The sequence below is a fragment of the Dermochelys coriacea genome, chromosome 11, assembly GCF_009764565.3.
Source record: "Dermochelys coriacea isolate rDerCor1 chromosome 11, rDerCor1.pri.v4, whole genome shotgun sequence".
Classification (NCBI taxonomy): domain Eukaryota; kingdom Metazoa; phylum Chordata; order Testudines; family Dermochelyidae; genus Dermochelys; species Dermochelys coriacea.
In genome coordinates this window covers 55,793,494-55,865,582 of record NC_050078.2, presented here as the reverse complement: position 1 = coordinate 55,865,582, position 72,089 = coordinate 55,793,494, and positions in this window count along the sequence as shown.

Sequence of the window (72,089 nt, the reverse complement as noted above, 5' to 3'; positions counted from 1 at the left end):
GTCAGCCTTTTTTCATGGTTATGCAGATATGAGTGCTCTATATGCTCTCCTGCTCCACTTTATGGCTTACACACCTACAGATTGCAGAAAATTGCCCTGTTGTGTGCCAAACATTCTATCTTGATAGATACCAATGTTGTGCAATTAATATGGAGGACACAACCTTTATGATTTTTCCATATAAATTAAATCAAAATTGTCTCTAGATGGGGCATAAATCATTCATGAATGAAGTTGTAGGTGGATAACTATATGGTACCAGAAATAATATTTTACTTTAGGCAGCAACAGAGATGTATTATATTTCTTCTGGAAAAATAAGATAGATCTATATGTCCACAGGAGAAATGTTTGATCCAAGTCTTTGATGTCATTTTTATTTGGGAATATCATAATGGTCAAAGTAAACTCAGAGCAACAGAGCATTAAATAGTGTAACTCTAGACATCATATGGATTTTAGACAGTGTGTCATCGAATAAAAGTGTTTCCTAAAAGATGGCAGAAACCTCCAGTGGGAAGTCAGTGGGAGCTGACAGCACTTAGTATTGTTCAAGAAGCAGTCAACACCTTGCAGATCAGGCCCATACTCAGTAGTGGCTGAAGAAACAAAGCCACTTGAACAGCAAATCAACAAAAGATTTCAGAAATCTTTACAGACTATCTCCTTGAGAATAAAATTCAAATATAAAAATGGGAATTAGATGGTAAATATTTTGATATATACACACTTTAAAACTTGTATAGTTCTTTTAAATTCAGTGCAACAGACTTTTCACTATAAGTTCATATAGCCATAGAGACAGATTTAGGCACCTAAAGATGCAAATAGGCACCTAGTGGGATTGAAAAACGTGCCTGAGGAGTTACGTGCCTAACTCAATCAGGCTCTTTTTTCAATCCCACTAGGCTCAAATTTGCATCAATAGGTGCCTAAACAGCTGTGTAATATCGCCCATAATTCACAGAACTCTACTGTGACAATCAAATTGTATTGCTCCTCTAAAATAAGTAGGTTGGTGACAAATACTTTAAAAATATTATCAATATAAACCAACATTTTCGAAGTTAGATGCCTAAAGTTAGGCCCCTAAGCAAAAAGGAACCTGATCTTAAAGGTACTGAGAAAACACAGCTCCCATGAGGTCAATGATGCAACATATTTATTTGAAGTTGGGAGATTTCCATGGAACTAAAGGCCATGGCTGGCCACCTCTATTTACCTGTCTAAATATGGATTTAGGTGCTAAATTCGGGTTACTCAAATTTGGCTGGAATGTATAACTAAATAATTGTGATAAAATATAAAATAGTTTTTTAAAACTCCACTGTTCTGAAATTAATTTAATACTAGACAAAGTCATGTCTTTTTTCCTTTCACATTATTCATGATGAAAAAGATACAGCATTCTTGAAACAATAGTGCTGATTTTCCTCACATTTACCTTTTTATTTATGCTGGTGGTCTTCATGGACTTCAACAGCGTTCCTCCAGACTTAGGGCCCAAACAATTTCCCATTAAAAATCAATGGAAAGCTTTCTGTAGATGCTGGATTTGGGTCTCAAACCTGGCAGAATCAGATTGAATAATATATTGAGGTGTAATCTGACATTACCAGCCACCATAGTTCTGCCAAGGAGTAAAATTTTTGTATAAGGAAAATGAATCTGTTGTTGTCTTTATCTTGTCCTGCAATGATCATATCAGTCCATAACATTTGAGAATAATGTCCTTTGTTAGGGCTTGATCCAAGCTGTTACTTTGCAGATATGGATCCAAACATCACGGGATGGGATTCAGGCAAATCACAGTCAGACTTTCAACACTATTCCCATTTTTAAATATACCAATGAATGAATACTTATTTTTAAACTTGCGACACTCCATTATAAAAAGCATCGCAGGCCTTTATTCTTTATTTCATTTACTTATTCAATAAAGAAGTTTAGAACTCTGCTCTGTGCCATTCACCAAGTTGCTGTAGGACTGTACACTGTGCATGACTTAAGTGCTACACTTTTTGTTTCTAAAACCATCGACACTTTAGGAATAAATGTCCTTATTAGCATGAAGATTAGAGCATCCAAGGTGCTGTGAAATGTCAGCTGCTTGTCAGAAGTCATTTTGAGCGGGCTCTCTTGACCCATCCCAATGTAAAAGTCTGTTTCACTGGAACAAGACAGATAATGAGTGCACACAAAAGTAGCTCATTAAATGAGCTATACAAAAAAATGGTCTTACTAATTGAAAGAGCATAAGCTAAAATTATGGTACCTTAGTTAAATATCCAAAGTGTTTAAAAATGTCATGAAAAATAAATAACTTCATTTTAGGACTGACTTTTTTAGAAGTCTGGAATTGTGTATTAGAATAAATGAGAATATATAATGAAGCAGAGTCAAAAAGCCTATTAGGCTCACAGGAACTTGGTCAGAGAGTGAGAGAAGGAGAGATCACAACTAGGAGAGTCAGGCAGGAATTCAGATGTAGATGCAAATACAGTTCCTCATCAGAAGAAAGAATGTGATGGGGAAAGATCTTTCATGTCTACTTCTTTTAGAGGAGTTTTGAATAATAACAACATAGCAGTAGATCTTTATATTAAATGGAGTAACATCTCAGCCTGGAAGAAAACATACACTACTAATAAAAACAGCTTTAGTCCAACTAAACCGTTATCCTGAAAGAGTCAAATCAGTGGTGATAATACTGAATGTCACTACTGAGCTAAGTCACAGTGAATATGTAGGTCCTGATTTGGATCTCATTTATATTAGTGTAAATCAGGAGTAACTCCAGTGAAGTCAATGAATTATACCAGTGTAAAACTGGTGTACATGAGATCAGAATCAGGCCTTCAGTTTAGAGATGTCAGGGTTGATAGTCCCTTATGGTTTTGGGAGACATTGACTAGTTTCATTTAAAGATAGATAAGCATTTGTTAGGAAAACTATGGCTCATTTACTGTTCTTGAACGATTACTGTTACATACCATCTCCATCTGTTTCATCTATTTCTGATTTTATCCCAGGCATACATGTCATTATGTGTGTGGGTATTTATATTCATTCACTGATTTATAAAGGTTATATCTCAAATTGTACTGCCAACACACTTAGGAAGATAGTGATAGGTATGTACTAAACACAAATCTATATTAATAAAAATAAATACTCCCATACAAACTAGGCCCAAGTAGAGACAATTTATTACTTAATTTGCTAACCGAAACATATATTATTATTTTTTGCCAAAAGTGCCTGTTTCAGGGACATCAATTCAGAAAAATAAAAATTGGGATGTGGTGGGACAAAGTGGTGTCAGCATACAGAACATCAGATGTGATCATAACATTGGGGCAGATGTAAAAAGTGACCTATGAAACGTCTGGGGGGAGGTGGACTACTACATGCCTTGCCCCATAGCAAACGATATCCCAGATTTTAATCCTAAACTAACTAATGCACTGGGGGAAGGGAGAGGCTATTTTAATTTGGGCTAAGAGCTGGCTATCTGATTATGAACACAAAGAAGTTGCATTTGTAACTGATTTGCTTATGAATCAACATGGTTTTTGTAAAGGGAAATCGTGCCTCACCACTCTACTAGTATTCTTTGAAGGGATCAGCAAACATGTGGACAAGGGTGATCCTGTGGATATAGTGCACTTAGACTTTCAGAAAGCCCTTGACAAGGTCCCTCACCACAGGCTCTTATGCAAAGTAAGTTGTCATGGGATAAGAGGGAAGGTCTTCTCATGGATCAGTAACTGGTTAAAAGATAGGAAACAAAGGGTAGTAATAAATGGTCAGTTTTCAGAATGGAGAGAGGTAAACAGTGGTGTCCCCCAGGGGTCTGTACTGGTACCAGTACTTTTCAACTATCTTCATAAATGATCTGGAAAAAGGGGTAAACAGTGAGGTGGCAAAATTTTCAGATTATCTACTCAAGACACCACTCAAGATACTTAAGTCCAAAGCAGACTGCGAAGAGTTAAAAAGGGATCTCACAAAACTAGGTGACTGGTCAACAAAATGGCAGATGAAATTTAGTGTTGATAAATGCAAAGTAATGCACATTGGAAAACATAATCTAACTATACAAATAAAATGATGGCGTCTAAATTAGCATTTACCACTCAAGAAAGAGCTCTAGTAGTCATTGTGGATAGTTCTCTTGAAAACAGCCACTCAATGTGCAGCAGCAGTCAAAAAAAGCTAACAGAATGTTGGGAATCATTAAGAAAGGGACAGATAATAAGACAGAAGATATCATATTGCCTCTATATAAATCTATGGTATGCCCACATCTTAAGTACTGCATGCAGATTTGGTCACTCCAACTCAAAAAAGGTATATTGGAACTGGAAAAGGTACAAAAAAAAAGGCAACATAAATAATTAGGAGAAAGGAACAGCATTCATATGAAGAGAGATTAATATGACTGGGATTTTTCCATTTGAAAAAGAGACGACTAAAGAGAAGATATGACTGAGGCCTATAAAATCATGACTGGCGTGGAGAAAGTAAATAAGGAAGTGTTATTTACTCCTTCTCATAAGAAAAGAACTAAGAGGTCACCAACTGAAATTTATAGGCAGCAGGTTAAAAACAGACAAAAAAAAGGAAGTATTTCTTCATACAGTGCACAGTCAACCTGTGGAACTCTTTGCCAGAGGATGTTGTGAAGGCCAAGACTATAACAGGGTTCAAAAAATAACTAGATAAATTCACAAAGGATAGATCCATCAATGGCTATTAGCCAGGATGGGCAGGGATGGTGTTCCTATCCTCTGTTTGCCAGAAGCTGGAATGAGCGATAGGGGATAGATCACTTGGTGATTGCCTGTTCTGTTCATTCCCTCTGTGGCACCTGGCATTGGCCACTGTCAGAAGACAGGATACTGGGCTAGATGGACCTTTGGTCTGATTCAGTATGGCCATTCTTATGTTAATTACTCATATTTTTAAGCTATATTGAAATTGCAGGTATAAAAATGTGAGCACAGAAGACTATTGCTCTATCATTCATTCAAGAGCAAAATGGGTTGGATAAATCTGTCTATGTAGACTTATGAATTTCCATCTGATTTTATGAACTCTATTTCTGACTATGACCTTCAGTGTGGGTTAAAACTTATTTTATATTGCAGAAGACAAACCATGTCTGTGAATCTGAAACAGGGTCATAAAGGAGTCATCTGCCTTGAATAGTTCTATCCTAGTGGGGCAATGGGGGTTAACTGCCGAACCATTAGCTTTAGTGATCCTCTGATAGAATTCCTTTTCAGGGGCTGGAGAATGGAAAATCACAGTATATGAACAGAAGCAGGAAAAGGTTTTAGAAACCTGTTTAGGGAGAGAAGAGGTTCTGAAATCCTCCCCTTTAACTCTCTCTTCCAGAGCAGGACAGAAAGAGCTGCAATTTTTTCTCCAACTGACCACCTTGTAAGGTGTTCAAGCTACTTTTAAAAAGAGACATGAGCCTTGAGGAGGGGAACCATATCATCACCATGCTGAAGACATGCTGAAGAGTGGAGCAGGAAGGGCATTCCTTCCCCTGTGAAAGACACTGACCAAAAACCAAAAGACTTTCAGGAACTGTGCAGATACTCGGGAGGGATTCACATTCAGGTGTTGGTTATTTTTCCATAAATCTGTATCTCTCTTGAGCTCTCTGAGAGTAAAGTGTGTGTGTGTTTAAGAAATTCCTTTGTAAAGCCTCTGTTCCTTGCTTTATCTGCCATGTATCCCTGAAGAGTTCAGCTACACCTCAGAGTGCTTGTGAGGATGATGCTCTGGAGGAGGAGCATATATAAAGCTGGTGGGGGACTCAGGAAGGCTGAGACACTGGTTTCAGGGTCTAGATCATGGGTGGCCAACCTATGACTCCGGAGCCAGGTGTGGCTCTTCAGAGGTTAATATGTGACTCCTTGTATAGGCACCGACTCCGGGACTGGAGCTATAGGTGCCAACTTTCCAATGAGCTAGGTGGGGGGATGCTCATTGCTCAACCCCTGCTCCTGCTACTGCTCCTGCCCCCTCTACACCCCTTCCTGCCCTCTCCCCCGAGCCTGCCATGCCCTCACTCCCCCCCCAAGCCTTCTGCATGCCACAAAACAGCTAATTGGGAGGTGAGGGGAGGGAGGGGGAGGCACTGATCGGTAGGGCTGTCGGTGGGCAGGAGGTGCTGGGAGCAGGGAGGGACCAGCTGATGGGGGGCTGCTGACGTATTACTGTGGCTCTTTGGCAATGTACATTGGTAAATTCTGGCTCATTCTCAGGCTCAGGTTGGTCACCTCTGGTCTAGATGGCTGGACCACAGAGATCTACTGCCAAAAAGGGTTTCAGACCTAGAGTCTGCACCAGTGGAGCACGTTTTGAGTGACCCAGAGGTAGGAACAGTGTTCAGTCGCTATCTAGACCCAGAGAGCTAGCAACACATGGGATCCAGAAGCTTGGGTCCAATACAATACATTGGTGCCCATCCACAAGAGGAAGTGGGTGGCAAACTCAGCCCAGGGCTGTAATAGTTGTGCTCATGTCAAGGCAAATGCATCTGTTATTATGGAATTCAGAAACTACTCTGTACATATTAATACATCCAATACAATCCTCTCAGCTTCCCTGCTGCTGATTCTACAAGTGCCTCTCATAAGATGTTAAGCATTCCCAACTCCCATTCATATATTTATTTAGGTTTATTTAAAACACGCTTTCAATTGTTTAAATGTTCAGCAACTTGAAAGATCAGTTCCATTTAATAACTACAGTCCTCCGCAAATCCTATTGTCTTCCAATGGTTTTGATGCATCTTGTTAAGTGTTGGTCCCCTTGTTTCACATGTAACATGGCACAATTACAGCTTAATAACAAGAAAACTAATTATGAATTTAATTTACTTATACAATTCCAATATAACTGAGTCCATCAAAGGACAGGTATAAATTATTCTTACCCACCAGCACGGACAGAAAAAGGAGTAATGGATTAAGTTAGAGCAGAGAAAAATTACATTAAATATCAGGAAAGCTTTATAACTAAGAATGGTCAAGCAATAGAACAAGCCACCAAGGGAGGTTTGGTAGGTCAATTACTAGGGATATTAAAGCCACACTAGAGTCCAATTCATTAGAAATCAAGTATCCGGAGTGAAGTCAATGAGAATTTCACCATTCATATGAATACAGTCAGGATGTCACTCCTAGTTTGCAAAGCTGACTCAGACTGGGGCAGGTATGTGTGCATGTGTGCATGTAAAATGGTGGTGTAGACATTCACTCTCTGGCTAGAGCCTGGGCTCTGGGACCCCATTATGAAGGAATGATTCAAATGATTTAATTGGAAACAAGATCTGGCCCACAATTGATAAACCTTAACATCCTTTGTGTATATATACAATTTCTGTCGCCTGTGCACATGTACAAGTGCTTGAAAAGTGCACTTGCAGTTATCTGCAGGTGAAACGGATAGGAAATGAAACCACTTTCTGAAATTCAGCTTCCAGATCTATGAAGAAAGCTGGCTCATTAGAGATCTCTTATTTCTAACCAAGGGTTTAGCAACATGAAAATACTCAGGAAAGTTAAGCAAGTCAATGAAAGCTGTGAAGTTAATGCACTTTAACTTATGCACATTGAAGCCCTGTGTGGGTGCTCTCATTCAGAAATAAAGGATTAAGTTACAGTGAGCTACTTCTGAATGAGGGTGTTAACTTGTGCACATTAACTTCACACCTTTAGTTAAATGAGTTTAACTTTCCTGAGTGAGTCCATGTAGACAGGCCCCTAATGATTCCATCACTTAAATCATTTCAGAACCACTACTTTCACCAGTCCCCTGCACCAGAACTCTGCCCAGTTTATCACACAAGCCTCAGAAACGATCGACTTTGGAATGTTGCAGAGTAGTGTCTTTTGTAATGTGAAGATGTTGGGGAACCAAATTGCCATATTACAGCAGAATTTGTAACTGTAAATCTTCTAATGAGGGCAGAGTGTACTCATATTCATTAAAAATGGTGGGGTTGCATACAGCCAAGGGCAGCTGTAACTTCCAGTGCATACATTACTGTGTATATGACTTTGTGCAAGTAATTACCCTGCCAGTCAATAAAAATGAATAATTACCTTATAATTAAATGTCATTAAGTATATTTCTGAACAGCACAAATGAATAAATTGGTTTATTCCAGTAATATTTTTAGTTTGCATTCTAATTTTTAAGATGATAGTTATAAGATGCTAAAATGGCTGATACTGTAAGGTTCATCCCCATATGTGCCATGTAAAGAACTATTCCCAAAGATTCAGCTAGCAGAGGGTCTGTTTTTAGGACTGGCTCTTAAAGCCAGTTCCATTGCAGTCTTAAAAGTTAGATGGTAATTCTGTACAGAAGTTCCACTGAGGTAATTTCCTTTAAAGAAATAATTTATTTCTCAATTTTTAGAATAAAGCTGTATTGGGGAGATGGTGTTCTCTATGGCAAAGACTAGAAGGGAACCTATTCACCAGCAGGTTTCAGAGTAGCAGCCGTGTTAGTCTGTATCTGCAAAAAAAAAAAAAAAAAAAAAAAAAGTACTTGTGACACCTTAGAGACTAAAATTTATTTGAGCATAAGCTTTTGTGAGCTACAGCTCACTTCATCGGATGCATGCAGTGGAAAATACAGTGGGGAGATTTATATACACACACAGAGAACATGAGACAATGGGTGTTACCATACACACTGTAACAAGAGTGATCAGGTAAGGTGAGCTATTACCAGCTATTACTGGTTTTTGAATGTTATAATTCTTGACATCCGATAATGTCATGGCTAACCTGGTGGATGAACTTTGTGACTTTGTCCTCACCCATAACTATTTTGCATTTGGGGACAACGTATACCTTCAAATCAGCGGCACTGCTATGGGTACCTGCATGGCCCCACAGTATGCCAACATTTTTAAGGCTGACTTAGAACAACGCTTCCTCAGCTCTCGTCCCCTAATGCCCCTACTCTACTTGTGCTACATTGATGACATCTTCATCATCTGGACCTATGGAAAAGAAGCCCTTGAGGAATTCCACCTGATTTCAACAATTTCCATCCCACCATCAACCTCAGCCTGGACCAGTCCACACAAGAGATCCACTTCCTGGACACTACAGTGCTAATAAGCGATGGTCACAAACACTACCCTATATCAGAAACCTACTGACCACTATGCTTACCTACATGCCCCCAGCTTTCATCCAGACCACACCACATGATCCATTGTCTACAGCCAAGCTCTACGATACAGACCCCTCAGACAGAGACAAACACTTACAAGGTCTCTATCAAGCATTCTTAAAACTACAATACCCACTTGATGAAGTGAAGAAACAGATTGACAGAGCCAGAAGAGTACCCAGAAGTTACCTACTACAGGACAGGCCCAACAAAGAAAATAACAGACCACCACTAGCCATAACCTTCAACCCCCAACTAAAACCTCTCCAATGCATCATCAAGGATCTACAACCTATCCTGAAGGACGACCCATCACTCTCACAGATCTTGGGAGACAGGCCAGTCCTCGCTTACAGACAGCCCCCCAATCTGAAGCAAATACTCACCAGCAACCACACACCACATGACAAAATCACTAACCCAGGAACTTATCCTTGCCACAAAGCCCGTTGCCAACTCTGTCCATATATCTATTCAGGGGACAACATCATAGGGCCTAATCACATCATCCACACTATCAGAGGCTCGTTCACCTGCACATCTATCAATGTGATATATGCTATCATGTGCCAGCAATGCCCCTCTGGCATATACATTGGCCAAACTGGACAGTCTCTATGTAAAAGAAGACATTGACACAAATCAGACATCAAGAATTATAACATTCAAAAACCAGTCGGAGAACACTTCAATCTCTTTGGTCACTCGATTACAGACCTAAAAGTGTCAATTCTTCAACAAAAAAACTTCAGAAACAGACTGCAAGGAGAAACTGCTGAATTGGAATTAATTTGCAAACTGGATACAATTAACTTAGGCTTGAATAAAGACTGGGAGTGGATGTGTCATTGCACAAAGTAAAACTATTTCCCCATGTTTATTTACCCCCCACCTCCCCCCCGTTCCTCACACGTTCTTGTCAACTGCTGGAAATGGCCCACCTTGATTATCACTACAAAAGGTTTTTGCCGCCCCGCTTTTCTGCTGGTAATAGCTCACCTTATCTGATCACTCTTGTTACAGTGTGTATGGTAACACCCATTGTTTCATGTTCTCTGTATATATAAATCTCCCCGCTGTATTTTCCACTGCATGCATCCTATGAAGTGAGCTATAGCTCACAAAAGCTTATGCTCAAATAAATTTGTTAGTCTCTAAGATTCCACAAGTCCTCCTTTTCTTTCATTCACCAGAAGTAACTTTATTCTTGTCTCTCCTTACTCCCTTGGGACCCAAATATTCTTTGATCTAATTCTCTTGCAATTCACTCTAAGAGTTCTGGATTCCCTGCTGTGTGAACAGTGCTCTTCACTGAATCGCAGAGTTCTCAAAAATTGCTTGGAAAGTTCTTGGGTTGATCCAGCAGCAAAGTTAAGTCTCACTGTAATGGAGCACCTCTCTTTTCTCCACCTGCTATAGGATTGCATCCCCATTATTTTCAACATCCCTTTAAGTATTACAAACCAGCACTTCCCCACACATTTTACCTTTGTGATTCAAAGGCAGAAAGGCTATTGTTTCTTCCACATCTATATCAGGCCTTCTCTCTCGTTGAGTCTAGTCATCAGACACTAATATAAGTTTCCCATTCCTAGTATCCAAATGCTCACTCAATTGAATATCTCAAAAGCTACCAATACCATTAACATAATATAACTCAAATTCATAAGGGACAACCATAATAAACTAGTCTGATCCGCTACATAACACAAAAGTCATAGGCCTTCCCTGTACAGGTTGAACCTCTCTAGTCCGGCACCCTCAGGACTTGACCGGTGCTGAACCAGAGAATTTGCCAAACCACGGCAGGTCAATATTGTAGCGTACAGGTCTCTTTATTTTTTTCTTGACGAGGCAAATAAACAGAATAATGCTTGCAACACCCTGTAGCCAAGGCTTACCAGCTCTCTTCATAACAAGGAAAATAAAACATAAAAAAACATAAAATAAAATCATGGTGGAGCACGGATGTTGCCAGACCAGAGAGTGCTGGACTAGAGAAGTTCAGCCTGTATTAATTGCTGTTTGAACTAGAACAGATCTTTTAGAAAAACATACAATCTCAATTTTAAAAGGACTAGTGATAAAGAATCCACCACAACCCTTGGTAAATTGTTCCAGTGTTTAAGTACCTTCACTTGTTAAAAAATTTGGTCTTATTTCCAGTCTGAATTCATCTAGTTTAAACTTCTAGCTATTGGTTCTTGTTATACTTTTGTCTGCTGGATTGAAGAGTCCATTATCAAATTTTTGTTCCCCACGTAGATACTTTTGGACTGATCAAGTTACCTCTTAACCTTCTGTTTATAAGATAAACTGATAGCACTCTTCTTGAGTTTATCACCCTCTATCATTTATCAACATCCTTCTTGAATTGTGGACACCAGGACAAGACACAGTATTCCATTAGCAGTTGCACCCCTACCAAATACTCCTATTCAAAAATCTGCAGTTTGTACATCCATTAATATATCCAAGGATTGCATAAGCCCTTTTGGCTACAGTATGTTAATGGGAGCACACCTTCAGATGATTATCCACTGGGATCTACAAATCTTTTTTTAGTCACTACGTCCCACGATAGAATTGTCCATCCTGTAAGTATGGCCTATACTCTTTGGCCAAACAAAATTTTACATCTAGGACCATATATAATGCATTTATAAATATAGAAACACAAATGCAATTTATGATAAATACATGACCTTTGTACAGAATTTTCTACATAGAAAAAAATTCACCATGCTGAACAGTTGAGAGACAGCCTGAGAACAGACAATAGGTCAAAATTTGTATAGCAAGGCAGGACTCTTACAGAGTTTCAAAAGCACCTTTCTATGCAGATAGATGAAAGCAGGTCTGCTTTCAAGCTCTGCCTCTTTCATTGATGCCTCGACTTTTTTATGGGAAGGAGGCAGGGATCTTTTTGAGCCTAATTTTCATTCATACACATCTTCAGTTATTCTAATGAAGGAGTCAGGACTCCATCAGATTCCTTGACTTAGCACAAAACATAAATGTCAGAGAAAAAGGTAAAGCTCTGAGAAAGTGCACAGTATAAATCATTGTAGAAGACTGAAAATGTGCCTTTACTATAGGTTTTTTTATCTACAATTCACTTAATCATTAATGACTAGAACATATTCTGATCCAAAGTGTACATACGGATAGGAAGGGTGGTAGAGGGGGTAAGATTCCAACTCTCTTTGCGACTGTTAGCACTGCAGCTCTGGGTGCGTGTGCATGTGGAGAGAGTAGGACCGTGTAACTCAGTGTTTCTATCAATCCCACCAAAGGAACAAGCAGGCAGGACAACCAGGGGGGAGAATTTTGCACCATTTTCCACCATAAGGTCCATAGCAACTCACTTTTTATGGTCCATAGCAACTTTGCTCCAGTGCTACAGGAGCTAGTGCCTCAAAGATCAGACTTTGAAGCATGAACTCTTGCAGTGATACTCTGGGGAACTGGGGTGCTATATACGATCCCTTGCACAGCATGGTATCTAAGGGAACAAGCTAATCTTAATTTACCAATTTGAATGACAATTGAAAAGATGCCATTGATAACTACACCAAACAAACATGCACTAACGACAACATCATTTAATTTTCTCAGCCAGCCAATGCGAAATGCTGATTGCTATTTCCCATTACATTGCAGGCTAAGTTAGGGAACAATAAGTTTATGTAGTTTTGAAGCAATATGGAAACGTACAATGGTGGCTCTAGTATTAAGTTAAACACTGGTGTAGAGTATAAATCATCGCAGAAGACTGACTGATGAGATGAGGGCCTACAAAAGATGTTCTTTTCTTCTTCCTGACATTAGCTGTGCTTTTACATATTCGCTTACATGTGGAATCTCTTTTTTCCCCCTCTTTATTAATTCTATTAGGAGGGACAAGTAGTTTTGACAAGACCCTCTTTAAATCTGACAGCCTCCTCTACTCTAACCATGTGTATTGTCAAGTCACTCTAACAATAGTGTAGGTGTAATTTAAAAGGGAAACTTAAATATAAGTTTCAGAGTAGCAGCCATGTTAGTCTGTATTCGCAAAAAGAAAAGGAGTACTTGTGGCACCTTAGAGACTAACAAATCTATTTGAGCATAAGCTTTTGTGAGCTACAGCTCACTTCATCGGATGCATTTGGTGGAAAATACAGGGGGGAGATTTATATACACACACACAGAGAACACGAAACAATGGGTTTTATCATACACACTGTAAGGAGAGTGATCACTTAAGATGAGCCATCACCAGCAGCAGGGCGGGAGGGAGGAAAACCTTTCATGGTGACAAGCAAGGTAGGCTATTTCCAGCAGTTAACAAGAACATCTGAGGAACAGTGGGGGGTGGGAGGGGGGAGAAATAACAGGGGGAAATAGTTTTACTTTGTGTAGTGACTCATCCATTCCCAGTCTCTATTCAAGCCTAAGATAATTGTATCCAGTTTGCAACTTAATTCCAATTCTGCAGTCTCTCATTGGAGTCTGTTTTTGAAGTTTTTTTGTTTTTTGTTTTGTTTTTGACCAAAGAGACTGTAGTGTTCTCCAACTGGTTTTTGAATGTTATAATTCTTGACGTCTGATTTGTGTCCATTTATTCTTTTACGTAGAGACTGTCCAGTTTGACCAATGTAATGGCAGAGGGGCATTGCTGGCACATGATGGCATATATCACATTGATAGATGTGCAGGTGAACGAGCCTCTGATAGTGTGGCTGATGTGATTAGGCCCTATGATGGTGTCCCCTGAATAGATATGTGGGCAGAGTTGGCAACGGGCTTTGTTGCAAGGATAGGTTCCTGGGTTAGTGGTTCTGTTGTGTGGTGTGTGGTTGCTGGTGAGTATTTGCTTCAGATTGGGGGGCTGTCTGTAAGCAAGGACTAGCCTGTCTCCCAAGATCTGTGAGAGTGATGGGTCGTCCTTCAGGATGGGTTGTAGATCCTTGATGATGCGTTGGAGAGGTTTTAGTTGGGGGCTGAAGGTGATGGCTAGTGGAATTCTGTTATTTTTTTGTTGGGCCTGTCCTGTAGTAGGTGACTTCTGGGTACTCTTCTGGCTCTGTCAATCTGTTTCTTCACTTCGTCAGGTGGGTATTGTAGTTGTAGGAATGCATGATAGAGATCTTGTAGGTGTTTGTCTCTGTCTGAGGGGTTGAAGCAAATGTGGTTATATCGTAGACCTTGGCTGTAGACAATGGATCGTGTGGTATGATCTGGATGAAAGCTAGAGGCATGTAGGTAGGAATAGCGGTCAGTAGGTTTCCGATATAGGGTGGTGTTTATGTGACCATCGCTTATTAGCACCGTAGTGTCGAGAAAGTGGATCTCTTGTGTGGACTGGTCCAGGCTGAGGTTGATGGTGGGATGGAAATGGTTGAGATCATGGTGGAATTCCTCAAGGGCTTCTTTTCCATGGGTCCAGGTGATGAAGATGTCATCAATGTAGCGCAAGTAGAGTAGGGGCATTAGGGGACGAGAGCTGAGGAAGCGTTGTTCTAAGTCAGCCATAAAAATGTTGGCATACTGTGGGGCCATGCGGGTACCCATCGCAGTACCTCACCCATAACTATTTCACATTTGGGGACAATGTATACCTTCAAATCAGCGGAACTGCGATATAGCAGTTCTATAGCACTATAAACCTTCAAACACCTACAAACAATAAACTAACCAATCCTCCTAACACCCCTGTGAGGTAGGTGTTATCCAAGTTATAGAGATGGAGTTACTTTGACTAAGGCTATGTCTACACTGCACTTTCATTTTTAAAACTTTTGTTGTTCAGGGGTGTGAAAAACACACCCCTGTGAATGATAAAAAAGTTTTAACAACTAAAAGCACTGGTGTGGACAGCGCTTCATTGGCAGGAGATGCTCTCCTGGTGACAAAGCCATCATCCCTTATTGGGGGTGGTATTATTTTGTCATCAGGAGAGCTCTCTCCTGGCAACAAAGAGGGGCTATGATGCTTATCTTACAATGGCGTGGCTGTGCTGGTGTGCAGTTTCAACATAGCACAAAACAGTTTAATTTACCACATACTACTGCAGGAGTTGTTGTCACAGTTAGGATTAGGACTACGGTTGAATTTCCCATCCTTTGAAGTGTTTTGAGATTTCACAATATTCCCCTTTCTGCTTTGGGATAAATCCAACACCTTATGGAATATTTAGAGATGGGGGCAGGAGTGAGATAAATAGCTTAGTGGTAAGCGCACTCATAGGTGCTAGAACTAGGGATGCTGTTGATGTGGCAGCACCCGCTGGCTTGAAGTCGTTTCCAACAGATGCAGGGATTACGGTTTTGTTCAACTGCTTTCAGCACCCCCACTATACAATTTGTTCCAGCACCTATGAGTGCACTCACTTGGAATACCCAGTTTCAAGCCCCTGCTCTGAACCAGGGGAAACAAATATTTGGTTGAAAGTTTCCTGACCAGTTTTATTAGAACTCAGGCATTCCTGTATCCCAGCTCTGTGTTCAGACCACTAGATCAGATTTCTCACTCCTACTTTTTTATTAGTTAAGGCCATTGCTAGTGCTGTGCATTTCTGAATCTCTTCTTCAGCGATTATTTTACATTACCTGAAACAAAATATTTCACTGTAACCAATAAAACAATTTCTCATAGACTGATCTGTTATAAACACAATTTAGAAACCACAGCCAGCATAGTCAGGTGTATTAGGAGAGAAGGCCCAACGCTTTCATTAACTGCATGAGCACTTAGTTCAGTCTGGGTCATCTCAAAATTCTTGAAACATCTAGTTTACAGCAAGAATGCCCTGGATTAGCATAATCACTCGCATACTAAGAGTGCCCAATCTAATTTTCATAGTCACTCCTTTGTTAGTAAATTTATAGGTACAAATGTACATTGCTCAAATCTGCCAAAATATTAAATTGTTTAAGACCAGGACAGCTAAAAGATTTTAATCAAAAGCTCTCAAAAATGTTTATGATAACCCAATGGGCCAGTAAAGTCATCTCTCAGACCTTCAACAAAGACATACTGATTCTTATAACCTTTCCCATTCCATGGATTATTCCAAAGAAAGGGTCTAATCTCTGTCTTTTATGACCTGCGGGTTACTAGAATTTCTGCTTCCTGGATCCCCAGTAGCAATGGGATCCATTGGGAACATACTATATTTACTCTCTGCAGCTAGCACTGACATCCAGTACATTTGTTTCATGTTCTGCATTGGCTCCTTTGTAATCATCTCTTCACACTATATCACTTATTCTCCCCATAATTAGTAGCCTCATAATTGCAATAGCTCTAACTATGCACACAGCCAGGAACACTCCTTCCATAGGGTCACTCAGTCCAGTAAGCTTAAAAGGATTTTTGTGTCTCTCCCCCGACCATTTTCAGTATGGGCTTCCATGAACTAATCGATCTGGGGACAAAAGGAGTTCTGGGACCTGATATCTTAAGACAGCAGCTTTAACAGATTTGCTATCCCCAAAATCTTATTAGTCATACTCCATTCTTATTCAAGAGAAATTCCCATTGGAACAAATGATCCTCTTCTCAGCACACAGCTCAAATAAGTGTTCTGCATGGCAGGGAGGTTAGCAAGGAAGGAAACAGAAGCCTCCCTACAATTGTTATTGTTGCCACAGTCCTACAATAGCCTTGTTGTCTACTGGTCACTTGAATTATTGATCTATTTCACAGAAATATATATTTGGGGTCAGTTATTTTCTCATAAATGTGATATCGAGAAATCACATGTAGATAGTATATATTGTTTCTTCAGTTATGTTTAAAATACAGCCAGTATACAGATTTTAGCTTTAAATTTTGCAAAGAAATGTACATAAATGTACCATGCATGAATCTGGCTTAACACATGCTTGTTACAGGAAATACCATCTCAAACTGAATTTTTTTTTTAGCAGTTTTTTAATCTGATATCTATATCCATCATCAGTTTCTGCAGCAGACCATACACAACAATACATATGGCACCAGGTATGAGCTCACTTAGAATAGATATTCATAGAATATCAGGGTTGGAAGGGACCTGAGGAGGTCATCTAGTCCAATCCCCTGCTCAAAGCAGGACCAATCCCCAATTTTTGCCCTGGATCCCTAAATGGCCCCCTCAAGGATTGAACTCACAACCCTGTGTTTAGCAGGCCAATGCTCAAGCCACTGAGCTATCCCTCCCCCCCAAAAATAACAGAAATGTAAGATGTCAAGCCTCTAATTTAACAATTATTACTTTATGTTATAAGCCATTAATAACCCAAGAAAACAAACAAAAATGCCCCAGAAATGACAGGAAATGAGTAACTAATGATAACTACAGTACTATCATGACCATTAAGCAGAATCATATCAAATGAAAATTGCAATATTACTTATTTATAAAATTAACTCAACATTTTATCATAATAAGTATGCGGTAATTATCTTAACAAGGTGAATTTCAGTTATTACATATTTGTTATTTAAAAAGTGCCCTTGGATCAGTATTACAGTGGATACAATTAATATATCTTCTCCTAAACCTTTTAGTTAAAGATTTGTCATGATAAGCAGATACAAAACATGTTCTTTTAACTGATAGAGTCAGTTTTGGGGTAATAACAGGTCATTTTACAAGGACAATACTTCACCTTTGGAGAATGCATTAAATGATCATGCCTGAACTGCATAATTACTGGTGATTTTGCATTTGTTTTATTCCATTTCTCTTACTGCAATGGTACTTAGAGTAATGCAATTATTCACCTAATTATTTAACATGGTTGTAATAAAACAAGCATTTGGACTAACTATTGATGACATTTGAAAATGTACTTTGAACCCGCAAATATATAGGCAGAGTGTCATTGTATAAATACAGTGTTGTTTTTTTAAAATTAATTACCCATGTTATAATTGTAGTAAGGTGCCCGTGGGTTGTAATTAGTAGTGCAGAAAACTACCAGTTTTCAATTTAAAAGACTATTTGTATGCAAAACCTGGCACAGTAGCTATAGATTTCTTATAGACCTCAAAGCACAACCACCTTTCCAAAACAAACAAAATCCCAAGTTTTTCATGGTAAGAACCACAAAATTGTGAACCAGGGTAAAAGAAAATCAAGGTTTTAAATTACCTTTTTTTTCAAATGAGTAGTTTCCTTCTTCTGTCAAATTCCCACTTTCTCATGATGGACCTAATTGTGCAGCTGAGTCCAGGGCCTGCTCTACGTTCTGAAATAGACCCCATTGATGACAATGGAGCTCCACGTAGACTCAGAAATTCAGTCATGTGCAACAAGTTACAGAATCTGGGCCTATGTTGTTTCACTGGTTTTGTAAGTGGTGAGAAACTTTTCATTCAGCTCCACATTGGCAGACTAGTTGACATCAAATAAGATCCAAACTGAGCATGTACCCATCTGTGACCCTAAGAGCCCCTCAATGCCAACTGGGAAAGGGTTCACTGTCATGTAACAGAAACTCCCATTAGGCCCGAAGAACTCATTACACTTAACACATTGCTCTCCTAGTATTTATGAAAAATATTGTGTAAGATATCAAATAAAAACTTATATCATACTGGTCATTGTAAGTATTACAAAATGTATGTGCAGGTGTCATGCAAGAAGCTGTAGGTATGTACTAAAAATATGTTTGAACTATGTAACGAGGCAGGGATGATGAACAAGATTTTCCCAGAAAGAGGAATGTTAATTTACCTGTTTGCCTAGATCTCTGACGTAAAGTAAGGAGGATATAAGCCAACACAAAGGAAACCCCATGTGAATATTAATTCAAAAGGAAAACAGATTGAGGTGGAGGTTAGGAATGTGAAATCAGCATAGGAGAACAAGTTCACAGGGGGCTCTCCTATTTCTGGGGCCAGAACAATGGGGAAATATAAAGAGAAAGAAAAAGACATTTTGTTATCCATTTACGAAGGAGATCTCTGATAGTGCATGGGAAAATCATGAAAATCTGAATCCTGATTTGATTGAAAATCAGCAAGCTCCACAGAAGCTTGGGAGTAAGGTAGCTAAGCTAATTGCTGATGTACCATTGTGGCAAGTGCTTAGGCAGGTGCTTAAACCAGCCCTGGAAGTGTACTTAGGAGAAGGCATCCTCTAAAGAAGCTGGGAAACTGTTTGAGGGCTCCTAATGTCTGGTACAGTGAGAAGATGACCCTTTCCCCCAGCTTCTCAACACCTATATAATGGGAGTCCCAACAACAGGCTGGAACCAGCTGTGGGGGATATTGTCTGCATCTCCATCCATGAGAAAGGAAGGAACCATGCTTGTATGGTATGAGTTATGGTTGGATAGTTCCCAGATGAGTTATATTAATAAAGTTTTGGCTACATTAAACCACATTGCTTGAAACTTATCTAATACCTAGAGTCCAAATCAAAAATATTTGTGCAAAACACTGGAAGTGCAAAAGTGTCATACTCTGAGTCTAAGCAAAGTGTCTTTTTATTTATTTTGGAAGCAACCTTAGATGATGAAAAAGTAAAAATTTTGCAAAAGTGAATAAAGAAATACAAATAAAAATAATGATTGGTTTATGGCTAACATTAGTTTCCTCCTCTTTGGATGATTTAATTTACCAGTACCTGGTTGGAAGTGTGAGATAACTAATTCATTTTCAAATAAGAGAAATTTCTTAGGAAAACTTTGAGCTCCTGGATCTGTTCAAAAGAAATTATTTTGGAGCCAAAAGTTCTTTGAAAGAAAAAAATACATATTTGGAACAAAACAGAATAGACTTATCCTGTGCTCATCCATTTGGGGTTTTGTTATTTGTGTGTTTTTTAAATATTTCAAGAATTACTTAATTTAGAATCAAGCTATTTAATTTTGGATGTCTGACAAGAGATTATTCAAAAACTCCTGTGAAGGGCTAAGCACATAGTGGCATTTTATTCTGAAAACGAGACATTTGTAACCATATCTGTGACAGACAATTGCCAGCCAGGGAGAAGTATTTGTGACTTAGTGCAACAGCATCCAACAGAAGGAAAAGTAAAGCTCTCTCCTCTTCAGATGCTTTCCTAGGACTTTCTGAATTCAAGCAAAAAGTCCCCACTTTGTAATTTAAAAAGATGTTTTGAAAAATCATGATAAAGAAGAAATAAAATGGGAGAAAACATATTTAATCAAGTTAACAACTCACAAGAGAAAAATAAATAGATTTATTCCATTATTATGTTTTTCAGTCCATCTGAGATGGAGGCATAAACTATCAGCTATTTAACATGAGGATCCAGTATTCTATGGCCCAAATTCTGATAACTCACACACTGTTTTACTGATGGAGGGGGAGAAGCGGAAGAGGGAGACTTCCATTCTCCCAAAGTGCCTACCAAGGAGCCATCCACAACTGACAACTTTGAGCCCTATGTTAGGAGCTTAGCTCGCTAGACACGCCGTATAGAATATCCTGAAGCCAACAGGGTGAGACCATTTTGATTCAGGGCTTGGCATTGTCCCTATTCCCACTGAACTCCAGCTGGCATCTGAGGCAGGTTCCAAGAAGAGAAGAAGGGTTCATTTTGCACCTTTCCAAGGCCATTGGTGACAATGCTCAACCTGGGCAAAGGCTGGGGAGTCAGCTACACCCTCCAGCAGACATTGTGCCTCAGACACATATCTGAGTTGCAATTCTTCATATGAGTCCTCCTTGCTTCTAGAGGGCAGCAATTTATTGCTGGTCTATACAGCAATAAATGATCAGACCTAATACTCTGCCTCAGCTCCTCTGACCAGTGAAAAGGGGGAAAGCTAAGGTTCTCTATTCCCTGGACCATTCCCCTCCTACCTACTCCAGAGAGGATGTAATTGGGTGAATAGCCCTGTTTGCTTCTGTGTTCCCAGACCCAAGATGAAGGCAGCCCATGTAGAGGATTAAGAGGAGTTCTTACTCCCTCATGCTTGGGTATACAGGCCAAGCCACAACCTACCCCATAGAATTTAACAGAACCCTATAACATGGATCAAAAAATCTTGCAGATCTCCATTATATTCTATAGGATTATAGAGAAATCAAGAACATTCATAGATTCCAAGGCCAAAAGGGACCATTTTGATCATCTGGATTGACCTCCTGTATAAAAGAGGCCCATAGAACTCCCCCAAAATAATTCTTTTGAATAAAGAACAGATTTTCAAAAAAATCCAACCTTGCTTTAAAAATTGCCAGTGACAGAATCCATGATGACCCTTGGTAAATTGTTTCAGTGGTTAATTTCTCTCATTGATACAATTCTATTCCTTATTTCCAGTCTGAATTTGTCTAGCTTCAACTTCCAGCCATTGGATCTTGCTATACCTTTGTCTGCTGGATTGAAGAGCCCCTTATCAATTATTTGTTTTCTATGTAGGTAGTTACAGATTGTGATTAAGTCACTTTTTAACCTTCTCTTCGCTAAACTAAATAGTTTCCAGGGGCTCAATCTATCACTATAATACATGTTTTCCAATCCTTTAATCATTCTTGTGGCTCTTCTCTGAACCCTCTCCAATTTATCAACGTTGTTCTTGAATTGTAGATGCCAGAACTAGACATGGTATTCCAGCAGCAGTCACAGCCATGTCAAATAAAGAGGTAAAGTAACCTCTCTACTTCTACTCAAAATTCCCTTATTTATTTATCCAATGATCGCACTGGCCCTTTTGGCCACAGTGTTGCACTAGGAACTCCTGGCCAGCTCAAATCTTTTTCAGAGTCATTGCTTTCTAGGATAGAGTCCCCCATCTTGTATGTATGGGCTATGCTCTTTGGTTCCAGATGTATACATTTAGCCATATTAAAACACATATTGTTTGCTTGCACACAACTTGCTTACCAAGAGATTTGGATTGCTCTGTATTAGTGACATGTCCTCTTAATTATTCATTAGTCTACCAATCTTTGTGTTATCTGCAAACTTTTTTGGTGATGATTTTATGTTCTCTTCCAAGTCATTCATAAACGTGTTAAATAGCATAAGGCCAAGGACCCATCCCTGCAGGACACCATTAGAAATATATCTACTTGATGATGATTCCCTGCTAACAATTTTGAGACCTATCAGTGAACCATGTTAATTTTGTCTCATTCTAGTTTTTAAATCAAAATGTCATAGTGTACCACATCAAACGCCTTATACAATTCTAAGTATATTATGTTAACACTATAGCCTTTATCAATCGAATTTGTAATCTCGTAAAAAAATATCATGTTAGTTTCACAGGATTTATTTTCCATAAAGCCATGTTGATTAGAATTAATTTTATTATCCTCCTTTAATTCTTAATGGTTTTCCATTAAATGTATAGGACATTTCCACATGGTACAATGGTTTAAAATAAAAATATATTGATAATTTAACGAAAATCATGAAAGACCTACAGGAATGGAATCAAAAACATTTTGATTCAACATGACTAATCTCTGTTATTTTTAAACTGCCCTTGTTAGTTTCTAAAATAAAGCAATTTTGCAATATCTTCTGGAACTCTGAATGTGTCAAAGACCAAGTCATAGCTACCACATTACGACTCTGATTTTTTTCCTCCCTTCAATTATGCATCATTAAATGACTTTCAAATGAATATGATATAGGGTTCATCTAAAGTTTCTGTCAGGGTCTTGAAAATGCAGGTCTGATGAAGCTAAGGGGAAAAAAATAGGAAAAGAAGAACAAAAAAGGGGATTTCAGACAAATAATTACAGGCTGTGTGATGCCTGTTTAATATCAGCATGGAGCCTCAAGATCAGAAGATTACTACTGATTACTGATGGTGTGCTAAAATATAAATATCACATAAAAGTTTCAGACTATTACAATTATAGCCCCTAAAACTTCTTTATCTTTCAACTACTTGGCTGCTTAAAGTCACTGGTTTCAAATTAAGGTTCAGGAAGATGTAAAATATTTTCCTTTCAATTTTAGTATTTTGATACATTGTTTTGGGGCACAATTTTGATTGACTCTAGCCTTAAAAGAGATGTCCAATGTGCTTTTAAAAAAAAGTCTGCAGTAATAGTATTGTGACACATTTCTCTTGTTGTTACTCATCATAGCTCTACAGAGGAAAATGGTCGCTCCGTCTGGTCCTAGGTATGTTCATTCTTGACATCATGAGGATCTTTAGTATAGTCATTGTAAAAATTAACAAAATATATACAAGAAAACAAAGGAATATGCCTGAATTACTATTGTTCAGGAGGAATCATACTGCCTGCTACTCCTATCAAAATAAAAAGAAAGCATTTGGGAATTGTGGAATGAGGAGACCAAATACTTTGGCATAATGAGAAGAATTACTTGGAAGATGATTTCTTGCACGTTTTTCACCATGTCTTAAGAAAATAAGTGCATTTAATGCTCTGCCTCGCACACTGGGTACCTAGTCCATAACGGGGGCTCCTAGGTGCTATGATAACAAACAAACAAACCAAACAATAACAATGGAATGTCAACCCTAGAGACTGAAGTCCTCTATCTACAGGAGAGGTATAACATGACGTTAGGAGTACAAGTTTCCTCATAGTACCTCAGTGGGTTTTAATGGTGAGATGAAGATGCCACCTCTACAGCTATGTTCTGCATGCCCATTCTGGCCTTGACTTCTCTGAAACCACCACCAACTGGGAGAACACATGCAAGTGCCACATGGGGAGTTCCGATATGGGGAGTCCCAGTTAGTATCATGTCTAATTTCTGACACAAATGCACAAATATGAATCCTAACCCCATCTGAGGTTTGACCCTGAGAAATGCCAGAGACTCTGTGAAGTCCACTAGGAACTCCATTATTTTCCAGTGATTTTACATGGAAGGTACTCAGATACAATGGTATAAAATCCTAATACAGATAGATATGTGAATTCAGATGAAGTACCTGTAGGGCTGTTTTAGGATTTTATAGAAGAAATAAGAAAGAAATAATTAGCAAAAATATGATAGATTCATTGATGTTTTTATCCCCACTGCAATAATGCAAATTTAGTTATTAAGCTTAAAGTTTATTTTCCTTCAGGATTTTACACTTTGATCCAAAAATGCCTTTTCAGGTACCAGAGATTCTGCCTTGAAAACAAACAAATGCAAGAACCAAAACAAAACCTCTCTAGAGATCTTTTAATGAATAGGATTGGATTAAATAATAAGCACTGACAATAAGGGAATTAATTAAACCCAGAGATAGAAAATGGAGCAACTTTTCTGTGATTGATATAAAAAAACTATTTATAGAATGTATTGTGCACATTTCAGGCTAAAGAAATACACACACAAGGAAACTTGAAATGCTCAGTTGTCCCTCAATAGTTTAGTAACAAATACACGAATAATCTGGGGACAGATTGTGCCTAGTTCTTATGTAGATGCACAGTGAAGAAAGGGAAGCATCCAAGGAGTCTTCTTCCTTTGCTTAAGCCCACATAACAATCAGAAAAATTACAATACCTGCCTTCTAGGGAACCTAGGGACAGGTGCACTCCTACTGCCAAGTTGGGGATGTGCAATACCTGAAAAGGGACAAACAGCAGCATGAGGGCATATCTCTGAGCATACAGCATTTCATTACAAACACACAATACCATGTAAATTTTTAGCTGTAATTAATGAAAAAAAAGATGTATGTCCTCTTTGGTTGGAAAATACAATAGTTCATATATGGTAATATAAATTGCAAGATGTATTGCTATCATGATTCATATTCAGACTATTTTTGCACTTATGGGGGACATACAGAAAGTTATTAAATGCACTTATTCCATACCTTTGAATCTATTGCACCATTCTGTTGCTCTCAGATCTAGTTAATTAATACTCATTCGATAAACTCACAGTAAATTTGTATCTTTAACCTTTTTGATGTAACTACTAAAATATGGCAGAAGCTTTTTTTTAAGACAGTGGGGAACCCGGCAGCAAGAGAAAACAAAAACATTTCTCTTTTAAATCTAAATAACTTTTTCTGAAATTGAAAAACAAAATGAGCTTTTAAACTTCTTTTGTTTCTCCTCATTTTACATATTCTTTAATTTCTTCTTTTAGTTTTAATTGCGTATCAGAAATAGATTAAATTTACATTTAGATGCCCAGGGGACCCTCGCAGACAGAGAAAACAAAATGAGTACTTGATAACCCGCTTTCTGATTGAATGCCAGACAAATTGAGAAATACATTAGCCAGATGTCATGCTGAATACCCCCTCTAGAAACAGCCAAAAAAAATGTACGTGTAATGCTAAGTGATGAAAGAGTTGATCACACAATATATATCTCTATATCTAGCTATTGTGGCAAGGCATCTCCTTCGTCTCACCAGATTTAGTGCTTCTCCCTCTGGTGATGGCAGGCCTGAGGTAATCAGCCCCACTTACAGCAGGGTTTGCCTTCCCCGTTCTGTGTTCCCTTGGTCGTCATTTCAGGATAGGCTTGAAGGTTGGCCTAAGGGCTGATCCTCCACCAAACAAAATGGAAAACAGTCTCATAAACGAAGAAAACCCCGGGGCTATCTTTAGCTGCCTCCTCCCTGGTGCAGGGTATCGCCCTGTTGGTTGCCCTGGGGTGTCCGTCCTTCCCCAGCAGGCCTCAGGTTTCGCAACTTCCCCTATGGGAAGGAGCCTAGCCTTCCACGCTGGAGAAGCTTCTTCCTCTACTTCACTAGCTTAGCAGTAGCTTGTCTCTCTCTTTCCCCCCTTCTCTCACAAGGGTTGTGGGGGCATTAAAAGGCCTCAGGCAGGCCTTAATTGGAATCAGGTGTCCCTCATTGACCCGGAACCCAACATGAGCACCCTCTTGCAGCCTTCCAGCCTATATATAAAAAAGTAAAACTGAATATTTTGGTCAATAAAAGTACAGAGTTTGCTCACTATGATTTGTGAAATTATTTTGGGTTTGAATCTGCAACACTATATTTGTACTGAAGATGCCAGCTTTTTTTTATATGGGCTCTGCACAGGAACGAGAAATTCTTGCTTATAGTTCCTTTCAGGATAAACGTTATTATTTATTGCTTGTGAATATTTGGACAGTGTCCTGTGTTTGTAATAATGTTTGTGGATGTGAAGAGTTTCTTCATGAAAGTGTATTTACTGAAAAGTTTGACCAAAAAATGAATTATTTGTTATTTCTTATTTTTCTTTTTAAATCATTCAGTTCATTCAGTCAGAAACATAAACAAGGCCATGTAATAGAACTGACTGAAATGTTTGGAACAAAAAAAAGGAGAAGCCCTTTTAAGATTATCCCACATCTACCGGCTCCAGGGTTCTTACACTTCCTCTGAAGCATCTGATGCTAGCCATTGTCAAAGACAAGATACCTGATCAGACGGACCTCAGGTCTGATCCAGTATGCAAATTCCTTTGTGCCTATGTTATTAAGACATTTACTACTGCTAAGTGAAATCACATTATTTGGAGTTGCAAATTATTATGATTTCAAATATCAGCTGTTTACCTGAACCTCCTGACTCTGCAAAGCTGGACAAGAAATCCCTTGAGAATGGGCCTTGGTGTGAGATTTCTGAGACTCACTCATTTCAGTCAGGCTGGGAATAGCATATGAACAGCCTATTTTACAGCATTACCATTTCCAGGCCCAGGCAAAACCCAGAAGTGCTGCTGCACACAAAATTGATAATGATGAAGACAAGTTAGCCAAGAATGTTCAAAGGTGCAAAAAAAAATAAATAAAAAAATTATTGGTTCAGGTTCCGAGTGAGAGTTTTATTTTAGTGTAACGTTTTTACCCATGCTATAAATTACTTGTCTTGATCTGAGTTAAATTGGACAGGGAAAATGGTCAATTGTGAGACCATATCAAAGTGAAAACAAATTTTGTCTTCTCAGTGTACTCTTCCCTTTTAATTCCACTTTCTCATATTCATTGGGATCTTTTTTCCTTTATCCTGTAACAGAAATGCTAACCATTGAGGCAACTCTTAATCTAATTCCAGGTACTTTGGAGAAATTGAGTAATTTGAATATCTATATCCTGATCCAAAACCCATTAAAGTCAGAGGGAGTCTACTAATTGGGTTCCATGGACTTTAGATCAGACCTTTAATGCCTGCATTTTTACAGAGCCACTCAGGAAGTTATTTAATTTTCCTGTGAAATTTGACAAAAATGATTTTTTTAAAATGTTTGTTAAAGTTTTTCTTTAATTTTTAAGAGTTTTTGAAAAAATAAAATCAGAAAAAAGTTACATAAAAACCATTTACTATCAAAAGAGGATTTAATTGAAAAATTTCAACCAGCTTTACATTGAGGATATTTGCCAGGTTTAGGTTAGGACAGGTTAGAAACCTTAAACATTTTTCAGGCCATCTATGTAATTCCAATTTTTCAATTCCAAGCCGTCTCCAATTTGTAAATATTGAACACTAGCCTCTCTGTGGGAACTGATTCATCTCTACGTGGTTAAGAACTAGATATGACACGCATCCAATAAGATTCTAAACCTTATCTGCCTATTCAACTAATAAAAGCATGACATATTTAATTTTTTTTGGTAACTTTATGAATGTTAAATTAGCACACCTGCTGCAATGTTTAAGGCTCTTCATACCACATTATTCAATACCCATATCTTCTAAAATGAATTACTTATTGGAACTTCTTTATATTTACTATCATACAGCTATGCATGGCACTGAACTAGGGGTGGTGCATTAACCTCATTACCCTAGCAATAGCCCTAGGAAGAATTGTGACTCTGAAACACTCCTTTAAGGCACAATTCCCTCCCTGCTTCCCCCTTTCCCTGGAATGGGTAGTACTTTGCTGCTAGCCTATACCAGAAATACATTAAAACACAATACCCTAACATTTACTATGAGCTATGCTCATTTCCCACTGGCTTTCTTCAAGACAGAAGCAAGTGCATAAGATGTAAGAGGGTCCTGAACAGGTGTTCAGTCTAAGTCATAACCTAGACATGAGCGGGTAAAATGTTGATATGAGTGTCACCAGTGTAAATCTGAAATAATTCTACCAAAAGCAACAGAGTTACTTTGGATTTATATTAGTGTAAAAATGAGAGCTTTATTTGGCCCAGAGTATACAGTGGTAACCTTTATCATCTTTCTCTCCAGTGTGAAGCTCCATCAATTTTGCACTCCATGCCACTTGCTTCATAGTAACCAGTGCAGAGTTTCAGGGTAACTGCAACTATATTCCCACTCCATGGTCCCTCAAGGGCATCCACTTAAAGGTTTCCAGCTCCCAGCATCACCTGTCTTGGGCAGAGGCCTGCTGTCACACCCGTATCTCACTCCTACCTGACCAGAGTTTTAAGGCCACACAGATCTCTGGATTTACACCTTTGCTTTCTCTCCAGAGATTTTATGTCTATTGTATCACCTGCATTTACAAATTACCGACCAGCTTTCTAAGCAAGCATATGTATTCTTAACGTGAAAGCATTATAGAGAAATCATGTTAAAACAATACAAGAACCGACCATATGCTTTAAAAACAAAAGAACAAAAAACTTAGAGGTCATCCCTCAGCCTTATGGGGTGCTGGTAGGTCAAGTCCTTCCACCCCTTCCACAAGGGCCCCCCTTTGGACAGAAGATCATGTCCATTTGCTTTCTCAGAAAGAAGGTCCTAAATCAATTTAAATTCAGGCTATTTATCCAAAAATCCTTTCTTTGGCTCTTTGTAGAATCCAGTTTGAACCATTATAGGCAAGCTTCTCCAAGTAGTGGGATATGTCTGGAGATGTTCCAATCTGAGTGAATTTGCCTAATCATCTCCCACTGTTCTTAATACCGGTATGAGCTGTGGTTAACCTCCCCCATGGAATTACATACAATCCCTGGCCCATAATGATATATAAACTTAATACAATAAGATCTCCCAAAGGAATTGAAGGAAATTGCCATATCTATCACAACCAGAAAATATTTTTAGAAGAAATAAGAGTAACTGGAAGACTCATATTGAGAACACAATCATATTACCTAATTGTGACAGGGATTGCCATTTCACTGATGACACAGATGTTACACTAATTAGCCTCAAGAAATACATATCTGTGATTGCTATTTAAAGTCTTACTAGGATGTTTAACCGGTGATTTTTCAGCAATACTAATAACCATCTCAACTGCCATTTACCTTTATTTTAATTTGCACGTAAATCTTAGTAACAATGATTTGCACTTGTGCTATTAAAACTAAAACTTAATCCAAATGCATTTGTTGTAGGAATAGGAAAAGGTTAACTAGGACTCAGTATGATATTTCTGAATTTTTGGATGTAATAATGTGTCATTACTTAAAGCTGTTTAAAAATATACAAAAATCACTAATTCCAACTGATCAGAAGTAAGTAAATAAGCTCAAATAAATCTTTTGATCTTACTATTGTGACTTTTTAAATCTGATTCAAATATGACACCTCAGTGCTGCTGAAATTAGTCATCATCGACTATATTTTTGTACTTACAAACAGATGTGAAAGAATTATTATGAAAGTGGTGTATAGCAACCAATATTTATTCATGCATTTAGTTTATTTTAATTTTTAATCTAAGAAAAATAACACAGCAACAAAGGGCCCCCCATCCAAAGCTCTGTACACTTTTGATAGACATTTAAGAATTTAGTAGTAAAGAGGTTATAACACAGATCATTTAAAACAGAAGCACACCACCTTTGTCCATCACAATACACCTCCTCTAACCACCAGTCTGTAGACCAACATGACTTAAAACCTGAACTTCCCACCACACATATACACCACAAAAAAAAATCCCACCTTCTGTTCCACCATGGTCTCAGTGCTCCATCAAGCTTCTCAATCAGATTGGTTGATCAGAATGCCTGAAAGGTCAACAGATTGAGTCTGCTTTGGACCAGGGAAGGAAGGCAGAAAACTTTCTAAAGGAAAGAGGGCTTCATAGAGAGCAGCAAGGAGATGCAAGGATTCTGTCCGCCTCTACATTTGGATAAAATCCCTGCTCAAGTGAATGTACGTCATTTTTAAAAAAAATCTAATATTTAGCTTTCCCATATGTTTTATTTAAAAAAATATAATTTGATAAGTCATGATTGATTTCATGAAGTTTTAACTTTTTTAATTAGTACACAAGCATGCTAATATTCAAAGGGAAAACATATCATTCTGTCATTTCCAAATGGAGAGTATTGCAAATGGGGCAGGATTTTGGAAAACAGCACCTACTTACATTTGTCATCCTTGGACATTTTTCATACTTTTCTGGTTGTGATCTCACTTAACTCTCCTATTGACTTCAATGGGCTTCAGTTCAGGCTGTAGGTGTTAGGGATTAGACTAGGTATTGTCTCAACAATTAGTATCAATGGTACAATATAAAGAAAAAAAGATCCCAAAAGGATATGAAAAGGTGGAGAGATAAAGGGAGAGGAGTGAGAAGACAAAGTTTGTTTTCAACTTCATTGTGATGTGGTCTCTTTGTTGGCTTCTTTCCTTACCCAATTTAATGCAAATCAAGATAGGTACACCACTGTGTAACTGGAATAGATGAGAGGAGAATGAGACCTAATATTCCAGAAAATGATGATGTGTCTCTGGAAATTTTGCTATGACTGTAGTGCCATTCGCTGAAGTAGACAGTGTTTCCAAGAATTACACTGAAGTTATTGAGAAGCAAAATTCAGGATTTTGGTTTCAACGATAGCATTTGAACCTTTTTGTATTTATTTCAGTTTGTCTGGGTTAATTGAAATTTGAGGCTTGGGACTAAATCTATGGCTTGTTGCCACTTAATTCAAAAGTTGCCCCTTAATTCAAATCAATAGGTCTGGGTAATTTTACACCAGCTAAGGATCTGACCCCTGAAAGTCACATGTGAAAGTGAATGAGCCCATTGGTTTTCATGGTTTCCATTCCAAAAACATCTCTCTCAGCAACACAAAATTCAACCTAGAGGTGCCAGGGGGAAAATATGGGGTTTATATACATATTACTTTTAAAAAAATTTGACCACTCTATAAGGTCGTCAAAATATAGCAAAATATTTGCAAATGTTTTTAATGAACTTTCAAAAGCTTAGTCCTTCAGCTCAACTGATGGACAATATGCTTTTAACACAAGAGGTTCAGGGTTCAAATCCTGATCTGGGTTCAGGCAATATTGGTTATATTTTGCCTCTTAAGTCAGTTAACCAGATCATCATTGGTTTAAATCAGTATCCGTTCAGTGTAGCTACGCTGATGAATAAGCATTAAGAATTGACCCCATAATGCCGCATGACTGTCTGTTCAATCACAACAAAGCTACAATTTTGGATATTCGTGATCAATTTATAGTTAAAGAATGCAAAAAATATATTTTTGTTATGTACATTTAAATAATGAATAAATGAAGGAAATCATGGTCTACTGAGTGTATCAGAAAATGAGACAAATCAATCAAATACGTTATTATTGAAAATCACATATAATTTCAAAATATCATATTTCCAAGGTCATATTCTATGATATTACCACCAGCCAAAGTTTCTCTTTAACTACCACATATCATTAATGACAAACTGAAAATCACCAATCTGGCGAGCCTGTGGAATATTAGTTTATATGTAGTCTTTCAGGGTATGCAAGTTTCAGTGAACTACTTTTTTTGACAGTGCATATTTGACACATTGTAACTATTCGTTCTAAATAGTCACAACAGTACATGAAGCATTAATAGTGAATCAGTTCACTGCACCTGAGCATCAGCAACCTGCAATTTTTAAAAGCATCCCTGGAGCAACACAGAGACTTATTTCATCAAACATCAAATCTCTTTTATTTCCCATGAAGATGTTAATACATACTTCAAACTAAATTTTGAGCATGCTGCTACGGGCTAAATATCAATGTGGTCTCCCATATGAAGAAGCTCCCAAAGAAGCTGATTTGCAGGAGCAAATCTGAATATATCATCCATCTTTAATTACCAGATGGTAGGTGCAAATCAGGTAGTCAGATATAAAAGTATTTTATGGCATCTGCAATCCACTTTGGGGTTCCAAACTAGGAATGCTTTTGCATCAGAAAAGTGACAAAAGACTCAGCCCTTCATAAACATCTACATTTAAAAAGTATTACTTCCTGGGTTCACCTGAGGTTAATACTATCGCTGTTCCTCACCCATTCAGGTCTTACACAGGACTTAGTCCTACGTGCACCGTGTCCTGATCTTCTGCACAAGGGCGAATTTTTAACTTTTTTGATATTACACCAAGCAGCAGTGGATTTAAGGAGAGCTTATCAATAAATCGTCATAATTAAATTTGCATTAACATTCTATTAACTAACATTTTGCTGATTTTAAAATCCCCAAACTGAGATCATCACCTACTGAAGCTAAACTTCAGCATCAATAGACTTCTCCAGCGTAGGTGAGTTCTGCCTGTGCCTTTACATCCCAAGACATCCTATGTGCCCAAAGGAAGTCCTCAGTCATGTCATGCCACACTCCCATCTCCTTTGGAGAGGGTAGCAGCTAGATATCCAGAGATATTTCCTGTTCTCCAATTTGTGTTAAATCTTGGGCAGGTAAGCTGGATTGCTAGTTAGGTAGGACTTAATAGACAGCTTGTTGCTGGTAGCCACTGTCAGCTTCAGGGGAATAGCTAACCACAGTTATCCCTAATTAAGGCTATTCTCCAACTGATGTGTAAGAGGTAGAATTCCTTCAAATGATACAAGCTTGCCCTGAAGGGACATTACTCATCAGCACAGAGTGAGAGGATGCAGAAAATGATGTTCTCAAGAAATGAATAGTTGCCTGGTGTGAGAATATTATGCTTATATTTCATTCTTTTCTTTTTTAAAGTGAGACTTTGGGGTGTATTTTTGGCATCTGGGTAAATTGTATTTACTTTCTCTATGGATCAGGTTTTTTCTTCCCTTTTCCATCTTCCACTTCATGGGCTTTGTTTGTTGTATTCATTTGATTTCTACTTACTTTCCTCCTTCACAGTTCCCGGTCACTGCTATCACAGAAAAGGGACTCAACTTAAAAGGGTATACAGAAGGTAATTGTTTGTTTTCCCCATTGGCTGTATAACTTTGCTTTCCTTCATGTTTTGACAGTATGTTCATGTCAGTAAGTATCAGCCCTGAGAGCAAGCGATACAGCAAGCTGAATTTCATCCTTGTCCTTCAGCTCTTCCAAATCCACTGAGATGAAAAACTTCATTTTCTGAAAGTTTGGTCTGGTTACAAAAATGTCACAGTAGACTCATTTGCTAATTTGCCTTATGTTCAAAATCCTTTTTTCTGACACGTTTAACATGTCAATGGAATTGTGCATCTTAACAGATTACACACATTAGACATGTTTCTTTCTTCCCGCAGTCTGAGATACAGTTTATAGCCAACCTAGCATCTGGGGGAAACACATGACTGTTCTTCAACTTGTATATATATATTTTTAAAGAGCTTTAAAAAAAATAAAATGCAGGAAATGACCGTGACCCAGCTCCAGGGCCAACTTGCAAATGTTATGCCTCAAAGGATATGATACATCTAGTAAAGACTTCCAATATATTCTATTTTGTTTTGTTTGGTCAATGACAGCTGTTGCACTACCACCAGTGTTCCTTTATGAATCTTCCCCAAGTCTGAAGTCAACGTTCAGATGTTGGAAGGAATGGTTTTCACTCCCTGGTTTGGCTCTGCATAGTAGTAACATTAAACAAATCTGATTTTGTAAAAATTAATCCTTGTGATTTTTTTTAAAATCAACCAAGTTTTCACTAGCTCTTTTTCTATAAGATCCACTAAATCTTAAAGATGAAAAAAGTTCTTCCCTGAAGAGATGTGCCATTTCTGTGCCAGAAGAGCCACTCTTCCACAACAAGGGATTCAGCTGATTAATACCCCAGAGAAGGGCAGGCAATGTTTACATCATTATCCTTCCAGGAGACGCAGTTTAAAATTGTTGTTGAAGTTCCATAGCTAGTGGTAGAGGTGCTGGGCATTAAAGCATTCTCCAAGTTTTCCTGGGCCTATGTCCTTTCCTATCCAATGCCACTTACCTCTGGAGGAATCACATAGAAATTATGTGCTTGCTGGTGAAAAACAAACCCGTCAAAACTCTAGTTCCTGTTATAGTGCTTTGCTGAACTAGCACAATGAAGTTTCCAGTTTCAGCACTCAGCATCTTATTGACAATGATTTCTAGACAGTTAATGTGACATTTGTTTATAAAATATAAGTAACATATCATTAGTTATATACATGCTCTTTATAAGCAGTACCACAGAAAAGCCCTTAAACAATAAATAATGACCAGATCCCCAGCTTATGTAAATCAGTGCAGAGCCATTGACTTCAATGGAGCGAGGTCAATTTACACCAGCTGGCGATCTGGCCCTTACATTATAAAACATAGCAAGAGAAGAGAAATCTAACTCAACTGAAAGATTGTTCTCAAACCCAGGCCCACAATAGTTCTTATCTTATTCTGTGTGCAGTGCTGATTGTTTTTTTCCATACAAGTTCTGACAAAATTAAATTGATCAAGTCAGGTATATGACACCACAACAAGCTGCCTTCAATTGCATACACAATCCCACCTCTCTTGCAATCACAAAATTCACATAGAGCAGTTGACTGAATTATCTCAACTCTTGCTCAAGTCTAAGATGAAAATGTAATTTTTGCTCCTCTCCCAGTCAGTCTATTCTGACCCCCATCTGCCTGGCTCTGCATTCAATTTCCAATAGTGTGGTTGTTTTGGGGGGGAAAGAGGGAGGAGGCATAGCACGATGTAGATTGATTTGCATTGGTACTTTGGCCAGTCCCCCATTTACCATTTGCCTGTTGTCAGATTTTATGAAGGACACTGAGTGCACAGTTGCCAGCCTCTTTTATGAATTCATCTGTAACATTGTACCATGTGCCTTTCCCAGCTAGAACCTTGGTTACTGCAGTTTCAATCTCTGCCAGAAAAGGTGAAGGTGATATTATGGTTCTGCTGAGATTGCCTCACACTCGGTACTGTCTATAATCTCCCTTGATGATCCCTGAAATATACTTTCCTGTGGTTCTTGATGTCTTCCTGTGCCGTTAACCACTGTGCCATCTGCTGCCCTGATACCACTGTAGTGGGGAATGAGCCTTTCAGTCAAGATCTCTGACAGTGTGAAAAAGCCCTTTGCATTCAAAATGTCCTCTGTTTCCATCTGTCTCCTAAACCATAATTTTTCATACTCTTAGGCCCCCATCCTCTCAGTGGGCCTCACACTGAGAAAAGTGTGCCTTAATCTACATTGAAGCAGGGAATGTTGCAATGTCATGATCATACAATTAAAATGCGCAAGCCAGCCTGTACCACACAGGAGTGTGTGGAGGCTAGTGCAGCACACCTCCCTGTAAGGGTAGGGAGTTGTTGATGGTAACCGTTTATAAAAAAAAATATGCCACACACAATGGTAGCATAATGAAAAGAGAGCATGGCTACCAGTGTAAGGAAGCAGAGTTACCAGTTTGACCAAAGAGGGGAGATCATCAGGGCTACACTGAACAATCTGCAAACGCTGTTAAAAAGATGGACACCCGCAAACAGAATATCCAGAGACAACACCGCAGATAGCAGAAGTTTATAAAGATACCTGGGAAAGCCTTATATTATCCATTTCTTGCATGTTTTCCTACCACTCTGGAAAAAGAAACGCGTGGCACTTTTTTCTTTTTCACTGTGGCATATTGCCTTTGCTTTTGCAGCACTAGTCCTGCAAATAGCAATTGTGCAGTGGTGGGCAGGTGACTCTAGTGAGTGGTTTCCAAATGCTTGAAAGACGAACTCTGCCCCCTTCCAGAAAATTTAACTGATCATGTTCCCCATCATAACTCTACTATATGTTATTTAAAGACATAATGTATACATCTTCCATATCCTCCGGCAAGTCCTTTGTGGTCTGCTATATTCCCACTGTGGGAATGCTGGTGTAGACCTTCTAATATGATGTTTTAACTCCCTTATTATAATGAAACAGTTAAGGTAATATTTAAAGAATCATCATTTGAGTGAGTTAGCACGCACTGAAATGAATGAGGCAGTTCAATGTCAGAGTTAATTTTTAAGATTCTTTGCAATTCAAGGAAGTAGTCTGCATCAGTTTCACTTGGGTCATATTTTGAAAGCTTTCTTCACACCCATAACAGCTGGATAATGCTGAAGAATAGTCAGCTCTCTCCTGGCTAATATTTGATGACCTCTCCGAATGGGATGTGCCCCACATTCTGAAAAATGCTGCTCTAAGCATGGAGTAAATTCCATGTTTGTTGTATGCTACGCATCTTTTATCTCCTAGGATTGCCACTTTCACCTTTTCTTGTGCACTCTAGCTCCACATCTCACAAAATGACAGATCCTATAATGCCTTTATTGCTTGTTTCAACGCAGCTAATGTTTGACCAAGGTCTGTATTTTTAAAATTTCACCATTCCACTTCCTCACTAATCAACATCCTTTCTTTCATTCATAATACATGTTGATTACAATAGATATATACCATTTATTTAAATGCTTGCAACAAGATAACACAGAGAATCCTTAAGTGTTCAGAGAAATGATTAGAAGGTCACAAAGTAGCTTTAAACTTGTTTAAAAATAAACATTGGCAAGAGTATGCTGTATTATTTTACACACTATAGGCATTTCATTATGAGCATGACATACAGTCTTTAAATGCTCAGACAGCACACTGGAGTTTCCAAATGTTATTTAAGTCTTTTAAATAAATCCCCACTACTCTATGAAAACAATTATCACCCTATTTGCACTCCTTACCCCAAACACTAGATCTTGACAGTTCCCTGAGACATGTTGGACATGTCTGACACTTGCATCCAAAAAATCCATTGCTTATAAAGTGCAAGACATTTTAGCTTTTGACAAGTATGTGAGCATGCGTGTGTATGTATGTAATATCCATATGTGATAAATTGCAGAACCAAGTGATATATTCATTTATGCACCTTTCATTGAATTTAGTAGCACAAGGCTGCCTCTGAAGTTTCATATTACTGCCTTATATTCTTTAACAAAATCTACACCAGTCCGATTAATATCATATTAAGCATTATCACAAATAAGTAAATGAAACAACTGTCAAAATAAACGAACAAAGTATATTTTGTGATGCATTAGCCTTGGGGTTTCTTCTATTGTGCTTGTTCACGTCACATACTGCTAACTTGCATGTTAATCACACTACATGTTCAATTTGCTAAGTGTTCTAAGGACTGATATTCAAATATATAGTTAATTACAGCAGTTAGTTGTTTTCTTTTGGAACACAGATTATCACTTTTTGGAAAAATACTTTGTGATTAACTTTGATTCATTTGCTTTATAAAGACAGGAGATTCAGGCAAAGATAACTCCTAAAGACCTTATCAAAAGCTCACCGAAATCAATGGGAGTTTTTCTATTGAGTTCAATAGAGTTTGAATCAGGCTCTATAGGGAGTAGGTTTGAGCAAAAATATTATGAAATATAGTTACATAATATAAGGTGCTGTCACCTATACTGTAGTGTATGCTGAAGACCAGCAAAACAGCTGGAATCCCTAGGAGGAAATCTAGCTGGCACAGTCAGAATTGCTTTTGTTAGCTCCCAAGCCATGCACACTGGTACACAAGCTTGACTACCCTCAAAGAGGAAGCAGCTTATTCTCCCTCTATGCCCATCCCACCATGACTTAATCCTCCCCATACCACACTCTCAGGCTTTTATCACCTGTCAGGGAGCAGAGTCTATGCTCTCCATTCAGATTCTTGCATGGACAAGTCTAGGGGAAACCAAGGAGATGAGGGAAGTGCATTGCTCCTCCCCTTGCTCCTGTAGAGTGGACAAGCTGAAAGTCACTCCCATAATAGACAATAAAAAGAGATTGCATTAGAACAAGGAAGAAATAGCCTGGTCCTTCAAGGGAGAGGGCGGTTTGATCCAATAATGTCAGATAAGAACTAAACTATGCAGAGCAACTTTATTTTATTTATTTAGTTCCTAGCAATCTGATCTTAGTTCAGACAGGATATGATTTTTCCTCCCATATATTACATCTTCATTTACTAAATGGTGGGAAATACCTAAACTGGATAAAGATGAACATTGTGCAATTAAGTTGTGGACCTTAGGCAGGGTGGTTATGTTGTTTCTTGCTTTTTATTTTGAATGTTAAGTTGAATTGTCATGTTCCTATCTCTTTTTTTTTTAATTACTCACTCTAGGTGTAATGGGACAATAATGCAAAGCATGTCATTGATTGCATAGGTTCCAAGGCCAGAAGGGTCCATTGTGATCATTTAATCTGACTTTATGGAAAACAAACGCCATAGAATTTCCCCCAAATAATTCCTAGAGCATCTCTTTTAGAAAAAAGTGGTTATTAAATGACTTTTTCTCTTCTAAATAGAAATATTTAAAGATTGAGTGAGAGGGGAGGACGGGGAGCCTGTATGTGATGAGTATGTTGGTATTAGTAAAGTTTCTAGTGGAAAAGTATTCCTATGACAAAAAAAAGGCAGACATGGACAGTGATCTCTCTTTTCCCTTTTAGAATGATCGTTCATTGTTGATGTGATATGTGGAAGCTAGTGCTGCCACTCCCTGTGCCTGTTCTGTGTATAAGAAGAAAACTTCAGTTTGAAAGAAAAGCATAAACAGATAAAGGATGGGAGAGAGAAGGTTTCAGGCAATGATGGGATGTCCTTGTAAATTTGCCTTTAATTACAGACACCATTATCATCATTTGACTTCAGTGAATTTACTTCTTATTTACACCAGTGTGAGATCAGAATCAAGTCTAAAGGACAAAACTTTGCCATTTAACAGTCAAGGAAGGGCAGCAAACTGTTTTACATCAGAACGTTGATTTCAAAGATGCAGGGACTGTCTAGGCGTAACACATAACTGGGGAACATCTATGGAGGATAAGAGCAAAGAAAGTTGGCGACTTGTTAAAAAATCCCCACCAGGGCAGAAAAAAAGGTAGCTGCAACAATCACTGGGACCAGACCATGGCCAACTGAAAGAAGCCATCAAGGCATGAAGTCCATAAAGATAACAGCCAGATTCATTACAGGGTGTTCATCAGCAGATGCTGACAGAGAACTGCTAACAAGGAAACGTCTGACAGGAGTGGGGATGTCCCTCAACATCTCTTCAGCATTGGTCTGCAGCTGGCCACTGCCACCTCAAAAAGGAGTGTTGCTGATCGGGGAAGGCAGGTTAGGACTGCTAAGTGATGTTATGATTCCACAAATCTCTTTACCAAAGCTCTTATGGAGCCCCAGCTGGAGATTTAAGCTGCACCTGACTGCAGAATCCCTAGGTGTGAATCCCACTAGGGCTCAAAGAACATAGCTGGCATAAGTAGGTGCAATTAGCAATTCTCCCTATGACACAAGAGTGAAGTTCCTCAACTGTCTACTCTTCTGTGTATACAGAAATCAGATTTCCAGAGCAAACTGTACACCTGCAGTTGTCATTGTAGCCAAGTATGTGTTTAGATGTCTAACATTTAGGCACCCAAATTTGAAAATGTTTGCCCTTATTGTATGTATATAATTTTCATAACTGCCTGACTCCTTAAGGAGGCTTGGATATTAATTTTTACAAGGACATTATAATTTGTGGAAGCTATACAAATTTGTACTTTTTTATTCTACAATTCCTCTCAACATGCAATGAGATTTTAGATTTTATTGTAAAGTCAGAAAGTGATACATAACACCTCAAGTTAAGAAAATTGATGGCATAATAACTGCCATTATTGTGAATGGAGGTATAGAAGTGACATATACAAATAGGTTTTGCATCTGGACAATCTCTCTCTTGCATATGTAAGTAATGCTGTAGCTTCCACCCTGTGGAACAAAGTAAGAGCACAGTTGTGTATATGCACAAGTATAGTATAGGTTTTGAAAATAGCCCTAAAGATCTCCTGGCACTTTTGTGAGAATGAGTCACTGTATTTAACATTTCCAATTAAGAGTTATGGTCATGTTTTTGAGGATCTTAAATTATTGAAGAGAAAAGGCTGAGGAAAGTGTATTATGTTTAAGGCACTAGATTAGGACTCAGAATATCTGAGTCTTATTCCTGGCTTTGCTACACAAATGACTTAATCTGTCTATGTTCCAGCTCTCCAATCTCACCACAGGGGTGTGGTGGAGATACAGTCATTAAGGGTGAGAGGTGCTTAGCTACTATAGCTATGACTACCAAAGAAAAGCATATAAATAAATAAAACTTCTGTAATATTTCCATGCCAAAATTTTACACTCAACAATTGCAGGCATAAATTTTCATCTGCTAAATTAGAGGCCTTTTTAAAAAAGACACAGTTCATGGGCAAAATCTTGGATCCAGTGAAACCTACTGGAGTTTTTTCATGGAGTTCAAAGGGGCCAGGTTTTGTCCCTTCAGATCTGATCCAACTCCTACTGAAATGAATGGAAAGACTCTTATTAGATTTCAGCTGGAGCTGGATCAGGCACATGCTTTATTAGCCACAGTTTGGTCATTTTCACATTAGACTGTATAGAGAGTGGGACCCCAACTGCTAAATTCAGAATCATTTTCAAGCTTTTACTCTCCTTACCCAAACGTTCTAGATGGAGTTTTTGTGGAAGCCATCTTTAGCTATAATAAGACAACTCATTAAGAATGCAGGCATTTATAAACATAATGCTGAGGTTCTTCCTTTATACATTCCCTAAGATTATCACCTGAGGAAATGTTGCCTATTTTTAAACCTTGCTGCTTGCATGGTTTGGGAATTTGTTTGGAACAAAAATGCCTCCCAATAAATTACTTCTTTGCTATGAAGTTTTAGCTTAAAAGTAAAAAGACAGAGAGAGAGAGAGGAGAGAGAGAGAGAGCGCTCCTGCAGTTGCTATTAAGTTCTTAAACTCATACATAAACATTTTGTTAATTCCTGGAGGCACATCTAAAGGCAGGTTAGTTTGCAGCTGTGAAATTTGAATACTTTTTTAACATTCACTATTTACAAAGATCAGACCCTAAATTGACTTGTTATGCTGCACTATGGCAAACATACAGTTGTTTAATTCGTTACCAGGGCTAGTGCAGTTTCACTATAGCAACAACAGTTTAATACCCAGCCATGGCATTTCTAAATGGAAAATTAAATTATACATTTGCTTTAGCTCAAGCTAGGCATTGATATATTAGACAATACAAATTAAATATAATTGAATAGAAGATTTCTGTACTGATGTCAATTTTTTAAAGTATTACAATAAAACAGTTAGCTTCATGAGGGAAGGGGAAGAAATCACAACTGATAGGTAAAGGATCAACCAAAATCAATGGTATGAGCAACACGAATAATTACGGGCATGGAAAACTCTCATATCAAGAGAGATTGAAAAGTTTGGAACTGATTATTTCAGAAAGGACATTTACAAGAGGGATCATTATAAAAGTGGAGTGGTATGGAGAATGAGGATCAGGAACTTCCATTCTCCCTCTCTCATAATACAGGGATAAGGAGACAGTAACAAGGCACTGGGGTATATGCACACATCCCACTGTGCCTGTTGCAGCCTTGAGCCTTTCAAAACTGTGCAGGGCACATGATTGAGAGCAAACATGTGACCTACAGGAAGTGAAATGTAAGGCTTCCTGCCTTGTAAGAAGGGGGAGCAGAGAGGAGAGATTTAGGGTCAGGGAAATTTTAGTGTGGGTCTCTCCACAATAGCCAGGAAGGGTTTCTCACCTCTCCTCCTAGCAGGTGAAGGCTGTGAAAGCATTGGGCAGTTAGCACTGGAGTTTTATTTTGAAACATTCACTCAAGCTGAGTTGTGACTTATGTCACTAGACCCATTGATTTCAATGGGATTTTCATAAGTGCCATTCACTTGACTAATCTGTCTCATAAATACTCGACAAAATAGTGGCACTAATGTACAGTGCTGGGGGTTGTAAGAGCTGTCCCATTGCAGTGGGAGCTAAAGGAGGCATTGCCTCAACTGCACAAAGCTTCCTGGAGCACCCTTGACCCATAAAAAGAATGCACACTTCTCTTCCCTCTTAGGAAGGTGCAGTGTAGGTTTCCAGCTGCAGCTGACCACCTCTACTCAGTGCTGCAGTATATATATGCATGATATATATATCATCAGCTTGAGAATAAGGCAACAAAGCTGTTCTTTCACAATGGGGTCTCCAGCTCCAGGGGTCGCTAGCAGCTGTTATCTCTGATCAGACAGCTTCTGTGCAAGGCCCATGCCCTGAGCCAGGTACAATCTGGCTCTACATGTCATAATCCACAACTAACATAAAAACACCTGCTATTTTTAAACCTGACATTCTCCCTGAAGTATCACAGTCACCTGGCTAGGTCATCACTGGTATCCCCAGCTGCAAGGCTGCCTTGCATTCTGCTGTATGGCTTCAGCACTATTTGTGGTTGTGCAGCAACAGCAGGGAATCTTTGATTTTATCTCCTCCAAACCACTTCAGCTTCTATCTGCATCTTTAGCACAAGTACAATAAACTGCCAGCTATTTTATATTAGCAAGGAGTCTTTTACTGAATGCCAGGAGACTATTTATAGAATTTGGTTTTGTGAAGAGACTAAGAAAAATAATGCCTGGCTTAGAGGGAGTAAAATTAGCTAAATAATCAAAAGCTGATATTGTATATTTGAATCTTATATCCAATATAATTGAAATTGCAGCAACATGCCTGAAGGGTGATAAAATAATGTTAATTTAATTTTGCACGAAGGCAAATGTAAAAATATAAACCACAGAATGAGCTCTTTTACAAGTCATCATGCAATAACTGCAACTAGAGTGCTTGTAATAATGCTTCCCTGGCACAGAGCTGGTCAAACTCCTTCCTTTACTCAGAATGGAATGGGAGATAGGTTGGCAAACAAATGGTATAGTCCTTTTTTCAGGCATTCGTGCCACAATCTATCTCCACTCTACTGGAGATCAATTGCAAAACCCAACATTATTAGATTCAGTGGCATATTTATAAAAAAAATTGTGAATATCATGTCCATAGGAAGAACTTAAAAAGGGGTCATTTTATAAAGGATTTACAGGAACTCAGAAGCCTGAATGTATGGCGTTGTTAAGCTGCATCTTGGTTCTTCATGTTCCTGTATTTTGCTTTAATGCTCTGGGAATCTGATCAGGGAAAGTGAATGGAATGACAACAAAAAGAATACTAGGCCAGAAGGAACATCCTGTATAACACAGGACAAAGAATTTCAGTCAGTTATTTCATTTTTAGTTCAATAACTTAGAACCATAGAAACAGACCTCAAGAAATCTTCTAATCCAGTCCCCTGCACTCATGGAAGGACTAAGTATTATCAAGACCATCTCTGACAGGTGTTTGTCTAACCTGCTCTTAAAGATCTCCAATGATGGAGATTCCACAATCTCCCTAGGCAATTTATTCCTGTGCTTTACCATCCTGAGAGTTAGGAAGTTTTTCCTAATGTCCAACATAAACCTCCCTTGTTGCAATTTAAGCCGATTGCCTCTTGTCTTATCCTCAGAGGTTAAAGGGAAAAAAAATCTCCCTCCTCCTTTTATGTACTTGAAAACTGTTATGTTGCCTCTCACTGTTCTCTTCCCCAGACTAAACAAACCCAAGTTTTTCAATCGTCCCTCACAGGTCTAGACCCTTAATCATTTTTGTTGCTCTTTTCTGGACTTTCCACGTTTCCTGAAATGTTGTGCCCAGAATTGGACACAGTACTCCAAATGAGGCCTAATCAGCGCTTACAAACACTCCTACTAATACATCCCAGAATGATGTTTGCTTCCCCCCCCCAACAGCGTTACCCTTTTGATTCATATTTAGCTTGTCATCCGCTATGATCCCCAGATCCCTTTTGGCAGTACTCCTTCCTAGACAGTCATTTCTAATTTTGCATGTGTGCAACTGATTGTTCCTTCCTACATGGAGGACTTTGCATTTATCCTTGTGGTTGACCAAAGTATATCTCCTGTCATGCTTCATGGAGAGCACTGCTCAAATCAGCCACTTTTGTGGGACCATCTGAGTTTACCCTACAGGTTCAAGGAAAAATAAAGCTGCTGGGATCTCATCATGTAAAAGTGTAACACCCTCTGCACTTACAGCCTATACAAAGGTAAAAAGAGCTAAGACAGCTTTTTTTCCCCAGCAGTGAGGTGTGGAGAAAGAGGAGACTACAAATGTCACCATATGAGGAAGTTTTGATGATACAACATCATGGGATGGTAATGCAATGTCATGATGTAATCAACAGAACATACAGGGGGTTAAATAATTGCAGAAGTTTGCACTAAGTGTCCAAGATAGGATGGTGCCATCATACAATAAGATGTAGTTTGAATGACACCAAATGGTTCTCTTGTTTATTTCAAAGGAAATTAAATGGTTAAAATAGCGTGGTGGTCATTTCCAAAGTAGTACAACTGATCTGAAAGCAGAGAAGGAAAAAATGGAGAAAAATATTGCTACTAGACTGAAGACCTGCTATTACATTATACAACAAGCATCCAATCCAACTTATATTTGACAGATAAAAAGTAAATGAACAAGGGAGTTCCATGTACTTTATGAAGTAGTGACTAGCAGTGTTCTTAAGCTATCCCAAAATGTTTTCTTTGCAGGGAATAGTGTTTCTTCAACTCCTTCAAATCCTGCTGCTGAAGAACTGGTCACTCTGTAAAATCTCAGAGTATTTTGAATATATACCAAGACCCTGATCCTGCAGTGAACTTCCTGTGGATGCAACCTGAGCAGACCCACATTGACTTCAGTAGGGTTGCATGAAGACAAGGGTTCACCTGAAAAGTACTGAAAGATGCTTTAGCCTGCACAGAGAAAATTATTATGAGGTGCAAGTTTACTTCCCAAAAAGTCAAGCTAAAGCTTATCAGATTGGCAAAGGATTACTTCAGTTACAGCCATGTAAGTAATTTAGTGACACAGTGTTGAAATAAGATAAGACTGGGAGTAATTAGATACTTATTTAACAGACAAAAACAGAATACTACACAGAACATAGACTTTGCACCATCTGCTGCAGGCCCTTTAAAGGTCATCTGGATCACCTAAAATGCACTTGTGGCTAGTAAACTTAATTAAGACCTCAGGGTAGAGTTTGACAAAAACAAATAATATCCACATCAAAAAGGCAAATACATATTTGCTAAGCCTAGTACTTTCTAAGCATATTTTAACTAGAGAATTTTGCTTTGTTAACCCAGTACATAAAAACATTACATAGAATATGCAGATTTGTTATCTACATAGAATCACAGAATATCAGGGTTGGAAGGGACCTCAGGAGGTCATCTAGTCCAAGCCCCTGCTCAAAGCAGGACTAATCCCCAACTAAATCATCCCAGCTTTGTCAAGCCTGACCTTAAAAACCTCTAAGGAATGAGATTCCACCACATCCCTACATAACCCATTCCAGTGCTTTCCCACCCTCCAAGTGAAAAAGTTTTTCCTAATACCCAACCTAAACCTCCCACACTGCAACTTGAGACCATTACTCCTCGTTCTGTTATCTGGTACTACTGAGAACAGTCTAGATCCATCCTCTTTGGAACCCCCTTTCAGGTAGTTGAAAGCAGCTATCAAATCCCTCCTCATTCTCCTCTTCTGCAGACTAAACAATCCCAGTTCCCTCAGCCTCTCCTCATAAATCATGTGCTCCAGCCCCCTAATCATTTTTGTGGCCCTCCGCTGGACTCTTTCCAATTTTTCCACATCCTTCTTGTAGTGTGGGGCCCAAAACTGGACACAGTACTCCAGATGAGGCATCACCAGTGACAAATAGAGGGGAAAGATCACATCCCTCGATCTGCTGGCAATGTTCCTGCTTATACAGCCCAAAATGCTGTTAGCCTTCTTGGCAAGAAGGGCACACTGTCAACTCATATCCAGCTTCTTGTCCACTGTAACCCCTAGGTCCTTTTCTTCAGAACTGCTGCCTAGCCACTCAGTCCCTAGTATGTAGCAGTACATGGGATTCTTCTGTTCTAAGTGCAGGACTCTGTACTTGTCCTTGTTGAATCTCATCAGATTTCTTTTGGACCAATCCTCTAATTTGTCTAGGTCCGTCTGTATCCTATCCCTATCCTCCAGCATCTCTACCACTCCTCCCAGTTTAGAGTCATCTACATGTGGAGTTGTTTTAGAAGCCAATAGATTATCATATGCATTCCCCACAGAAAAAGTATTTTTAAAATAAATGCATAATAATTAGAAATATCTTTAATATTTGATTACTAAATTTAAATAAAATGTCAAAGAATCCAAGTAGACTTTTAATTTTACTGACAAATTTGCAATGGAAAATGTCTCAATTCTCTTCTGTGTTCTTTGTGTTATGTGTTATCAGCACATGGATATTATTTTTTCTCTCTAACCTGAAGTTCCTCAAGAATGTGCATATATTGTCCAACCAAAGCTGCAAAAAAGCCCCCATTCTATCTTGAGGTCTTTGCAATACAACTGATTGTTTCCAGTCCACTCTCTCTCCACTGCCTTGTACCCCATGCAGTCATTTACTCTATGTAGAGTGAAAATAAATTCCTGCCATCAATATAGATAGGTGGAGAATTCTGATCTGACAACATTTCACTCTCACTTCACACTGGTATAAATTATTATGTAAATTGCAAGACAGCAGAGAATCAGCCATCTTACCCTATCACTTTGGTTGTAAATATTTTGCAACAGAGACTGTCTAGTTTGTACAGACCCTAGCACAATGTGGTCCTGGGCCATGACTGGGGAATCTCGGTGCTACTGCAGGACTACTAATAATAAATAATGATATTTAACTATTAACAAAGGTTATTTATCTGTCTCTCCTCATGCTGGGAAACCGGGCTTGATCCTACACTCATTGAAGTAAATGATCATCTCCCATTAACATTAATGATGCAGAATTAGGGCCAAAAGAAAGTTATATGTACATTTTGATCATAATATTTAACTGAGTCACATGAATTATAAGAGAAGACTTGTAACCAACATCTGGTACTGCAGTAATAAATTAAACAAATTAAGAATAATCATTATTGGAACTCCATCTTCCACAGTGTTTTTACTAGTTCAATAAAATAAGCTAGGCAAAAGAATAATTTCCCTTAATTCCCTGAAAGACAGCATCAAAGATGGGCAACAACAGTGGAAACAAAGACAAAAATCAGTATCACTGAAAGGGATGGACATATTTCTGAAAACGAGCATATTAATAGGTCTTTGTCGTGCACATGTGCATTTTAAAAATTGGGTCCAAATTACTAAACTGCTTCTTTCTTTTGCCCCTATTTCATCTGTCCTCAGCTTTGGGATCTAGGGTATAAAATGGATACAAAACATTCTTATAATTTAAGTACAGCTCTCAGACATTAGACACGCAAAGCAATGAAATGTGGTATGCAGATTGATTCAGTTATGAGGCTACTTGCACAGGAAATATATGCAAAGGAAACTGACTTTCCCTCATTAAGTACTTGGCACTGAATGCTCCAAGCTGTTTCTGGAAAGAATTTTGGAGGGTTTGTTCCCTCCAGGATATTTCAATTGCTCTTAAAAGCAGATTTTCTTTTAAAAAAAAACAAAAACAAACCAACAATACCACCCATTGATTTCAGTGTGACAGCTCTAGCTCTTCACCAGTGTGAGATCAGAGTCTAGTGCTGTCTGAAAATGTAAACTATTTCCTTTAAGCTTCTCTATGGCAAGGTTGTGATCCATCACCCTAAGGATATTCAGGAAGGCCTCAGGAAGTTGTAATGTTAAACTAACTATGTTAAACTAGTTCCTGAAACCCACTGTCACTCTTCTAAATGCCTTCTCTGAAATGCTGTAACAGATCAGAAGGCTTTAGTAATTAGTGACCTAAACCAATGCCCTTTGACTTCAGTGAGTTCTGGATCTGATGCCATACAACTCATATAGTCTGCCAGTGTTATGAAACACGTGAAACCAACATCATCAGGGTAAAAGTTAAATTAACCTGTACACTTCTACTATAAGATAGACCCTGAATCTTGCAAGCTACTCAGTGCTGATACCGGAATCCACCTGCCTAGAGAAACATGCAGAACTGGGGACATGCCATGTCAGTGGAAATGGAGATGGGAAAGACTGCCTTGCGTATAAAAGTGTATTGACTACCAATATCTCAGAAAAAATTACAAAGGAATCTCTGGAACAACTTGTTTCCTTTTTGTTCTAAAAGAAATTAAATTGTAATTGATTTTCTTTCTGGAACATAAGATTTGTTAGAAGACCATCCTTTAATTTAATTTAATCTCTAAGCATCTCTTTGGAAGTTATAGGATTTTAAATGAAGTAGCAATTTTTCCAAAGATTTGATAGGGTAATTTTAAAATGTATTCCATTAGACATTTAAGAGATGAGGCTTGGTTGTTGTTTTTTTCCAGGTATTGTAAATAGAGAGATATCTTCCAGTCAATTTTTAATCTAGGATCCAGCCTAGAAAATGTAGGTCTCATTCTTTTGTTTTAGATCATATGTGGCTTTAAATCAAACTGGAAATTCTACTAGGGATGTAGCATGATATAGCTGGAAATATGTCATAATATTAGAAATAGTAGCTAGTAAATCAAGGCGGGAAGTGACTTCAGCTGTAAAAATACACAAATAACTTTATATTTGAAAGCACTAGTCTGTTCTTTAAAAAAAAAGTTTTCTTGGCAATGTAAAGTAGAGAGCTGTAAAACCAAACTACAGTAGCTTTAATGTGTTATAGTTTTTTTTAAACTAACAGCTCTTGCCCACTTGATGCATGCTATAGCATGCTGTACTAGCTCCTGAAAGCAACTGTCACTCTTCTGAATGTCTTCTGTATGACTAATCACAGTGTCATTAATCAATTTATTTTCCACAGGGCTCTGTTCAAAACACGCTCTCCTCTCACTTTCCTTATCGGATATGAACAGCTGCATGTTCCATTATCAGTAAAAACATCAGCCAGAGTAGCCAGATGTGTTAGCTTGAACACACATTAATAGAGCCATTTATGTCCCTAGACTTCATTGAACTTTATTTCATTGGCTCATTTTAACACAGCGATTTGCCATTGCTTCTAAGGACTGCCTTTCCTGAAGCCAATACAAGGAGTAATGGTCTCAAGTTGCAGTAGGGGAGGTTTAGATTGGATATTAGGAAAAAAAACTTTTTTACTAGGAGGATGGTGAAGCACTAGAATAGATTACCTAGGGAAGTGGTGGAATCTCCTTCCTTAGAGGTTTTTAAAGCCCGGCTTGACAAAGCCTTGGCTGGGATGATTTAGTTGGGGATTCAGTCCTGCTTTGAGCAGAGGGCTGGACTAGATAACCTCCTGAGGTCCCTTCCAATCCTGATATTCTATGATTCTATGAATAGACTGGTGTTTAATGACTTCAAACACAAAGCCCTGAAGAGTTTTGAAATGCTAGAGTAAAGTTTTGTTTTATTCTGTTTCCAGTTTTTCTTGCTATCCCCAATTCCATAACTTGGTAAATGTGAACAGGGGTACATCAGACTTCAGTAGATAAGGTGTGTGAGAGGGAAATCACACTTGTTTCTCTTATTAAAAAAAACTAGATAAAAAGAAATCCTCCTTATCATGTTTGATCCAAATTTCATGAATTACCTCAAAACTTATGTTCTCATTGTGCTTCAAATAGTACAGTTCAAGGAAGCTAATGATCCTCCTAGTAAACTGAATCTGCAAGCTCACACTTGAAGAATCCCAGTATCTCCACTTCTGATAACCCTAAGAACATGCAGTCCCACAGTTCCCATACCATCAGGCCCACATTCCGAGCCTTACAACTCAGCTTTGAGGGTTTATTGACAGCCAAGTGACATTTAAATCAGTGCTCTGGCTGATCAACATACTATCGATGTGATCTGCATAGAAGAAACTCATATTTTATCTAATGAAGCTGGTCAATACAAGATTGATGGCTTTGACCTAATATGCCATGCTGCACATCCAAAGCATGACTATGTCACATACAACTGGGCTACCATGGCAGGTGCAGTCCATTTGTTATCCCCTGAATACTGGGATGTCATCAATATTGAAGCATTTCAGATAGCAAACATCTGTAAGACTCCTAGCAATAGCTGGGGTCAATGGTTTCCATGCTTACTGCAAGTATCTGTATAAATTGGAGACTTTAACAGACATCATATAGACTAGGATTACAAAGTGGCTGATGATGGTGAAGAACTTGTGGACTGGGCCTCATGAAATGATCTTGCCCTCATTCATGATACAAAACAGCTCAGGACATTCAATTTTTCTACATGAAACTGCAACTACTCACCAGACATATGTTGAGTCAGCTCAGCATACAGCAATTCAAATTCAGCATCATGCCAAGTCTTGCACAACTTTCCACAGAGCCAGCACAGACCATCACTGATCCATATTGATCTTCAGCTACCAATCATCATGAGCACAAAGATGATGTGGTGCAACCTGCTCAAAGCCAGCTAGGAGAAATAGAGTGAGGCACTGGAACAGAGCGTTGTAACAATACCACTACACCACATCCCAATAGAGCAGGCTTACAGACATATCTGTAGAGCCAGCTACAAAGCAGCCACCAAAGCCATTCCATGTGGATATCACACTGTGTACATCTCCTGCCTTGAAGACGAGTGTCCGCTCTACTTAAGCAGTATGAGTTAATTGGTGACCTGGAAATGACCGACCACTTAATTGAAGCTTTGAGCTGTGCTCGCTGAGCCAGATGGGAGGAAAAGACAAAGAACCTAGACTTTACTCATTTCAGCTAGAAATGGTGGCGTTTACTTCATTGACTTGGAGTAGACCAGCAACCACCAACACCAACCTGATCTGAGAGTGCTAACCAAGAAGCCAATCACCTGCTTCGCATAGGAAAGATACCCCTGGAAAAGTGAAGTGAAATGAAGGAGTCGAGTCCAGACAGAGTGGCGGGAGGGAGTGGAGGATCTTCCACAGGCAGGAGAAGATCCAAGCGCATCCAGAGCTTGCCCTGCACCTTTCACAGTTCCAGAGCTGGATGGAGTGCTATATAACATCAAGTCTGACACCATTGCTGGCTATGATAAAATCTTTCCTGAGTTCCTGAAACATCTTGGTCCATATGCCCATTCTTGGCTGGCTCAATTCTTCACAAAGGTCAACAATGAAGGAAAACTGCCGAAAATCTGGTGTATGTCAAAAGTCATCAGCCTCCCAAAACCAGGTAAAGACCCAGACTAGGCATCAAGCTACCACCTGATATTGCTGCTGTCTGTGTGTCTCAAGATTCTAATTTTACAGTGAACAACACTAGAGGGAGAGAACATTAATTGAACATTAATCAAAAACAGTTTTCAAAGAAACCTGAAAACAGGCACTAGTCTCCTGTACCTCAGTGCAGCATATGATATAGTGTGGCACATGGTCTACTTGTTAAAATTCCAAGAGTCCTCCAATCATGGACTACTGATGCCATCAAACTGCTACTCCAAGACAAAAACAACAAGGAGTACGGTGCATCTCTTTGTTGTTTTTGTGGATACAGACTAACACGGCTACCCCCTGATACTTTACTCCGAGACAGACAGTTCAGGGTGTATGTGAGTGAGAAAACAAGTGGTTGGAAAAAAACAGATGAACAGGTTACCCCAGAGGTTTATTCTAGCCCCAACCTTGTTCAAGCTATACATTAATGACCTGCCACCAATCCAGTCATGAAAGTTCATCTATGCAGATGACATGTGCTATGGGCTATAGGCTCTAACTTTGTCTGAGCTGGCGAAGACCGAGTGACACCTCTGCAAAGTTGGCCAACTGCTGCAAGACATGGCACCTTCAGCCTAGCACCAGCAAGACTGTCTCTAGCATATTCCATTTCCACTTCTAGACAGGGGAAGGTCTCTGTGCAGCCAACCAACACCATTGAGGTCTTTCAGACAACCCAAGCTGCAGCTGTGGTGCAGATCAAACAATGACACACATTGTTGAGGTGTGCCCACTAACCAAGTTTAGTGGTGGGCTGCGAGAACTCCACTTGGACACTAAGAATGCTATTGCTTGGCTCGGTGAACATGCAAATGGTAAATAAATAAACGGTGATCACAGAGCTTTTGTACATTAACTTTTCTTACTGTCCCATAAATTATCACATACCTTGATCCTCTGTTATGTGATGCCATTCTCTGAAGTACTGCCTCAAGAAGGAGACAAACATTCCACACACACAATGCTACAATATCTGAGAATCAATGGGCTTTATTCTCCACAGTAACAAATCTCAGCAAAGTGGGTACAAAACACCATTCTGAAACTCAGGCTAGGTCTACACTACCACTTATGTCAGTATAATTTAGGTCACTCAGGGGTGTGAATAAGCCACCCTCCAGAGCAACATAAATCACATTGACCTAAGCACCAGTATGGACAACACTATGCTGGCAGGAGAGCTTCTCCCACCAACATAATGCAATGAACAGTAGCAGCAAATTAAATCAATGGGAGAGCTCTTTGCCCCCTTGGTTTAGAGCAGCTACACTAGAGAGTTTGCAGCTGTGCTGCCCTAAACTTTCTAGTGTAGCCATACCCTCATTCTTTTACTCCCAGTGAATGACTACAGAAAGTGAAAGCCCATGGAGTATCTGTCTTAGTATTTCTACTGCTATATCATTTCTACAACTATCATCTCCTAAGACATCCTTATAAGGCTAGATTTCCAATATATTTCCACTTAAAAAACACTTAATGGTAAAATAAAATAAAATATTTGTTTCCAATTTATTGGCTAGTGATCACCATTGGTTTGGAAGGTATCTGTAGTATTTCTACTGATCAGGGACAGCACCTACAGCAGAAATCAGTCTAGTTCTTCCTTACTAATCACAACAGAGAAATGTTTCTTGAACCAGTAAACAATTTATCATTTTCTGCATGCATGGGAATACAGATTTTATAGCTTTCTACTAGCAGGCAATTTTAGTCAAGGAAAATTTAAAATGGGCAAACATGTAAGTCACAGTCTCCACAGCAAGCATAGCTTGCATTATAACTGGAGTTCATACGTTTCACAGAAATTACCCACTGGTACTTGTTTCTAATTCAGCCTTTCTATCCATAAACAAAAAACCCCACCAAGGTGTGAAAAGTTCTCATCCATATTACATGCTTATTTATGCAATAAGCTATTTTCTTCATGAAATAAGTGTGAACTTTTGAATTTCTACCAAAGACTAGATCAGAAGCAAAGTGATATGTACATTGTGAGATATAAGGACCTAGACACGAAGCAGTAATATATCTGCCAAGGGGCATTTATCTAACATGACAGTCACATATTCCCTCCTGTTGTCACTCATTAGAGGAAATACTGCTATGGGTATCCACATGGCTCCATATATGCCAACATTTTTATGGCTGACTTAGAATAACACTTTCTTAGCTCTTGTGACTTAGCTCCCCTCCTCTACTTGTGCTACATTGATGACATCTTCATCATATGGACCCACAGGAAGGAGGCCCTTGAAAAATTCCACCTGCATTTTAACAATTTCCACCCCACCATCAACCTCAGCCTGAACCATTCCACACAAGAGATCCACTTCCTGGACACTACACTTACCTACAGGCCTCCAGCTTCCATCCAGGACACATCACACTATCCATTGTCTACAGCCAAACCCAAAGATACAACCGAATTTGCTCCAATCCCTCAGACAAGATCTTTATCAAGCATTCTTAAACTACAATACCACCTGGAAGTGAGGAAACAGACTGACAGAGTGAGACAGGTACCCAGAAGTCACTTACTACAGGACAGGCCCAACAAGGAAAATAACAGACCACCACTGGCCATCACATACAGCCCCCAGCTAAAACCCCTCTCAGGTTGTAAATCAATGATCTATAGCCTATCCTGAAAAATGATCCCTCACTCTCCCAGACCTTGGAGGCAGGCCAGTCCTCGCTTATCAACAGCCCCCCAACCTGAAGCAAATACGCACCAGCAACTACATACCACTCCACAGAAACACTAACTTGGGAACCAATCCCTGTAACAACTGCATGCCTACTCTGTCCCCTAACTATCCTAATAGTCATGGATGGACCTATCCTCCATGAATCTTTATAGACTTGTCAATTATATTAGAACATTTGCATTTAGAAATCACTTTATCCAAAATTCTGCTCCCCTACACTTTATTGTAGCTATCAGGTTATAGTTAGTGTTATAATTAATCCAAGATTTTGATGATCCCTGTCACTTGGTCATTGTGATATCACTTCAGGAGTCACCATCTTCTTGGAATAGTCTTATGGGTAAAGTGGATATTTGAGAGTTTGCTACAGTAGGTGGATGAAGTACTCTTTGCTCATCTCTAGTACCTGAAAGTGTTCTTGTGAGACCTCTGTTCACTCATCTCAGGAGCCTACATATAATATTCAGCACCACAAACAAATGTTATGTAACTTCTGCTGCCATCATAAATCCTCATTTTATAGTTTATTATGCAAGACATCAGCCCAGTTAATGCCAATTCTGTTTTACAATACAAGACTACAAAAAATGCCTGTAATCTAACTAATATGATCTACCTAATGATAGCATCTCATGAGAAATTTTTATGTTACGACAATAAAGTGTCTGTTTATTTTAATCTTTTACAGCTCTCTGGAGCCTTATTGACGTGCTATTGCCTATACGTACCCAGTGAAGGTTTCATATCCGTTAGCCTCATATGATTATATAATAGATTTTTTTTAAAAGCACTTTGTAGATTGGATAGGTTACATGTTTCCCTGATGTCGTGCCACAATTTTGAAAACCATAGGCAAAAGAAGACAGACATCCTTTACACTGAGATATCAAGTGGATGGAGTTCCAAGACACACCTTCCATTATCTGCAGATAAGATATTTTTCAATCTTGGTTATCACAGGTACTGGAAGTGGTTACTTATACCTCACTCTGAAATGATAAAAGTGAGTAGCAAGGATTAGGTGTCAAAATACTTGAAGTGTATTCCTTTCAACAAGATCAAAATCAAGACTGAACTTTGAATACAATGTGCTAGCACATTTCAATGGTGCTTTTGAAGAGAGGGAAAAAATATAAATTTATGAACACATAACACCATTGCTGTGAATGAAATGGGAAAGTCAATTTCTTATTCTCTCTTCCTCACAACTTTCTATACACACACAACACTTGCTATTTTAACCCTCTTGCCTTTATAGATTCTTACCTTTATTCTTTGGAAGGTCTCTGAAAAAAGGTTTAACACTTAGTGGAATTGAAAGATTCATATGCTGTTTTGTAGAGGGGGCTTGTTAGGAATCTCAGGCCTTACAAATTTTTCACAAATCTACTGCTAACAAATTCCTTTAGAGATTTGTGACCAGAAGAACATGCAATTGTATTACTTATTTGTGGTAGTACCTAGAGGCCTCAATGAGTATCAGGGCCCCATTTTTCTAGGCACTGTAAAAACATATATGAAGACACTATCCTTGCTTCCAAATGCTTGCACTCTGATTTCACAGAATATCCAGCAAGTGAGACATTAAAAAAAGAGGGAAGATGCATAACATAAAAATTAAGATAATGTGCTTACATAGATTGGCAATTGAATGCTTTCATGACAAGAAATCATCTTCTTAAAATAAAATAATAAAATTAGCTGTCCTAAATTGGTTAGCTTATTTTTTGAATGTGTCATAGCAAAAGTGAGTCTAGAGGACAGATGTAAAGAAGAGAGAGGAGTGATTTTATGATTAACTTAAGAAAGGCCATTCCAAGCTTGAAAAAAAAAAAAAACATGGAGACCTTTTTGAGACAAGCACACAAATGGGCATTCAAGGCAGACATCCTTATGAAGCAGAAGGGGTAACATTATAGGAGACAAAAGGAAGAGTTTTGAGGGACCTGGAAGGCAATTAAGTACATATTGATCAAGAGTCCTTACTGTATGTCTATAGTAATGACATTAAGCAGCTGGCAAGGAGTATATTTCAATGTCTTGTTACATATATCCCACATGAAAACAGATTGATACTTTCCAGGACAGTGCTGACCCACTTTTCAACTCTTTTCTTTCTCAAAAGGAAGATAGAGGCTTTATTCAGCAATGATTCTTCATCCGTACCATCCTTCAAAATGATTGTGTACGTGGGTATTTTGAGCACTGGTCAGCAAGGGCTTTTCTTTAGTAGGCTCCAGTTCTTTCTAATTCCGAACTTTCAAAACTAGCCCCATAACTTTCCCAATAGTCTAAAATAGGTCAGTTCCTACTATCTCAAAACTTTAGGTTTACACAAGGCATTATGCCAAACAAAGCAACCAATGTAACATAACCGTCATAATTAATAGTGGGGCAATACACACACACAAAAAAGTTAATAACATGCACAGGAAAAAATATGGATAGTCAACTAACTGAAATAAATAAGAATATAGAATGGCACCAAAAGCCTCCTCCGTCAGGCAGTAGCTTCATACAAGTAGTCGTATTGTAACTAGCCAACTCACAGGAACCATGACTCAATTACACTTTAAAAATAAACTATGTAAGAATTGTAAATAAGCTGGCAAGTTAGAGATACCTGAAGAAGATTCAGATGTATGTGAGCTGGTCAGGAAAATAAGCAAAGAGGAAAAAGGCGCCAAAAACCAAAACCAAATGAACAAACAAAAAGATTCAAAGAGACATTATTGTACCAGAGAGAAGTGAAGAACAGGAAAAACAGAATTAAGCATATTTGCTATGGATTTAGAAAAAACTCACAAAACAAAAGCCCCACAAATTGTTTGAGCTTGGTATCACTCGAAATATGAAAAGTTGACTGTCCACTACCACTACATGGGCCTGATTCTCCATTATTTTGCGCTTTGTGGTCTGTTACATCTGTACAATGCAAATGCAAAAGGGATACACAAAATGTTACCATTCTCATCTGGCAGTGATTTTCACTAACTTTGTAGCAGTCCAAATGATTACTCAAGGTACAATGCAGTAGAAATTCAGGTCACATGTGTACAGATTCAATAGAAAAAAGTGAATTATAGTAGTTGTCTTGTGTACTGGCTTAAAAAGAGTATCCTAACTTCTGTTTTCAGATTAACTGCCTGATTGTTTAGCAAGGACTTGATCCCACCCCACTGAACTTGTTGGGAGTTTGCCATTCACTTTGTGGTGTTCAGTGATCACAGCCCCTTATCCCACAAACATCAGTGGGCACAGGAGTGGTCACCTAGTCATCCACACTTGTAAAAAGTAAATAAAACACTGCTATTCTGACTTGGCAGTGTTTTACACATTTTTCACCTTTGCACAAGTTTGAGTGATGATAGGTGTACAAAGCAGTAGAAAATAAAGGTTCTAATGTTCTCTTTTTATTTAGTATGGTTCAAAATTTTGAGAAAAAAAAGTACTGAAATAAGCCAAAACAAATTCAAGCAGGGAAATTACACTGCTAAAAGGTGGATGGGACTTTGTCACATCACATTTTGCAAGTATAAAACTTATTTAAGCTTATCTACACCTGACGAAGTAAATAAATATTATCGTATAATTTTACAAATGTGGCACTGAGAGGTTAAGTGACTTGCTCAGGTTCACACAACAAATCAGTGGCAGAACCACAAGTCCTGACTCCCACTCTCGTTCTGTTTTTCTCAGACCACTCTATCATATTTTTAGGAGGTTTTTTTTTTTTTAAACAAAGAGTGAAAACCTGGACCCAATTAAATCGATGGGTGTTTTGCAGGGATTTTACCCCAAATATGCACAATTATCTGTAAACATCTTGATATATTGTGTAAGCAATGAAGTAATTAACTGAACTATTAAGGTAAATGACAACCTGGCTACAGGATATGAGAACATATCAAGAAGGAGACACAGGCAGTGATGACAAAAATATATCCACCACAGTATTAAAGCAGAAAGGCATGTGGAAAGAGCTTGTAATAGCGCCTCTGCGTCTGAAAAATAATGCAGGAGGTAATAAGACAAAACAGGCATATTATGTTGTTGACATTAGAAGCCAATTTACTTGTTGCATCATTTTTATAGAAGTGAATATTGTTGCTGACATAGTTTCAAGTGTCTATTTTCTGCCTGCTGTGTCACATTACTGCATTTCACATCCTTTTCGCTAGAAAGATAACACAAATCATCCCTGTATGGAAACACATGCTGCTCCTCCCTTCAAGATATTATGCATGAAATAGGGCTATAAATTAACACTGCCTGCTGTTGCTCAGAAGTTAGATACATATTCTATGTTAACAGAAATTAACTGTGCTAATGATGACCTTTGCTAAATTTCAACAAATAAAGACAAAACCAGGTTTAATTTAGGAAAGAATAAAGCCTACAAATAAATGAAAGAAAACTGAAATCATAAGAGCCCTGCCCAGGTAGTCTAGGAAAGCTCATGTTGAGATGTTACACTTAACCAGTGTCAGAAACAATATGGCATATGCCTGTACAAAATACTAGCATCTCTCTGAAGGTAACTTTTCTTCTCCAGAATCTCAGCTTTCATTTAAAAAAAAAAGTCTTTTGCTGTTATGGTTATGAAGAAATCTAAAAAAACGTGAACTGAGTATAACCAATGCAGAAACAAGTCTTCAGAGAACCTGGAACCATGAAGCTGAAAGGTGTGACCTGCCCCACTCCTCTCAGTGAGGAGTTAACTCAGACATGCAGTCATAACTAGAATATCAACATTGTTAACTATTTCCTTTCTTGTGTAAAAAGGAGGGAGAGGGTCAAAATGCACACAATTTTCTGTGATTGACATCTCCTTTTGGTGCCAGGAGTAGGTGTTATTTGGGACATACCCTACTTGTTTTTGTTTTTTCTTTCTTCTAATCAAGAAGAAGCCAAGCCCAAAGAATCTTGTGGAGGCCAGGGCATATTCACTGCAATGAGCAGCCTTTTTTTTTTTTTTGGATGACTCACTTGGGTGGAATTTATCTTAAAGGGTCCAGCTTGAAAGAGTACCACTTCCTTACCTTCCCCAAGGGAGTTAGGTACACAAATTCCTGCAGAAGTCCATGGAAGTTGGGGCCTAATTCTCTTTGGTCCCATTGACAATTCCACATTGAAAGTACATTTAAAATGGTCTTTGCTGAGGAATATGCGCATAGAAAGTAGTGAATCACAATCACTGTTGGGTTCATAATAGTTCCATCTGCTCCAGTAACCAACTAGCCTAATCATAACAAGAACTAGGGTTGCTCAGTTTGGACACCAACTAGAGAGAATATGTCATTAATGAGAATTCATAATACAATAAATCCTGAAAAAAGAACAAAAACAAAAAATTGGTCATGGCCATGTTCTGTAAATCAAATTAGAAATGGGCCTTAGTAGACTTTTGTTTGTTTGTTCATCTTGTTTAACGTAATTAAAGATGGCCCCTTAATTAAAACCCACAATTTCCTAATCTGCAGTTGGTTCCTGGATTTTATTTCTGAACCATCTCACTTACTTATTATAATATCTGTTTCCCAGGAAAATGGGTGATCAACATGGTACATCTTCTGACTCAAACAATTAATTGCTTACTGTCTTTTAGACAAGAAACTTTAAACTCTAGATAATTACAAAAACTAACCTGGGTCATACCTCATCAGTCAGTTTTAAAAAGTGCAGAGTTTCCTCTAAAGAAGTGACTATGTAAAATGGAACCTTCTTATCAATAGATGTTTCCTGTTTCTAGTCAGTTATATCTACCTACTGAATAAGTACTTTATTTTGAGTTTATTATAATTTATAGTTATATTTTATTATCATTTTAATATATTGCACAACCAATCAGCTCCAGGAGAGTAAACTGGATTATTTTCTGTTTCTCACATCAGTACATTTATAAAAGATTTGAAAACAGGCCATCTATGGACCTCATGTTTCCAGGTTTGAATGTCGGTTATACCCTGAAGCTCCAGTATAGGTCAAACGACTATACAGTTAATTGGGGGATTAATTTGCAGAAAAGGGATTGTACAGGTATAACAGGAGGCAGTATTAGGATTGCTGTTACTTTTTTATCATTAATTTTAAAACAATTAGTCTGCCTTTGAGAATCCAAGCTGAGTTTCAAGTCTGACTGATTCAAAAACAAAAATATATTTTTTCCTTAGAAAATGAAAAAAATCATCTGGAAATCAGTAGGGCATAGTAGATATGAAGTTTCTTGATGCTGCTTTTACAAAGTCACTTTCTGGAGCAGAACCACACCTTCATATATATGATATCCATTTGAGATTGTTCTAATGTTCAGTTCTACCATAGTCTTCAAAAGAGTTAAAAGATACTGGGGCGTACAAAACAAGAAATTTCCTTTAAGAAGTAATTTATGCAGCCCTTAATATTTTCATTTTTCCAAAGCATGTTTCATAGATTATTGTATAGACAAATTGGCCTAAAATGTCTAACTCTTTAAGAATACAATAATTCTAAGATAGCGATAATTTGGGAAATCATACCATTGTTATGGACATTTAGTTTAAAATGAGGATGGAAAGAGATAAGTACTTCAAGACTGAGGAACTAATTTCAGAAGTAAAATTAATTCTAATACATAATGTTCATTTAATATGTTGTCTCTCTCACACACATAGGTTCATTTAGCAATTTCAAATATGTTTCTTGTACTAAGAACATTCCTTAATGCTTGAAAAATCTAACCTTGAAAAGGTAGTAATTTGCTCTGAGATAATGGTTCACTTTTAAGGCTCCAAAGTTGGCTCCTTTTAAAGACTGAGACAGGAAAGTTATACTGAAGAAGTATTTCTGACTGTTTGGTAGTCTAATATCCCACCATTGTGTAAGAGAGTTTATCCACATAATTCCCTTTAGCATTAATATTTTGCTAGTCAAATTTTCAATGGGCTTTTGATTGCGATTGTCTTCTTTTTCTGTCCAGGTTGCCTGTGATACTAGCGATATCACCATTCTTGCCAACTTCTGAATGGTTGAAGGAACTACTATGAACAGCGAGAGTGGGTTAGATTCAGAGGTGAACCTAAGTAAGCCTAAATAAAGGAATTAGTTGCTGCAACTTACATCATCCCCCAAAAATAGAAGTTATACCAGGTTAGACTCTTAGTCCCCTTTGAATCCTTTAATACGGTTACTAAAATAGTACATACAGTAATAGAGAACCCAGGGTCATGGGTCAAACAATTAAAAGGCAAAAGCTATAATATCTGATTGAAATAGGAATGGAGATCGCTTTTTTGTTGCATCTGATTATTTCTCCCCGTTTCAGTCTGTATGATGTTTATTTAGACTAAGCTCTTTGGGTAGAGGATCTTTCACCTGACATGTCTGCACAGAATCAAGCACACATTTGGATAAATGGAATATTCACTCAGATTCATTATTATGAATTAATATTTCTTCATGGCAAATGACTGACCATGTGCTAAGTGGTCATGTGCTAATTTCCAGACAAAAAAAAAAAGAAAGAAAGAACAGTTCCTGCCTTGAGGAGCTCACAATAGAAGGAAAAGACAAACAGCTAGACAGAAGCTAAGGGTGATGGAAAACAAACACCAGTTTGCTTTCTTTTTACTTGTTACTTGCTTGCCTATGTGCATCACCCCTTCCAACCTCTACACATTACCTCTGAATATGCCCTCTGAACCTGAGTCTAGGGGAATCTAACGGTTGTAACTAATATTCTGAGGAGCTTGAAGAAAGGACAGTATGTATAATGTTAAGATATACCATGTGCCTACTTTAAATGTTATTTTCTTTCAGTTCCTCAGCATATAAACTATATTAGTTTTGGTTACCTTATGCTTACTTTCACACTGGTGAACATGAAAGGGTTTAATTTACACATGCTTGCATATTGATTCTGAATTTGGCCATGTCCATATTAGCCACTCCAAAACAAGACAGAACCATGAGCTATTCTGTAACAAAGAAAAGATCATAAGATTAAAATTCTGTGAGACTTGAAGCTTTAAAATATGAAGGAAAATCTTTTAAATAAATGGTATTCAAACCCTTAAAATCTGTGTAGTATACTAATGGTTTAGATGTGACCTATCAGGTAGATTATTGTTTCTTGAGCTAATGTCAGAAGGCCATCTAAAAAATGTACCATACAATAGATAAGCACATACAAAAGAACACTTACATAGTTCTTTTCATTCAATAATCTCAAAGTACTTTACAAACAAACAAATTTCAAACCAACTCTCTGGTTTAAACAGAGGCATATAAGCATCAGAAATAGAACCCAGTAGTCTACTCCAGACTTTGAATCCCTATTCTAATCTCTGTATTTCAAAGTGTGACCAGAAACACTAGAGAGCTGAAATAGAAGTAAATGTATTTTCTACATAAATCTTGTGCAGAGATGTATGTGCCTTAAAGTATGCAATATACTATTTGCCTTCTGTGTTTGTGTTGTTTTTTCCCCTCCCTCTTTTTACTTGAAGCTGTGATTTTGGGCAGGACAATAGTTACATACCATATGGCAAAATGTAGTCTTTACCCAGGGGAAGTTGCAAAATCTGAAACTCTATTCCCCTTCCTTGAGGAACAAGCCTTTGATTAAGAAACAATTGCCAGCTCTTTCTGCTGCTGTTTTGGGGATATTAGCCCACTTGTTATTATGAACACAAATGTTCTGGAAAAAGAAATGCTTCAAAATTAATTCAAAGAATGAAATGCAGGAATGCATCAAATATTGTTTGGGTCAGATTGCTGCAATGGGGATAAGATGTACAGTAACTCCCAAATTTTAACAACAGAAATAAAATGTAAAAAGAATGCAGAAAAGATATTGTTGTCCCATATTTTAGAGACTCGGGGACATTCCATCTGGAAGAAGAAAATGATTGGTATTCTCTTTGATGCAATCTTGGTTTGTTTGTCCATCCCCACCCCCCAAGGAATATAAAAAGTTCTGCTTCTCTAAATGAGGAGGAACTAAAAACAGAAAATATTTTTTTAGTTTATAGCCACAGGAATCTCTAGCAATAGACCCAGTTTTTTCCCAGGTTTACACTGTGCTCAGACAACTGCTTGGCTGTCTTGTTTTTGTCTCTGCCTCTCTGTTTTTGTCTTTTCTCTCTTTCACACACAGACACACACCTGGTCACAATACCCAGTGGAACCTCCCACCTACCTGTTGCTAGTTTCTAGGCAGATTCTATTAGAATTTGTTTTAGGTGTGCCCCCTTATATATATCTCATAACTATACTAAGAGAAGGACACATTCACACATCAGTTTGAATGAAGTTTTATAAAAAGGTTTTGCCCAGCTTAAAACAATCCTAGCATTGCTATTAGAGGTTACCCAAATCAAAATGATTAAACCCTGGAGCAGCAAGATGGAAAATAAAAGAGTGGCATTTTGTAGTCCTCCTTCCTATGTGCTAGCCCTCACCTCTGCAAGGTTACAGTATCCCAGAAGTGTCAAAAAGGGATAGCTATTACTGTGATTCTAAAGGTACAGGCTCGTTATTTCATTCAGATGTTTTCTGAAAATATCAGGTGGTCAGCACTAGGTCTCTTGCTAATACATGTGAAGAAGTTGTAACAAGGAATAAGGCATTTGAACTGACAGAATGAGAAGTGACATCTCATCACATGGATGGGAATATCTATTTCAAATTCTATTGAACACATAGCTGACATGTTTTACACAATCAGAGACCCAGACAGCAGTAAATATCTGACCAAAAAAGGGCAGATGCCTTCTAATGACTACATTCACATAGGTAGGAGCAGAAGCTTGAAAGATACACATAATTATTCCAATGAAAACTTTCTGTGTACACCAGCCCTACCACCAAAAATTAGCTTGGCTCTTCCACCTTATAAACAGGATTTTTTCTCTTTTGAAAAAAAAGATTTCAAAGAAAAAAAACCATTTCCTTCAAAGAAAAAGAAAGCATGAGATGGGGCCAACCAATAAATACAATGTACCATATGTACAATATTACTGAAAATACACATCTAGTACAGATGGAATGTCTTAGAAGATGCATTCTTTCATGAAGGGCCAGATTATAGATTTGTTAAAAGCTGTCTGTGTGAGGCAACATAGAGAAGAAACCATCTCTCTGAATAGGACAGTTGTGTGATATATGCCATCATTATGTGTGATAAATGTGATAGATGCCACAATGTGCCAGCAATGCCCCTCTGCCATGTACATTGGCCAAACCGGACAGTCTCTAGGTAAAAGAATAAATGGGACACAAAATCCGACATCAGGAATGGTAACATACAAAAGCCAGTAGGAGAACATTTCAATCTCCCTGGACATTCTATAACAGATTTAAAAGTAGCCATCCTTCAACAACAACAACAACAACAAACAACCTTCAAAAACAGACTTCAGAGAGAAACTGCAGAGCTACAATTCATTTGCAAATTTAACACCATTAATTGGGCTTGATTAGGACTGGGAGTGGCTGGCTCACTACAAAAGCAATTTTCCCTTTCTTGGTATTGACACCTCCTCATCAATTAATGGGAGTGGACTACATCCACCCTGACTGAATTGGCCCCATCAACTGGTTCTCAACTTGTAAGGTAAATCCCTTCTCTTCATGTGTCAGTATATTTATGCCCACATCTATAATTTTCACTCCGTGCATCTGAAGAAGTGGGGCTTTTACCCACAAAAGATTATGCCCAAATAAATCTGTTAGTCTTTAAAGTGCCACCGGACTCCTCGTTGTTTTTGTGGATACAGACTCACTTGGCTACCCCACTGATACTTCACAGTTATGTTGCTGATTCTCCCTTGTTTCATAGAATTTTGCTACTGGCCTATATCTGTAGCACGTCTGGTCCAATTGCACTGCCTGGTGCATTATAGAGGCATAGCCAAGGTCCTGCCCACCTCTTCAAGGTGGAAGGAATAGTCCTGGGGTCACAGAATCTCTATATGCTTGCATATCCAGCTGCAAGGTTCTCACTTCCACTCATACCTCTGCACCCCATGCAGCCCCATTCAGAATCTAGTCAAGAAATGTTGAGTAAATTGATTTATTTGGGCCCAGCATTTCTTCTATTATAGTTAACCTAAATGATAGTTAAGCACACAAACAAGCAGCTATACTTATCAGGTTTTGTTGTCTTTTTGGTAGTGCTGCAAGGAGGGGTCTACAATAAATAGGGGGGGAAACCCAATATTATTGCCTACAAAAAATTCTAGCATCCAGCTATAACTTGTAAGAGAAGGAGAAAAGGCTCCGTAAACTCTTTTTAGAACTACTTGGGGAGGGGAGGAAGAAGATACCAGAGGAGTAAACCATGTTGGCTGTTCCTGCAAAGGTATATAAACACTGCAGAAGCATTTCATTCCTGCTGCATAGATGGGGGTTGTCGGGCAGCAGTGACGGGTGCATAACAGGCATTCATACTCCAGGGCTTTCTTCTCTACAGTGTAAACAGAAGATAATTGGAGTTGGCATATTACAAGCATCTTGGAATAGATGGGTAGTGGTTTTATGCTCAGCATAAATCCACTGTGTGTAAACTCACACAATGGAAAGTTGGCCACAGCCGCTATTCTTCGCTATACACTACAGTAGCTGCCACATGCATTGTGACAGTGCCCTAGGCACTACATACATTTTTTTGGGAAGAATTGTTCGAAGGCTAACAAATTCAGATCTTTATCAGCTATTGCAGTTGTAGACACCATTAGATGATCTGTTACAGCTAGGCTAAGTAAATGCTTACCCCATGTAATTGTGCACACATACTACCTCTTAAGAAAAATAAATCAGTTCAGCTTTTTTTTTTAAATGACATTAAAATAATTGAATATTTAGCAGTTTGCCTTTCTTTAAGTGAGATTAATTCCCTGACACTGGCCACAGATATTCCCTGATAACTCTTCATTGGCGTACAACTCTCAGCAGCAATGAACTGGATAAAAACAACCCAGCAGCTTCTTATAACTAATCAAAAAGAGATTCTTCTGGTTTACATAGATATTATCTGCAATCTCCACCTACTCTTATTTTTTAATTGTTAGGGGGGAGGGTTAGTCTGTGAAGTCTTGCCAGTTTAAGTTTTGCTAACTGGAGTAAAACACACTCAGAATCACTAAAACCATTGACATGATTAACTAGATTTATCCTCTAGCGTGGATGACAAGTCTAATCTCTCTCAAACACCTATCCACCCTAGTTAATACAGCACTAGTGTTTTTAATGCTTTTCTCTTAAGTTACAGGTCTTGAAGGTCTACAACAACAACATGGCTGGAAAAAACCCACTCTCCTGCTGTGATAGGTTGGGAGGGTGCTCTTACCCCTCAAAAGGGCCTGGTGCTCTAACCTTCAACATCTCCACCACCACTATCCTTGGAGGTACTCAGGCCACACAATTAGTGTTTTAACTACACTCTCCCCAGGTTTATAAACCTCTTCACCCTTTTGCCATCAGTCCAGATTTTCCCACATCCTTTCAGCTCTCCTGCACAGCTTCCCAGTCACGCTTATATCAATGCCCCTCCTAATCTTATTCCAGGACTTTTAGCCAGCTCACTTTGACCAGAGAGCTCTACCATTCCCACATAGCTTATTTGCAATCTGTTAGGCAAATACCACCCCCACCTCTAAACTCTTTCCAAGCTAATCACCAGGCCTGTTTTTAAACATTTCCAGGCTCATATGACCAATCACATGACAACCCCACTCACTGTTTCTGCATTGATTGCAGGCACCTGGGGTCCTTTTAGGAGCAAAAGGTTAATACTTTCCCCTGCCAGTCCAGGGCCAGCATCTGTGCACCTTGTTAAACAAGTTCACACATTTTTGTGTATGATATGCATAGTATAAACTGTCAAAGTATTGTGCTTTGAGCATTAATGGTGCACTAATAAGGGGTGCCAGTCCTGCAGAAGGGAGAGAAAAACAGCCAGAAAGCCTATAGGGATGCTATGAAAAGGTACTCAGAAGCAGCAAATATAGTACTGTTTGAAATATTCACCCACAATAGCACCAGCCTCCAGCCGCTAGTAAATGTGCAGGAGTGTGATATACCAAAGTTGAACTCCTAACTAGAGCTGCCCAAAATTTTTAAGATAGTTTGTCAAAAAATGCAGTCAGTTGACCCCAAACAATTTTTGAATTTGATTCACTGGTTTTGGCTAGGGAAAGGTTTTTCAGGGCCAGAACACTGCATGTGTCCCACTTTATAACCTGCAGCCTATAGATGGGGTACTTTCCTGGGGCATGGGAGATCCAGGTTTTAATCACCACGCTGGAGCTGGGACTTAAACTCAGTCACACTCCCACTCTCAAATAAACATCCTAACCACCAGGCAATTGTGCTGTAGGTTACTTCTAGTCTGTCTTTTTGAAGCTTAGTCTAACCACTTAACTATTCATTGGGCCAAAGAGGGAGCAAGAGTATGAGAATGACTCTATATCCTGGTGAATAAGGCAATCACCCAGGAGGTAGCCGATGTAGAGTCAAATCTCTCCTCTGAATCAGACGGAGAGAAGCTTTAAATCCACATCTACCATTTTCTAGCTCAGGGTGTCACGTGGGAGGTGAAAAAAGAGTCACATGCCCCTTCCATGACGCCTGGGGAGCGCACATTCAGCAGGGAACTCACAGCGGCGAAAGGAGAAAAATGTGGGGCTGGTGGGTGACCCCAAGTCAGCAGCTTCTCTGGCACAGCTATACCGGCCTCAGCCCTTCGATGCAGCTGTTCTGTGGGGTCTGTACCGCCCCACTGGAGGACAGGGCTGGGGGCAGTACAGCCACACCGAAGGAGCTGCCGTCATGGGGCCACTGGGTGGCCTCACATTCTGCTCCTTTTGCCGCTGCAGTTCTGGAGAGTCCTGCGGCTCAGAAACCTGTATCTGGTGCAGTGGGAGTACGGAGCTTCTCCCAGTTAACATGGGATGGGGAGGGGATAAGGAGAGCATGTTGGCATTGGTCTGGAGGTGGGGCAGGGAGGAGTCAGGTCATGTCGGGAGTCACCTGCCCCCCCCCCCCGCTGATGCCTCCCTTTGTGTGTCTCCCATGAGTCGCCTATCAAACCAGGGTCTCCTATACCTCAGGCAACACCCTAACCACTAGGCTAAAGGGCAAGATAGAAACACACACATGGTTTGGTGGCCGAACATGGACTTTTCCAATATGCTGACAAACTCCAAACATTTTTGGAACCAAACCACTTATTTTCCCTGATTTTTCAGTTTGCTGGTGGAACCTAAAAAAAAATCTATTATTCACCCAGTTCAAATCCTACCATCTCAGCTATCTCCCCCACCACACAATCCCTTTATGTGAGGGAAAATACCTATGTCCACTCTTCACATCCTTGGCCATTCTGGATGCCCTGTACATGAGTATAGAGACCTGGGCTGTTTATATGCTCTTCTTCCTCAGGACTGAACAGAGGCAGTCAGAATCTGGTCCAAAAGGGTGTGTGATTTGGTTGACTTTGTAGATTGGTAACAGTAGTTTATATAGAACCGTTCACCTCTAGGTCACTGAGCTGAATGGGGATGGATCAGCAATAACTAAAAATGCCATAGTGACAACTGAATCACCTTAGTGACCTATCTGATAGATGCCCACACATAAAATTCACTCAGACTCCTGCTGTTTAGAATCATTGTTTGTCACAGCAGACAGATCAAGGACCTACAATATCATGCTCCTAAGTCACTTAAGCATTCTTGAAAATCTCAGTGTTAATGACCAGGGAAAGAGATCGAACCTCTTTCCCTTAGAAGTATTTCCTCCAGGTTGAAATACACTAGCAGACAAATGTCAGGAGCTTTGCAGTTGAGAATCATGCAACTACAGTTTCTAGGACTGCCGCTCACACTTACAAAATAAAGGACTATTACACTTCCATCAGATACAATTATTTTTATATTAAAATTCTGTTCTATGGTACAAAGAACACAAAGCCTAAAATAATGACTAAAATTTGATAGACAGACCCCACAAGAACTCTGCTTCATTCAGTGATACAAGCAGGGGAAAAGGAAGACAAAAAAATTACATCCTTTAAATATTGAGATTGGGAACAGATATCTTTCAACACATTTTTAAATCACTGCTATTAAAAAATGAGTTTTGCCAGCCAGTTACATCAAACTTATTTGGAGTAGTGTAAAGACTATTGCTTTCAAAATTCTTCTGTAACATCTCACAGTCTATAACATGAATGTTAAATGAGAATCAGGCCTATGAAATGAAGGCATCTTTATACCACACTAGAAGTGTAATGGGGTCTTGAAGTAGACATAATATAATTTACATCAGAGCAACAGAAAGAGGCTGTAGAGTCAATGAGAGTCAGGTTCTCCTCTCTTTGTTATACACTGTTCAGAGCTTTTGAACATGATGAAGCTGAGCATGAAATTAGAAACTGTGTGCCTCTGTGGACCATATCTTCACCTGTTGTAAATTGCTGTAGCTCCTCCTATGACAGCTGAAGGTCATTTTGTTTATATGCAACAAACTCAACTCTCTCAAACATAAGAACATAAGAATGGCCATACTGGGTCAGACCAAAGGTCCATCCAGCCCAGTGTCCTGTCTACCGACAGTGGCCAATGCCAGGTGCCCCAGAAGGAGTGAACCTAACAGATAATGATCAAGTGATCTCTCTCCTGCCATCCATCTCCACCCTCTGATAAACAGAGGCTAGGTACACCATTCCTTACCCATCCTGGCTAATAGCCATTAATGGACTTAACCTCCATGAATTTATCCAGTTCTCTTTTAAACCCTGTTATCATCCTAGCCTTCACAACTTCCTCAGGCAAGGAGTTCCACAGGTTGACTGTGCGCTGAGTGAAGAAGAATTTCCTTTTATTTGTTTTAAACCTGCTGCCCATTAATTTCATTTGGTGGCCCCTAGTTCTTATATTATGGGAACAAGTAAATGACTTTTCCTTATTCACTTTCTCCACACCACTTATGATTTTATATACCTCTGTCATATCCCCCCTTAGTCTCCTCTTTTCCAAGTTGGAAAATTCCAAGCCTCTTTAATCTCTCCTGATATGGAACCCGTTCCAAACCCCTAATCATTTTAGTTGCCCTTTTCTGAACCTTTTCTAATACCAGTATATATTTTTTTGAGATGAGGGGATCACATCTGTATGCAGTATTCAAGATGTGGGTGTACCATGGATTTATATAGGGGCAATAAGATATTCTCCATCTTATTCTCTATCCCTTTTTTAATGATTCCTAACATCATTTAGTAACTTAAAATATATTACATAAGAAATAGCCATTATAATGCATGAAAAAACAGTTTCACAGCCTGTAGTACTAAAAGTAAGAAAAGGATTTTTAATGGGGAAAAAATAAAAGCAGCAAGAATGACTGGCTAATATTTTTCTTCACTCCACTACCTGGCTTGATAGTAGTCTGCAATAAAAAAAGTAATTACTGAAATTAGCACCTTTTCAACACCTTTTTAAATTGTGTAATAAAAAAAATAATGAAAGCAAATGGATGGAGAATGGGTTTTCTTGATATTTAAATCTCGGATTTCATTGTCACACCATAGATCACAAGATTCAGTGAAGATCTCCTTGATGGCTAGTCTGAATATCCATTTGCAGAACAGTCACAAGCAGTATGTAAATCTCATCTACATTAAATCTCCCTTTAGCTGGCAAATCTGAGACACACTTATGAAAATGTTAAAGATGCCTTTGAGATGGCTGGATGAAATACTGGATTCCATGAAATCCATAGGAGTTTTGCCATTGACTTCAATGAGGCCAAGATTCCACCTCCTAAATTTAAACAAAGGGTTGTTTGGAATATACTCTCCTTATCATTATTTTTGTGAGGAGACAGGGTATATTTTCACTTTAAGGGAGAAGGATATGTTTATGGGTTTTTTCCTACTCCACTTATAAGCTCTTTCTTATATCGTTTCTGAAAAAGGAATATGTGATAATTCACAGGTTCTGGGGTGTGCAGGCATGCATTATATACAGTACATCATATAAAAGAGCAATGGCCATTTGTTTTGTTTTTTTCCAACTTCCAGTTGAAATACAAACCCAGGCTGTATGATTCAAAGTTATTCCACTTGGTCTTATTGATGGATTTACAAATAATGACTCTAGATATGAATATATTAATTTCCCAGAGTGGTTTTTTTTAAGATCCTTTTACTGCTGGAAGTGTGAAGAAAAAAATGGTGAGGGCTGAAACATTGACATTTAGCTCTCTCACGCTTTCTTTCTGCATTTTAAATGTGTATTTATTTATCTAAGTTTGTTAAATACCTATCTAAAGCTCTTGGATTCTACATCAACATTTGGGGCCAGGTCCTCAGCTGATGCAAGTCAATGTGGCTTTCTGGTCTTCATTGGAAATACACTGATCTTCACCACTGAAGATCTTGGCCTTTGAAAGGGTTAATAAACCTGCCACTAATAGCGCCATGGTGACATTACACAAAGCAAATGCATTATTAATAATCCCATATGAGGAGGCTGGAATACCATTGCAATCCCCAAAATACTACAGGCTTCATTCGGTCACCCTCACTCACGGAGTGTAATACACAACTCTGGGTGTTGTGTCACTGATAAATACTTTCAGAGTAAAGTGCTACTCTATGTCACCAGGAGTAAAGATGATAGAATTGGGCCCTAAATCACTAAAGACCTGGTCCTCATTACATTACATTAATATTAAAGCTACATCTACACTGCATGCATCCTAGGATAGTTGTCCATTTACTGCTAGCACATGTGCCTCAGACCTGCAAACAATGTCCATATATGCTATGCTGGGCATGGGTACAGGCTGTGTACATATTGTGTACTCATTTTCAGTACACAACACTAGTGCTATTATTTCAGGG